This window comes from Gossypium hirsutum, chromosome A07, assembly GCF_007990345.1.
Source record: "Gossypium hirsutum isolate 1008001.06 chromosome A07, Gossypium_hirsutum_v2.1, whole genome shotgun sequence".
In the NCBI taxonomy this organism is placed as follows: Eukaryota; Viridiplantae; Streptophyta; class Magnoliopsida; order Malvales; family Malvaceae; genus Gossypium; species Gossypium hirsutum.
This window is the reverse complement of record NC_053430.1, coordinates 4,176,884-4,240,856: the sequence shown is the minus strand read 5'-3', so window position 1 is coordinate 4,240,856 and position 63,973 is coordinate 4,176,884. Positions and strand designations below refer to the sequence as shown.

Sequence of the window (63,973 nt, the reverse complement as noted above, 5' to 3'; positions counted from 1 at the left end):
AAATATATTTAACCCTAAAAATAAAATTTTAACTCAATCCTTTAAATTTTTATTCTTACTTATTGGAACCCACCCATTGTTTGAAAAGTCAAAAGGGTGGGCACCGAAAGTAGAAAGTAAAATTGGTTGGCAAGTTGGGTTAAAAGTTGGCATGGGATAATTGCAATTTTGGTCCCTAATTGTATAGGGACATTGCAAGTTGATCCTTGAACCTCAACTATAAATAGGCCTAACCATTTCTTACTTTCTTCATCCCACACTTGCCATTCTCTACTTAAGGCAATTGTTCTCTCTCCCTATTTGTAAACTTTCACTTGTATTTTTGGAGTGAAATATATTTGGTAGTGCCCGAGGACGTAGGCAAAATTTGCTGAACCTCGTTAAAATTCTAGTGTTCTTTATTTTTGTTCTGCATATTTTGCAAGTGTCATTGTAGTGATTTATTGTGCTATTAAATTACGATAGAGGGATATTCTGGCTAGGAAAGATCTGGTATGTAAGCGATCCTCGTGATCCACCTCTCTTTCCTGGGAATTGAACTTAGTGTGATTTTTCAGTACAATAATTTTACTCTTTCACACGCTTCCGCGCAACAATTGGTACCAGAGCCAGGTTCGTACTTGGGGAATACGACCGTTTACGGTACTATTCACGTATACGGCACTATTCATGTATACAGTACTATTTACGTATACGGCACTATTCACGTATACGGTACTGTTCACGTATACAGTAGTTGGGATTGAGGAGAAAATGGCAGCAGCATCGTCATCAGCAAGGACTACTGTGACAAATGCAAAATTTGAAGTAGAGAAATTTGACGGTACCAATAATTTTGGTATGTGGCAGTGTGAGATCCTGGATGTCTTATGTCAGCAAGAGCTGGATATAGCCCTTGAAGAAAAACCTGACAAGATGGATGACAAGGAGTGGGCCAAGATCAATAGACAGGCGTGTGGTACAATCCGCCTATGTTTGGCCAAAGAGCAGAAGTACTCCGTCATGAGGGAGACATCAGCGAAGAAGCTGTGGGATACATTGGAAGAAAAGTTTCTAACGAAAAGTCTTGAAAATAGGCTTTATATGAAAAAGAAACTTTTTCGGTTCACGTATGCACCTGGTATGTCGATGAATGACCATGTGAACTCATTCAATAAAATTTTAGCAGACTTGCTAAATTTGGATGAGAAATTTGAAGATGAAGACAAGGCATTATTGTTGTTGAATTCCCTTCCTGATGAATATGATCATCTTACCACCACATTGCTTCATGGGAAAGATTCAATCACATTTGATGCAGTCTGTAGTGCGTTGTATAGATCTGAGACTCGAAAGAAAGATAAAAGAGATCACAGAGATACAACTGCAGAAGTCTTAACAGTAAGAGGTCGTTCACACAGCAGCAAACCTGGTAGAAGGGGTAAGTCCAAAAGGAGACCCGCCAAAGATGAATGTGCCTTTTGTCGTGAGAAAGGGCATTGGAAAAAGAATTGTCCTAAGCTACAAAAGGGCAAGGCTATTTCTAATGCATGTGTAGCGGAGCATGATGAGGAGTCAGACTTTAGCTTGGTTGGCATGGCAATGGCATGTCAAACGGATGAGTGGATTTTGGATTCAGGATGTACTTACCATATGTGTCCTAATAAGGACTGGTTTTCTAGTCTTAAAGAGCTAGAAGGTGGAATTGTTCTTATGGGCAATGATAGTGCTTGTAAGACAATGGGAGTGGGTACAGTCCAATTGAAGAATCACGACGGCTCAATCCAAGTCTTGACAGATGTTCGCTACGTACCTAGCCTGAAGAAAAATCTCATCTCATTAGGGGCCCTAGAATCTAAAGGGCTCACAATCACTTTGAGAGATGGATTACTAAAGGTAGTAGCTGGGGTATTGATGGTGATGAAAGGCACTAGAAGAAATAACTTGTACTATTTAAATGGAAGTACAGTTATTGGATCAACATCAACAGCTTCTGCGAAAGATGCAGATTCAGAGGCTACCAGGTTATGGCATAGGCGATTGGGACATGCTGGTGAAAAAGCTTTGCAGACTTTGGCGAAGCAAGGCTTGTTGAAAGGTGCAAATTCTTGCAAATTGGAATTCTGTGAACATTGTGTTCTGGGCAAGCAGACGAGGGTAAAATTTGGTTCAGCAATTCACAATACGAAAGGAATTCTGGACTATGTTCACAGTGATGTGTGGGGACCTACCAAAGTGGCTTCTTTGGGAGATATGCACTATTTTGTCACTTTTCTTGATGATTATTCAAGAAAAGTATGGGTGTATCTAATGAAAAGAAAAAATGAAGTTTTGGATGCATTTCTGAAGTGGAAGAAGATGGTGGAGACTCAGACAGGTCAAAAGGTCAAACGACTTCGATCAGATAATGGTACTGAGTACAAAAATGATCCATTTCTACAAGTATGTCAAGATGAGGGCATTGTGTGACACTTCACTGTTCGAGATACACCACAGTAGAATGGGGTGGCAGAACGCATGAATCGGACTATACTGGAGAAAGTTCGATGTATGTTGTCCAATGCTGGATTGGGCAAGGAATTTTGGGCTGAGGCAGTTACATATGCGTGCCATCTAATTAACCGATTGCCATCAGCTGCAATAAATGGAAAAATCCTATGGAGTGTGGACTGGTAAACCTGCTACTGATTATGATTCTTTACATGTTTTTGGTTCCACTGCATATTATCATGTAAAAGAATCTAAGTTAGACCCAAGAGCAAAGAAAGCATTATTCATGGGTATAACTGGTGGTGTAAAAGGATACCGTCTCTGGTGTCCTGATACAAGGAAGATTGTTTTCAGTAGAGATGTAACTTTTGATGAATCAACCATGATGAAGAACGAGGATTCACAAAAGGATGACAAAACCAGTAGTACTTTGCAGCAGGTGGAGTTTGAAAAGGTTAATGATGATCCAGCTAATATTGAAAGAACAAATGATGAAGAAGTTTCGACCCAAGAACTTCTACAGCAACAAGATTCAATTGCATATAGGAGGCCAAGAAGAGAGATTCGTAAGCCTGCTCGCTTTGACGATATGGTGGCCTATGCACTTCCAATTGCAGATGATGATGTTCCTTCCACTTACACAGAAGCAATAAGTAACTCTGATGGTGTAAAGTGGAAGCAAGCTATGAATGAAGAAATGCAGTCTCTTCATAAAAATAGGACTTGGGAGTTGGTGAGACTGCCCAAGGGAAAGAAGGCAATTGGATGCAAATGGGTATATGCAAAGAAGGAAGGATTTCCTGGTAAAAATGAAATTCGATACAAGGCTAGATTGGTAGCAAAGGGTTACGCTCAGAAAGAAGGAATAGACTACAATGAAGTGTTTTCTCCAGTTGTGAAGCATTCGTCTATTCGGATTTTGCTAGCCTTGGTTGCGCAATACGATCTTGAACTAGTTCAGCTTGATGTGAAGACAGCATTTTTACACGGTGATTTGGAAGAGGAAATCTATATGACTCAGCCTGATGGATTCAATGTTGCTGATAAAGAAAATTGGGTTTGCAAACTGACAAAGTCGCTTTATGGATTGAAACAATCTCCGAGACAGTGGTACAAGCGATTTGATCAGTTCATGAAAGGGCAAAGGTACACAAGAAGTAAATTTGATCATTGCGTATATTTTCAGAAGCTACAAGAAGGAACTTTCATATACTTGCTCTTATATGTTGATGATATGCTGATAGCATCTAAGAGCAAAGTTGAGATTGAGAGATTGAAGACTCAACTCAATCTCGAGTTTGAGATGAAAGATCTAGGTGAAGCTAAGAAGATTCTTGGCATGGAAATATGTAGAGATAGAGCTCATGGCAGAGTTAGCTTGTCTCAGAAGCAGTATTTGAAGAAAGTACTACAGCAGTTTGGCATGAACGAGCAGACCAAACCTGTAAGTACCCCGTTGGCTTCTCATTTCAAGCTTTCTGCACAACTATCTCCTTCGACGAATACGGAACGAGAATACATGTTGCAAGTTCCGTATTCTAATGCAGTGGGTAGCTTGATGTATGCAATGGTGTGTACAAGACCCGACATTTCACAGGCAGTTAGTATAGTGAGCAGGTATATGCATAATCCTGGAAAAGGACATTGGCAAGCTGTGAAATGGATTCTACGGTATATTCAGAAGACCGTGGATGTTGGATTACTGTTCAAGAGGATAATACACTTGGTAAAGGTGTTATTGGGTACGTTGATTCTGACTATGCCGGTGATTTGGACAAGCGAAGATCAACCACCGGTTATGTGTTTACACTTGCTGGAGGACCAATAAGTTGGAAGTCTACACTACAGTCTACAGTTGCATTGTCAACCACAGAAGCCGAGTACATGGCTGTAACAGAGGCTGTAAAGGAGGCTATTTGGTTACAAGGTATGGCTAAAACCTTGGGGTTGGTTCAGGAGCATATTAACGTGTATTGTGATAGTCAAAGTGCTATTCATTTAGCAAAGAATCAAGTCTATCATGCACGTACAAAACATATCGATGTACGATTCCATTTTGTGCGGGAAATTATTGAAGAGGGGAAAATTTGTCTTCAGAAGATCAAGACTGCAAATAATCCCGCAGATATGATGACCAAGGTGGTAACAGCAACCAAGTTCGAACATTGTTTGAACTTGATTAATATCCTGCAAGTTTAACAGTTGAAGAAGGCACTATCAAGTATTGTTGTCAAAGGCAGAAAGAATTGTGTGAAGATAAGATTATCCTAATCAAATCTTCAAGGTGGAGATTATTGGAACCCACCCATTGTTTGAAAAGTCAAAAAGGGTGGGCACCGAAAGTAGAAAGTAAAATTGGTTGGCAAGTTGGGTTAAAAGTTGGCATGGGATAATTGCAATTTTGGTCCCTAATTGTATAGGGACATTGCAAGTTGATCCTTGAACCTCAACTATAAATAGGCCTAACCATTTCTTACTTTCTTCATCCCACACTTGCCATTCTCTACTTAAGGCAATTGTTCTCTCTCCCTATTTGTAAACTTTCACTTGTATTTTTGGAGTGAAATATATTTGGTAGTGCCCGAGGACGTAGGCAAAATTTGCTGAACCTCGTTAAAATTCTAGTGTTCTTTATTTTTGTTCTGCATATTTTGCAAGTGTCATTGTAGTGATTTATTGTGCTATTAAATTACGATAGAGGGATATTCTGGCTAGGAAAGATCTGGTATGTAAGCGATCCTCGTGATCCACCTCTCTTTCCTGGGAATTGAACTTAGTGTGATTTTTCAGTACAATAATTTTACTCTTTCACACGCTTCCGCGCAACATTACTAGTATAAAAATTACAATTTAATTTCTTCCTTAAAAAAATTTCCTTGCTTGGCGAATCACCCTATATCATTATCTTCATGCACTCCCCATTATTATCATCACGACACTAAACATAAATGAAAACCTACCTACCTTTGAAATTGATATTCGCTCCTTCCATTTTCAACCAAGCCACGTGTTTCCCTTCCATTGACCTATCCCTCACTAAAGTTGTTGTCATCGGCAAGTTCTTTATTTTTCTTCAACACAAAATTGAATTTCAACATTCACAATAAATCATTCTTTTATTAACAAATTTTAAATTGAAGTTTTTTACAATTAATTAAAATTTATAATATTTAATTACTTATATTTATTTTTACAGATTATTAGTCTATTATTAATTCACAATATTATATATATACTTTTTTTGGTATCTTCCATATTCGTTTTTACATGATTTTTTAATATTTTCTTTAAATTTCGAACATACTTTCTTTCTTTGTAAATATATTATACTTTACTACTACACTTGATCGTTATATTATATTATACTATACTAAATATTTAACTCTCGATTAAATTAATATAACAAGTCATTCGAGTTTCAATGACTAAAATATTATTATTTTATAAAATAAATTATATTATTTTAAAAATATATTTTTATATATTTTATATAAAAATAAAAATAAGCGCATTATAAAATTTGAACTTAAGATACAATTAAAATTTTATCTTATTATTTTACTCAAAACAACATTTACTTTTATAAATATATTTGTTATATAGTTTTGTTTTTAATTTATATTGAAATCTAAAATTAATAAGAAAGGTGAAAGGAAATAGGTAATTTTCTTGAAAAGTTCTTTTTTTTTTAATTTGAAAACGATAAGAGAAAAAAACATGTTTATATAATCATATACGCTTTATTTTGAGATTTTGAATTTTCTTATTGTTTGAAAAAGTTGGTTAAAAATTATAAATTTAAAATATACACTTGTTTAAAAATAATATATAATAAATAATGAAAGGTATAGTTTTGAAATTAATTAATTATAATAATATATTAAATATGTATTACATTAAAATAAAAATTAAATTAAATTATGAGTAAAACGACATTTAAACACATAAATACGTACTAAATGAACTACAATGATTTATCATAATTTTGTCATCAATTGTGAGCTAGTATCGAGTTGACTTGTGATACCAACTCAGTTAACAACATTATTAATATATATAACTGAGGATGATAATAAATTATACGTATTAAAATAAAATGTATCAAAATGAAACTTTAGTTGAATGATAAATTTAAAGGTTTGTTAATTCAATTAATGCGAGTTCAAATATCAATATATGCATTATTTTTAAAGATATGTGACATTTTTTTAAAATATGCTTGTGGAATTAAAGAAAGTAACTATACATTTTAATATTTTACAACATACCTATATGACATTGGTCAAAAACAACCTTATTGACGGTGTTCGAAAACTCTGCTAACAATGTATCAAATATTTTTATAAATATATTATTAATGTGTAAATTTATATTTTGTAAACCAATCCAGCACATATTTATAAAAGAAATCTATTTATTTGTATTTATTTTTAAAGATATTTTTTTTATGTAAAAGCACATCTTCAAACATATTTAAGGAGCCAACTAACAGTGGAAAGAAAGAGGAGGAGGAAAGATAGAAATCCTGCTCACGAGCCTGAGTTGAAGTTGAAGAAATGGCGTCCAAGTTGTGTGACTCCTGCAAATTAGGCACCTCTGATCTCTTTTGCCGCCCTCACTCAGCGTTCCTTTGCTGTAACTGTGATTCCACTACCCACGCCGCCAACCACCTCGCCTCGCCTAACCCTCGTTTTTGCCTCTGTCAAGTCTGCGAGCAAGCGCCGGCTCGCGTCACCTGCAAGGCCGACGCCGCTGCTCTCTGCGTCGCCTGTGACCAACACATCCACTCAGCAAACCCTCTCGCCCGCCAGCATGTGCGCCTTCCTATTATCCCCTTCTATGACTCCGAAAATTCAGTCCCTGCAGTCAAGTCCAACTGTGCCGTCAACAACTTCCTAGGCGAGCCGTACTTCTCGGCCGTCGATGGAGACACTTACGTCAACCAGGAGGAAACGGAGGCGGCTTCGTGGCTGCTTCCCAATCCTAACCATAAGGCTGTGGAGAGTCCTGTCCTGTACACGGGGCAGTTTTTATTCTCGGAGATTGACCTGTATTTGGATCTGGATCACGTGCCTTTGAATCTAAAAATCGGAACCCCGGAGCAGACCTGCTCTGGAACTGACGCAATGGTCCCTACCCAAAGCAAGAGCGTCGAAGATCCATCGGTTAACCATCGCTGCGTCAACTCGGACTTCACCCGATCCAAACCCTTCGCTAGTTATGGCTACAACCCTCACTGTCATAGCTTCACTGTAAGCAAAGCATGCAGCTTTGTAAAAATTTACTATTACAATGATTATGGTCATGAAATAGAAGTTTGAAAAATTGGGTTTGATATGCAGGAATCATCATCATTGGAGGTTGGAGGGGTCCCAGATGGAAGTGCGATGATGAGGGAGATATCAAAGCAGCAAGGGAGAAGAACGGAGTCAATGCGTGAACTTGCATCAGCTGAAAGAGAAGCGAGGGTTCTGAGGTACAAAGAGAAGAGAAAGAAGAGGAAATTTGAGAAGACAATCCGTTACGCCTCGAGAAAATCTTACGCTGAAATGCGGCCTAGGATTAAAGGTAGGTTCGCCAAGCGCACTGACTTTGAACCCGATCGCACTAACATTTATGGATTCTAATTACATTAAACTCTCCACTCCGTTCTTTTAAATGCTTTGCAAACTTTCCCTCTTTCTATGTTCTATTCCGAGGGTTTTTTGGGGGCAGGACTTGGAGCTGCTTCATAAAAAAAGAAAAAAAAGAAATGTGGCTGTATATAAGAAGGTGATGATGGTTTTGAACATCTATCATATCTATTCTTTTTAACTCAATATCTAGAACTATTCATAGTTCTTCTCAAACCCATAAATAGGAAGTTAATACATTTCAGTATATTCGAACTCCATTCTCCTGCATTAACAATAATATCATTACCAATCGAGTTAAAATTCAATCCACAAATTTCTATGTAGAATTCTCTTTGAAAACATAATATAATATATTTATTAGCAATAACCTATTAAATAATCTTAAAATATATAGCTTTTAAGTATCAATAAAATAATGTTATATAATTAACTTTTAAAGATATATAAATATATTATTGCACATTTATTCATATATGATATCTATTTCTAATTTAATTTAACTTTTTTTGAGTTACTTAAAATTAATTATTTTTTAAATAAAATATAGGCAAACGATTGAACTTTGAAAATATTGAAACCAATGATTAAAAATAAAATTGGAAAAAATTAGAAAATTGAATGAAAAACATGAGGAATTAATAACTAAAATTTAAAAAAAATGAAAAAAAACCCTTTAGCAAAAAATTGAATAATTATTACCATCACGGATGGTGTTACCAAACTTTGGTAGTTGATTAAAATTGGAAACAATACCGTGGATATTTTAGTTAAGATGGTTCGTGATAGAAAATTTGATGTGTGCATTTTGAATAATTTAATGGGACGTTAGTTTAATTACTTTTGTTTAATCTTATTTGTATAAAAAAGAAAAGAAAAAATTGAAATAGAAAATTACAAATGAAAAAGTAAAAATTGGCTGCCTATCAATTAAAAGAATTTAAAAACTTGATAACACGAGAGTAAAACACGATTAAATTTTAAAAAAATCTAAAAATGAATAATACATTATAAAACAAGAAAACAAGTTCGTTTGTTTTATAAAATTTTTATTTTTTAAAAATATTTAATTAAAACTACTAAATTAAGTTAAGAAAATGTAATATTTGTATTTTCTAAAAAAAAACTGAGATACTATTTTATTAATACTTAAAATTTATATAATTTAAAATAATTTTAATATAAATTATTCCCTATTTTACTGCTATACCTAACATGATTAAACTCCACATTGAATATGGTCAACAATTTAAGAAGTTGAAGGATTTTATTACGTAACTTGTAACTTGTGGTCCCGGTTTCGACTTTGAGTTTTCCTTAGGCAGTGGTCAATACTCGCATCCGCATGCCAAAGTCTCTTAACTTATTGGTCAATATCTATCGATGTGTCATATCGTACATACCCAGTCCCGTTATGATATGTACGTACGTCATGCGTCACCCATTACGAGCTGGGCTGAGCCCTCTGCCACCTACAAACAGAATCCTCTCTTAGGAATATCCACAATCACCTTCTGGCCCATTTTTAGATTGAGCAAACCCAATTTGCTTCTTCTTTTTCATAACGATCATGCTTTAACTGCGAACATGCTTTAACTTTTCAACTTCACCGTCCCAATAGTAAACCACAACTGTATTAACTTTATGGGATTTATCAGGGATAAAGTACAGTTCACTGAAGAATTAGATCATGCATTTCTTAATCATGAAGATAAGAGTCATGGCTAGTCGTTTACTTTTTTGGATAGCACTCACGGGGAGAGAATGAGTCACTGTTACCGGCAATAGATATCCTGATTTCAACAAAAAGTATTTCTCATGGAGCAACTTTTTAATAAATTATGATAAATTTAATTGTCAACATTTACATTTTGTATTGATTTGGTCATTATTCTTTTTTTTTTTGGTACAAGAATAAATTAGGCCATGCCTACAAAATAGCAGACATAATCCATTATTGTTTGACAGATATCCTCTCCAACAGACATCTTACGAAATGAGATGGGTCATTAAGAATAATCAAGCAATCTAATCTGTCCCCATTCACCTTAGCTAACTGATCAACAACTTTATTATCATTCCTTTAAATGTACTGAAACTTAATTTGTTAATTCTTAAAACACCGATAATGTATCAATCTAATTTCATCAAAATTACTTATTGTTGTTAGACTGTTCCACAAAACATCAACTAATAAAGTGTGATCACTTTTCAATTCTACTTGTCTAAATCCTCAGTCCCAAGCTAGTTTCAAATCTTATAGGACTGCTCGAGCTTCGACGTTAAAAGCTATCAGACATACCTGTTGTCATTCTAAAGCCCATCAGCCAGCCTCCACTTGGTCCTCTCATCACTCCACCTATTGTTGCAACTGTTCAATTACTCCTTTTATTTTCAATGATATTGTCCAAGCTGTCGTCGAGGTGATGAGCTCACAACTATTCCTACTAGATTTATTGAAGATAAAATCGTTCTTACTTTTCCAAATGAACTAAATAAAGATAAAATCGTTTTTCTTCAATAAAAATATTAATTAAAATATTAATTTTTTTAACATAACACAATTTAACAAAAAATTTAAATATATAAAAATTTCATAAAAATTTAAAGTACACATAAATTATTATACATATTATTATATTTAAAAAATTATCAATTCAACTCTTGTTTTCAACAACCAAATTTAATTAAGAAAAAAATTAACATCAAATTGATCATAAATTAAAGGATTATTATATTATGAGGTGGTGCAAACTATATTAGCCAAGCTGTTAAAAGGAGTATATTTATTGATCAGTTTTGCATTATTTTCCTTTGTGAACCCACAAATAAAAAAGGCATATTTTCTAAAAAAATTATTCAAAAAGAATAAGAAAAAAGTGAAGACGGTAGGGTGAGAGGCATAATGATGCGACAGATAAATGCCAGTTATATTCGTTACCTTGGGTTCCAACTTCCGATTCCCATGATTCCTTCCTCTTTAATTTTCTTGGGTCGGCTCTGCTCTGGCATCGCATCATCATTGATGTCTTTTCTAATGTCGCTCTCTTATTATTTATTTATCATTTCATCTTCATTCTTAGTGAAATAATAGAAAAAAATAAATATTCATAGAAAATCAGATCAAATCAAAACCAATTTTATAAAATCCTCCCTACCATAGCTTTACCGCTAATAAAGTGGCTTCGCTCTTCTAACTCTACAGAGTGCAGCAACCCCACCAACCTTCTGTTTTTGTTTTTAGAAGAGCGGCAAATATCATGCGTGCGACTAACCAAAAACACCGACCCTCCGCCTCCGATTCCGCCACCAATTACTCCATATCTGCTTCAACGGAAACTTCTACGCCAATCCCCGATTGGATAGCTGAGTCAATCAACGGTGGGTCGTTGCGAAACGTCGATGTTGATAATGGAATCAACGGTTGGGCATCACCCCCCGGGGATCTATTCTCTCTCCGATCCGTTAACTACCTGACTAAAAAACAAAAATCCTCTGCTGGCGATTACCTTCTCTCTCCCGTCGGTATGGACTGGCTCAAGTCCACTTCCAAGCTCGACAACGTACTAGCTCTCCCCGATAACCGTGTTTCTCGGGCGTTAAAGAAAGCTCAATCCCAAGGCAAATCAACGAAAAGCTTCATTGTCGCCGTTAATCTCCAGATCCCTGGTAAAGATCATTACAGCGCTGTTTTCTATTTTGCTACTGAGGATCCCATCTCTCCCGGGTCGTTGCTTTACCGGTTCATCAATGGCGAAGATGCCTTCAGGAACCAACGGTTCAAGATCGTCAACCGGATCGTCAAAGGACCTTGGATCGTCAAAAAAGCGGTGGGCAACTACGCGGCGTGCTTGTTAGGTAAAGCTTTGACGTGTAATTACCATAGAGGTGCGAGTTACTTGGAAATTGACGTTGATATTGCAAGCTCGACAATTGCTAACGCGATTTTGCACCTCGCGTTGGGATACGCGACGAGCGTAACAATCGATATGGGATTTTTGGTAGAAGCGCAGACAGAGGATGAGTTGCCGGAGAAGTTGATCGGGGCGGTTAGGGTTTGTCAGATAGATATTGCATCAGCGACTGTTGTTGACTCATTTACGCCACCGATTCCAACAGCGGCGGCGCGAGGAATGGGGTGTTCAAAAGTTAATCACCATAAACTGAGTGATGATGATGATGATGATAAATGATTTGAGTTTGACGGTGGTTAATCTTAGAACTTGATTTTTTTTCCCTCCATTTACATTTAATCTGTTTTTTTTTTCATCATGTGAACCTGGAGCCGTTTTCCAAGAGCCTTAATGGGTGTATATAGTAAAAAAGGATAATATCAAAAAATTTCGCCGATTTGCATTTCATTTGTTATTATTGCTTTATGTGTTTAGATTATATATTTTGACAGTCGAGGAAGGGGATGAAGATGAAGGCTGCGATGGCGGTGGCAGGTCGGGTGACTGGGTGGGAACTTAAGGAATGGGTCCCTTCTTTTTTGTCACAGTCGGTTACGTTTTAGAATTTTGGTGGGAAACATTTGCCACTGAAGTTGGATTAGACTAGGACGGCGAAAGAGGCGGCGGTTCTCACTGCCAACTTGAACAACAATAATGTTTCATTTATTAGCGCTGCGTTAAAAGTAGGGGAGACTTCCAATTCCCAAAGAATTTGATACCATTTATAAAATGAAAAATATTCAAGAAAATATATTTGATTAAATATTTAAAAATTAAACAATAAAAAAGCTATTTTCACTTTTCTCATTAAAAATATTTTTAATAAATTTCAACTTTAAATGATTTTATCATGATTCAAATAAAAAAATATTTTTTAATAATTTTTAAATATTAAATTTTGTATTGCGGTTAGAATCATAAAAGCAATTTTTCTAAATTTTATTTGTCATGTTGTTTAAAAAAGAAAAACCACCAACCATATGTTTCCATGTTTACATTATTAAAAACAAATTTTTATTTTTATTTTTTAACATATTTTCTAATTTTAAAAAAAGAAAACTACTTTATCAAAATAAAAATAAATATATTTTCAAAAACTAAACCATAAATTTCTTTATTAACATTTGACTTTAATTACCAGATTCAAGTTATAAACTTACGTTCTCCCACACCAAAATGAATTTTAGTAGAATTGATATCAAAATTACTTATTTCAATGGGTCGACTTATCCTTTAAATTCAAAGGTCTACTCAAAATTTGAGAATTTAGATAAAAATATCAAATTTAAAGAATGAGTTTAAGTAAAAAAAATTGGTCTCATTTAAATTATAAGTTAAACTCAAACTTGAATATTTAAAACCTAAACTCAATCTGACCCGATTTTAAGTTTGTAATGTTTTATATTATATTATGTTATTTTATATATTATATTATATAATTTATAACACATAAAAATTAAATTTATAGTAATATATAACAATATAATGTAAAACATTAAAAAATTGAATATCACTATATATAAAACTATAATAAATAAAAAAATCTGAAATTATTAAATATTAAAATAAATAAAAATATATATTTTAAAATAAAAACCAATAATATTGGAAGACCTAAAATAGGTTTGGGCTAATCATTCATAAATATGGGTGAGCTTGAGCAAAATTTCAAGTCTATATTTCGAGCCGAGCTTAAGCAAGTATAAAGAGTATTAATATCATGATTAGACTCAATCCATTAACACCTCTACGTAAGATTAGGTACTTTCATCAATAAGTAATTGGAAAAAGTGAAAGTGGATTTTTTGTCCCAAATATTTGGACCAAGTTCAAATCTTGAAATAGATATCGTTCAGAGAACTTTACTTGAATACCACCTTGATCCAAATAAGATTAAGTTTAGATCCGGATGAGAACATTTGTATAAAAAGAATTAAGTAATTTCACACTGAAACTAAAATATGTAAAAGTTAAATTTAAACAGTCATCAATAAAATTATAAATAAAAAATAACATTTACATTAAATAATAATTTATATTACTATTCAAGTGATTATAATATTATATTTGGAATTTAATCTACTTTAGTTCATTCTTACACTTGAATTTAAAATTTGAGGTTAGTGATTAACAACGTTAAAAATTCTTCTCTATCCATACCAGTTCTTGGTACCTCTTTTTCAGGGGCCGACTATGCTCAAGCCACCAATGTTGTTGATATTTAGGATGATAACAGTGGTGATCACAATAAAGATGATGACAACAACGAACCTTCAAATACTAATAATGTTTAAGATAATGCTTGCCACGTTGACAATCCAGAGTCTGACCCCTCCATGGTTATGGAAGAAAATGATAGCGATGATAAAACTCCCTCAGAGAGAATTGATGTTGATGATGACCCCCCAGTGACTGTATCTAGCCAAACTTAGCCGAACGACCTTCAATCGCCTACTATTTTTGCCCCATCCCCAAACCCTTGCACTAACCCCATTCCAAATTTTGATCCTTTCGCTTCAGATGATGAAGTTGATGAGACCATCAGGAACCAATTCCCAGCTACAGCTATTAGAGCAAGAGAACATCTACAAGAATGGTGAGCTGACAGACAGTTTCAGCAAATTGATAGGCTCCTATCAGAGCTGTCGAAGTTTTACTTGCCTAGAGAAGTTTATTTGGGAACAACTACTTCCACCGATGCCTCCATTCAACAAAGAATCAACATTCCAAGATTCATAGGGCTCCCTACAACTGAAGTTACATTTACCAACGCGAGGCTGCCGCTTGAAGACACTGACAAATATGTTGAGTCTAGTAGAGCACGAGCTATGAGAGGAAGGAAAAGATCTTTTCCGGCCTTCAATTTCTCCTCAAATGTCTCAATAGACGCAGCTATACTTGAATACTCTAAACCTAGAAACTCTTTAAATTTGTAATCTATGTTGATGTAAATGTTGACTTAACTGTTGCTACTAATCCCATTGAACTTGAACCGAAGGATGTTCTCAGCCCAGAGAACTTTAGTCTGCATAGCTCTTCCCAACATTTTCCCAGTGGCAATAGCCCACACGAAGGTTAAGATTCTAATGCTTCCTGGGGGCGATCCGGTTCAAAACGCAAGCGCACTATGAGCCTAGATTCCTCAAAAAATAATGCAAATGTTCGCGCCTCCTCTCTTCAAGCTGTTTTGAACGATGCTGAAGCTAGATTTGATGCGATGACAATCAACAATTCGAGCTCTCATGTTGATCCGACAAGGAAGAGGGAGATTGGTAAAAGCTCCTCCGCTTCTAAAATTCCGCCATCTTTTAGAAGAAGACATTCCCCTCCAGCTTATACTATTGTTGTTCCTCTTGTCCCAACTACTACAGAACATTCTGGCCTCAATATCGTTAGCAATCCAATCACTACTGTTAGTGTATGCCCTGCAGCTACTGTTATACCATCGAATTTGCTATCTCCTAGTTCGATGCCTCCTCCAAGTCTTAACTCTTGTCAGTTTTGATATTGCTGCTTCTCTAATTCATGACATTGATGATAATATTGCTGCTTCGAATAGGTTGAGGCAGGTTGTCCCTGAACAGCCTCCTTCACAGCCATGATTGCATTTAGCTGGAATGTTACGGGACTGGGGAATCCCGTTGCTCCTCCAAAGACTTTGACATGAATGCTTTGAATTTAGGTTAAGTTGATATTATCTAACATATCTTTGGAATTTTAAATTTGCATAATGTGGTTATCAAATTTTGATATAGGCTTACGATTAAGAATTATATTACTTTCTATTAAAAATGATTATACATTGTGTTATTCTTAAGACACAAATGTCTTACACGTAAGATGAGGAGCTTCCAACCGCACTTCGCAAAGAATAAATGAGATCCAAACATTGGACCTTATAAGAAACATTCTAAGTTCAACTGACTAAACTTTTGCAAATTAAAGTGTAAAGGAGCGGATTCCTTTTTGTTCAGAAGGAATGAAATAATTTTGTCATGTTATGGTTTCCCTTGACTACTTTGGTTCATATCTGGATTGATGAAGTATTTGGCTTTAGTTGCATATATGTTTTCCTATGTCTAAACCTATAGAAAGTAAAATATAAATGTTTAGGTAAACTATCAAAATAGTCACTTTAGTTTATCTCAGGTTACATTTTAGTCACTTACATTTGAAATATTACGTTTTAGTCACTTATAGTCACTTAGCATTAATTTCCGTTAAAGTTAATCTGATCTGACACGTTAAATCATCATTTCAAACAATAATTTTAGGTTAAATAATAAATTGATCCGTATATTTTTTTCATTTTGAGCAATTTAATTTTTTTCTTTTATGTTAAAAGAGATGAAGAAGGGAAGAAAATATAGGAAGAAGTAGCGAATGGAAAATAAAGAAAAAAAGGAAAGTTCAAAAAACATAAAAAAAATTTAATTGCTCAAAACGAAAAAAAATATGAGGACCAATTCATTATTTAACCTAAAATTTTCGTTTGAAATGATGATTAAACGTGCCACGTTAGCTTACCATTACATCGTTAATGACAATTAACAGCTCAATGACTAAAATATTACAACATGTTAACGTAAGTGACTAAAATGTAACATTACTAGCATAAGTGACTAAAATGTAACTTGAGGGAAACAAAAGTCACTATTTCAGTAGTTTACCCTAAAAGTTTACAAATTACTCTTAAAAAATAAACAACAATAATTTTTGAAAAATAAATTTAACTAGAAAGGGTTACTTTATGTGTTTTGTTATTTAATTTCAAAATTTTAATTTTATTTACAATTCACATTTAAGTTAATTTCATATTCATATTCAATCATACTATTTAATATATTAAACTAAAGAAAATTTTGGTTGATCATTTCAGTGAACTAAACATTAAGCGTATCCTTCAGAAATTACCTGCACTCAGCAGCTTTGCATCACAAACATCAAAATCAGATATTAAAGCATCTAAACCAGTATCGGTATCTAACCATGTTATTTCCTCCATCAATTCCCCTAACATTTGATATATCTCTTTACAAAGAGGATGTGACTGATCTTCAGCATTGAAAGCATGGACCTGATTCTTAATCTCTATCCAACTCCAACCAGGAACCTTTTTAACTCCCCTCTCTCGCATCAACCTTGTTAAATTAGCTTTTTCATCCCATCTCCTTAGGTGTCCATACAGGTGAGAGAGTAGAACATAGGTGCAATGCTCTTCAGGCTCTAATTCTAGCAGATGGCTTGCTACCTGGGTAGCTAATTCTATGTCACCACACACTCTACAGGCACCCAACAATGTCTTCCACACCATTGCATCAGGCTTAAATGGCATTGATTCAATTAAGGTTCTTGCCTCACCTAATCCCCTAGCTCGCCCCAATAGATCAACTGCACAAGCATAGTGCTCCATACGTGGTGGGATTCCATAATCAGATTCCATAGATTTCAGAAAATTTAAGCCTTCTTCCACAAGACCAATATGACTACATGCAGTAAGAACTGCAACAAACGTTATATGATCAAGCCTCACCTTTCTATCTCTCATCAGGAAGAATAGGTCAAGGGCAATACTGCCCTGCCCATTTTGTGCATAGCCGAAAATTAATGAATTCCAAGCAATTGAACTGTCATTGGGAGTCTCTTCAAAGGATTTTCGAGCATCTTCGATTATCCCACACTTTGAGTACAAGAAAATCAATGCACTTGCCACAAAATCATTAGTCTCGAAGCCCGACTTAATTGCCAAGACATGAACCTGCCGACCTAAATGAAGTGTTGCTAAATCAGCGCAAGATCTAAGGACAGCAGAAAAGGCATAATGGTCAATCTCTACCATCAAAGATCTCATTTGACCAAAACGTTTCAAGGCATCTTCATTCAATCCAATCTGGGAAAACCCAGTCAAAATGGAGTTCCAAGAGACACGATCCTTCAATTCCATGGACTCGAATAATTTTAAAGCTTCTCCCATGGAAGTATTATTCGACTTAAGGTACATTGCTATTAGTGCATTGGAAATAGGCACCAAGTACTCCAATCCCCTTTTAATAACTTCGGCATGCAAGGATTGTCCATGACTTTTGTGTGCTTTTTCAAAACAAGCACTAAGGATACTAGTGTAAGTATATATATCTGGTTCGAACCCCAACCTTTGCATATCCAGAAAAAGTTGAAAGCCCAGTTCTTCTTCCTCATGAACCAAGTAAGCAGCTAGCATGGAATTCCAGGTTACTAAATCACGCATGCCAACTGCACCATCAAACACTTTTCTAGCATCTCTGATTGAACCGCACTCTGAATATGATGTTATCATCGCATTGCATACAGTATTATCAAATGCAAGCCCATGTTTTACAATCTTGCCATGAACTTGAATTGTCAGCTTATAAAACTCAATATCATCGAGCAATGTAAGAAGCGGAGCAAATGTGCCATCCTCAGCCCTCACTCCCTCCGTCTCCATACAATGTAAAAGCCAAAATGCAGTGCTACGATCACCCACTTTTGAAAACCCAGCAATCAAAGCGTTCCATGAGACGGAATTAGGTTCGGGTAAGTATTCAAAAACCGTATAAGCATCTTCAACTTTCTCACACTTGGCATACATATCCAAAAGAGCACTCCCTGCATATACATTTTCCTCATAACCCATCTTAATAACCATAGAATGTAGCTGTTGGCCAACTTCAAGTCTATAAGCGGAAGCCACGCCCTTAAGCAAACTCCCAAAGGAATAGCCATCAAAATCAAAACCACATCTTCTCATGTTTTTTAGAATTTTGCATGCTGTCTCCAAATTCCCACAATTTACAAACCCAGCAATCATCGTGTTCCAAGAAACTGTGTCTCTGTGCGGAATTTCGTCGAACAGCTTGCGAGCGATATGCAACTCTTTGCATCTCGTATAGGCGTTTAGGATTTTGTTGGCAGTGTAAACATTGGCAAGAGTCCCCAACTTGAGAGCATGACAATGGGTCGTCAAAACCTTGTAAAACGCGTAAGTAGAGCTCTGGATGAGTGAGTTCAAGGGCCGCCTCATACATGGGTAACTATTTTCTTCTACCTGTAACCTGTTCCTCAAGCAGTTAATATCCAAAGGGATGAAAAAATAAGGATGAAGAGATAAAAGATCTTAATTCATATAATCGTTTGTTGCCGTCAAGATTTCTGGCCATAATCGACATTTTTACTTCGAGTTTTGACAAAAGAAAAATGCACAAACTCATTTACCTTTACGCATTGCGCTAGCCAATAATTACGGTATGAATTAATCCTGCTATATATACGCTCTTCACTATCTTCTTGATGTTATTTTAACAAAATTGATATGGTAATTTACATGGTAACTCATTCAATTTATCATCAACTTTCATTTAGGTCACAAATTTTTAATTTCATCAAATTAAACCATTAAATTTTAGGTTGGGATAAATATCAATTTTATACATGAACTTTGTTCTAATGTGTAATTTAATATATGAATTTTGATTTGATTCAATTATATACACGAAACTTTGATTTTGATTCATTTGGACACATTTAAAGAAATGGATACAAACATTTATTTTCATATCGGATTAATATAATTATTTGTGTATGCAATATATTAATGTAAGATGGTGCCTGTTAATGATTTGTGAAAATTGAATCAAATGAAAATTTCATGTGTAAAATCATCAAAAATCAAAGCTTATGACATTACACATTGAACTAAAAGTCTTGTATAGTTTTGATATTTATCTCTTTTTAATTTCATCAAATTAAATCATTTAATTTGTCAACAATATTAGAGAGCAATAGTTAAAGTCTCTTGTTGACACCTTTATAACCGAGCAATGATTAAAGCCCTCTCTTGACACCCCTAATAATGATGAGTTAAACCCTATTGATATAATTTTCCTCTCCAAATGTATAATTTGACTTTGTAAAAGAATATTTTTTTTAAAAAAATCTCTAATATAGATACAAAGCTTTTAATAAATTGAAGATAAAATTATATGTAATATTTTATCATAATAGTTATTAAAAATAAAATAATTAATAATATGTTAAAATTAAATTCATTAATTTTTTTTCATTTTTATAAAAAAACAAATTAAATTATTTTAAATAATTTTTCAACTTTTCTTGTTCTCAAATTTTTTTTAGGGAAAATTACACTAAAAGTCATCTTAAAATATTGACGTTTCTATTTTGATCACTCTAAATTTATCTTTTTATCAATTTAATCACTACCGTTAGAAAAATTGTTCATAATAACCATTCGGCCGTAAAACCCTTAACGAATTACTAATGGTATCATCAAAAATCATGGTTCTTGATGCTAAAAAAATCCCAGAATGTAGCAATTGTGCTCAATTCTCTAGCTCTCTCTCGTAGAGATCTCTTTGATGCCCTCAATGAAGGCCAATGTTTTGTGGCAGAAATTCTTGAAAAGCTCATGAGAATTGCCACCACTAAAGAAGAACAGTCCCAAATCCTTAATTTTGATGGTGATCCAACACTTGCTGATGCTGAATTTTTTTGTTCCTCATTTTAAAAGCTCTTCCATCAACCTTCATACGTGAGCTTCTATAGCTTGATGGGCATACAGGGCCTAAAAAAAACTATGTTAATTTCTTTTAACTGATGCTGCATTATGCCTCATAAAACTATACGGCTGATAATATATTTTGAGTAGGTATTATAGTGGAATGAATTCGTGATTAAATAAATTTTAATAAGCGAAAAGATAAAACTTCATTATAAATCATTTGAGCCCTAATTATATATGTTCAATCGATCCTTCCGTTAACTCATTGAAACTAAAAATGAATTACATGTAGAATTAAATAAACAAAAATGAATTGAAATAACGAAGTTAGAGAAATGAGTTTTCTCACTCAATATAAAAATGACTTATAGAATTAATTTAAGGTTTTCAAATTATTATTTAATTAATTATAATTAAATAATTAAAGTTCTAAAACGGAATTAATTAAAGTTCTGAAATGGAATTAGCTTTTATCATTATGAATCCATTGAATATGAAAATTAAATATGTTAAGAGTTCTTTTACGATAAGTATAAAGTTGTCATGACATTAACGAAATTAAAAATGAGTTGAGAAAATTAATTAATTAAAAAATTAATTTAATTAATAAAATAAATAAAATTTATTTTGGAAATAAAAAATAAATATTGGATTAGATTAAATTATAAAGCAATGGATCAAAAGTTTATGAAATACATATAATTGAACTTAATACATGAGAGGTCCAATCTGCCTCACATAAACATTATATTTATCCACCCAGGATTTTTCTATCTCTCTCTATACATAAATGACATTGGTATAGCTATAAACACATAAGTTTTACATACAAGTTTTATATATTATTATTCTGCCATAAAATTGTGAGAATTTATTTTTAAGAATAAATTTATTTTTTGGAAATTATAATTTTTACTAATTTCTATTAAGATTATTATTTTCTTATTGAAAGTAATTAAATTATTTTTTATTTTATGTTGGTTCGTGTTGTTTGAGTCAATATTCAACGCAAATCGAGATATAATGATAACAAAAAAAAATTATTTAATTAAAAGTCGAGAATAATATAATAAATATTTTAAATATTTATTACTCTAAATATCACAAACTAAACTATTTTTTAAACTTTTACTATAATTAAAAACTGTTTTTTTAACCAAAACATCCCCCGAAAGAATCATTAGTAAACTTAAAACACAAAAAAATTGAAACTTTAAAAACAACAAAGCACTTTCTATTTGATGTTTACTGATAAGAAAGAAAGCGAATGGCAACGTAAGGAAGACGATGATCAGCATCAGTACATAAAAAGCCTTATCTTGAAAATGGTGAAGGCGAAGTTTGGGAGGCTCTTTACGCGTAAGGGGAAGTAGGTAAAGAGATTGAAATTCCCAAAGGTTAGCAGAGTGTGCGACTGGAAATATAAGGAGGAGTTGGGAGGTGAAGCAAGGGTTGGGTGGTGGAAGAAGAAAAGTAAAAAAAAAAAACAATTCATTAAAGTTTAATGGTTGCGTTTCAACAATTTTTTTAACGGCAGTGATTAAATTGTTAAAGCTACAAAAATAGGAATAATATTATTATAAAGTGATTTGTGGTATAATTTACCTAAAATTTTTGTTAATTTATGAATTTAATTTTTTTTTAAATAATTTATTGTTAACCATTAGAATAAAATATTTAAAAGTTTTTTTATATAATTTTGTTTTAAATCATCAAAATTTGCCAACTTTTGAATCCTAATTGATATCCAATCTAGATTTCAAGTCTTGCCAAACAAAATGCCTGTGAAAATTTTTAATTAAAAAATTAAAATTAGTGACAAAATCCGAAAAATTCAATCAAAATTCTAGCCATATTTTTAAGAACAGCAAATTTTAACATTCATTTATATAATGATAGCAAAATTGCAGCTTAATCCTTATTAATTTCATCATCCAACTAGGTCCATTAGATTTCTCCAAAAATATACAAGCTAGAGGACAACATCACAGACAAAATTTACCTGTATATATCAGATGTAATATAGGCATTATTACAAGCTCAAGAGCCTTTATTTGGACAACTAAGTCTGCACTATTAATATCTAAGTCTGCACTACTAATATCATATGTAACATGTATGTCTATATATATAGGATACATCTGCACCTAATTAGCAAATGAACAAGACTGTCGGATTTCCCCTTCATCATCTGTTTTCACTCCAATGGTAGTGAGCTTCAAGAATGAGTCCCTCCAACTCCGGAAAAAGGTTTCTTGGTCATTTGCAAATGCTTCTACTCTTGCACTGGTTCTTTCATCCTCTACAAGAACCGAGTCTGATTGAAATAACCCCTTGTGACCCAATAGATTGATGTAATACTGATTATCAAACGCAAAGGATGTCTCGGGATCATTGTTGACTGTTTTAGACGCGCTTGAACCCGATGGACACTTTTTCATGAGCTCTTTTGCATAGGCCTTGTCTAAGGATGTGTCAATCAAGGTGAGATTTCCCTTGGAGTCCATTTGAAATCGATCACTGAATGCATTACAATGAGCTACTCCTATAGTATGAGCACCTGTAAAAGCAAGCCATTAAAGCAACTTTTGGTTTAGTGTGCTAATGACAATCAAAAGGGGTCTTGAATGAAATACCTGATAGAGTAACAAGGTCATCTAAAGACAAGCCTTTAGAATTGAAGAGCCTTATCATTTCAATCATGGTAAAACTTGTATCTACAATATTGGATCTAACATTTGCAGCATTGGATATTCTCCCATCTCTCCTTCCTGTTGGCATCTCGAATGCAGGTCCACCTGCCTGTTCGAAAACCACAACTATATTTAGTCCCTCAACTGAAGATTGCATTTGCAAGCAGATATGGCAGAGGAAAATGAAGATGAGGATTAGAGATTTTACTGTAACAACTGCATCTCTAGCAGCCAAGGCAACAATATCAGCACAAGAAACGGTCTCTGGACAGAAGATTTCGAGCACACTTTTAGCCGAATCGATAACCGAAAATCCTCCAAGAGAGGTATTTGCTGGATCACTTCTCTCAGTTCCATTTCCTTGTAACAGTACTGATGCATCACAACCCTGAACATGACAGGCAAACTAATACAATCATAATCACGACTTTGGCAAGGATAGTCAAATATTTTCCAAGAAGATATAATGCAAGATGCAACTTTCATGGTGATAAGAGGCATTTAACCCAATATTGGAACTGACCTCCACGAAACAGTCGTGGAACAAGAGGCGCAGTAGTTTCCCGGGAATGGTCGGATCAGAAGAGGAAGCTGATCTGACCATGTTGCTGACAATGAGCTCAGCAGTAGGACATGAACTTGCATAGAAGTTGAACGAGAGGCTAGCATGCAAAGGCGAGGCAGCAAAAGAAAACAAAACAAGAATGAGAAGAGTGCAACGATTTGGTGTTGGGCAAGAGACAGTAATCTTCATCTCCATTGAGGCCCTGATTGTCTAGCATAAACTGTATAACTAGTTCTACTCTGGCCTTTTCTCTATAGTTAACGCTGATCTACATTTACTGATACATTTGTTGTAAGAGGTGATCAATAGTCAACTAGCCAAAGGTTGCCATGCCCCATGAATTTACTTTATTTAAACCTGCATTTATGACCTTAGGCTGATGTCAGAGTGGTAGATGAGTTAAAACTCGTGCATTTAGTTACATTTGGCCAAGCAAACATTTAAAGATCACTTCCAACTTCACCCCATAGTCTCAAAAATAAAGCATGGCTCAGTTCCTGCCCGCCGTTTGCCTGCAAGATAAGAATTTAAAAGATTAGATACTACTAATGGATTATCCGACATAACAGACCGGGATTTATGCACATTTAAGATCACTTCCAACTTCACCCCATAGTCTTAAATCGCAACCATAATGTTTTTTTTTTTTTCTGTTGATTTATTAACTAAACTGAAGTAACGCAATCATCACCATCAACGACCAAGAAGCAAACTCGAGCAAGCAGTGAGAAACACGTCATAAATATCTTGACATCAAAAAGCTTGTGACATTTCCAGTTCATTTAACCTAGGAAAGTTCTGCAATTAGTCAAACACCAAAGATAAGTTGAGAGTAAGTAGATAGATTACCAGTCTAAAGAACTGAAGGAAACAAATTACACATGGAAAGTAGGGGCCAAATTCTCATAACATACGACGCCAATATATGTGCTAAAGTGAATTGAATTGAGAGGCTGCAAATTCAAGGGACTAGCTTCAATTTTTTTATTCAACCTTCAAGGACACCCATCTCCTTTGCTGAGAGGCCATCGAGATTTGGGTAGACATCTTCTTCGTTTATGCTCATCTTTGCAAGAGCTCTGGTGGCATCTTCAAGGATTCCTCCGTGCTAAAATATTGAATTTACGAAGATTTGAATCCCCAAATCTGTAATAACTAAAAGTTACCCGAATCCAGTGGTTTGGGAAAAGAAGTAACCATATATATCATCCCAATAATACGAAAAAATGTTACCTTGAACATAAATTGTGGATAGAAATCCACTAGCAAGTAAAAGGAAATTGTGACAATCCTACATTTCTTATCATGCTGTGCTACACTACAAGTGCATGATTGTTAAAAAGAAAAGCTATGGCTGGTTTATTCTCTATCTTATGAAGACATTAAGTAAAAATTTCCGAGTTCCACCAGACTTCATAAGTTACTTCTACTCAGCACCTCAAGGCATTGGTCAGAAAATCAAAGATGATTAATTATTGCAGAAGAATACCCCCCCCCCCAACCCGAATATTCAACCTCCTGAAATATCAATTTAAAGCTAGAGTCAGTAGAAGGATCTGAAGAAAGCATTGATAAGAACAACATTAGATAATGGCAGCCCAATATCTTAAGCAAGAATTAACACTTTTGTTAAGTCTATGTGCATGTATACAAATGACCATTAGTAGGCACCTCCTATCCCTCACTGAACAGAAATTCATAACGAAAAATATCATATGATTATTGCTTTAGGTGGTCAGAGCTGTTTACTATGGATTGTTCATATATCCACCACCACTAACATTTCACATAGGCTGTAGATTTTAGTTTATTGTGGGAATGTGCTGAATCCTTCAAGAAAAGGAATTGAGCATAAACTTTGCTACTTGAGCTGGGCTAAGAATTAGGGGCGAGTAAAATCCGATTCGATTCGAAAAACTCGATAAAAAATTAAATAGTTCGAGTTATTTGAGTTAATCAAGTTATTCAGATCAACTTGAATTAAAAAATTAAGTTTTTCAGTTTAACTCGAATATGAATTATACAATCCGAGTTATCTAAAAATCCGAATAAAAAAAGAAAAAACCACGTGTTTTTTTTTATAAATGTTTATATTTTCTAAAGTTAAAAGTCAAAACTATTAAGTCAAAAATACGTCGTTTTGATAAATATTTACACATTAAGTTATTATATTTTTTTATGTAGTTAAATAATCTTATACTTCGTTTACTAGTTAAATAATAAGATTCGTTAACTCGACTCAACTTGACTTGACTCAAAATTTTTTAACTCGATTCGAAAAAATTTAAATTGAGTTTGATTACTAAAATAGGATTCATCAACTCAACTAACTCAAATTTTTTTGACTTAATTCAACTTGACTCGATCGAATACTCAATCTTAGTAAGGATTACACCAGTCTAATGCATGTGTTAGAAAAATCCCAATGAGTTAAAGCTACCAAAACCAAATAGGTAACTCAGGTTATGTTTTCTTTCGTCATTAGGAAGTGAAAAAGGAACTGCATCTTACCTTCCACACACCAAGTGCTAAAACACACAAATTAAGGACAATGAAGAAGATCTACTCTTTTGCCACCTAATTTAAATGGGTTACAAATATATATGCATCAAGATAAGAAAAAAGAAAAATAGGTTACAAATAAAAATATATATTTAAATTAGGTGGCAATAATATGGAAGCCACATCAGCATTTGATGGGACACGTGATTTTCGTTACACTTTTAAGGTTGAGTACCAACACAATGATAAAAATATTAAAAATTAATAATGTCAGTGACCAAATCATAAAACGTAAACTTAGCCAAACATAAATGATTATTTTTATAGTTTACCCTAAATTTTAAAATATTCTAATTGAGTTTTAAAAGTATCAATTTCATATTAATTAAATCATTTTATCAGCCTAGCCGTCAATTTAGTTATTGAATGTTAATTCAAATCTAACGTGGAATATATTTAAAATACATAGATCAAATTATAAACATGTTTGTACTTTCTACATGAATAATTTGATTTTAATGTATTTAAAAAAAACAATAGCCAAATTTTTTTTAAAAAAGTTATTTTGTTTTAACTTGTCAAATCTATATTGATGATGTAGTAGATACATATTTATAATTCAATCCACCTATTCAAAATATGCCACAAGCTAAGTTTGAGTTGACATATAAACCCTAAATTGTTGAGTAAACTGATAGAAAATTTTGATTGATACAATATTGATACTTAATTAAAACATTTTGAATTTTAAACATCAATTTAGAATGAGGATTTTTTTATGGTATTAACCCTATTAATATTGATACAAAGATTATCCAGCTCACAATTTTTTATTTTTATTTGTTTGAGATAATATCTCATTCAATGGGTACTTAATTCCTTCCCTTCTACAAGGTTCTCTTTGGAAATTCAGAAAAATGTATGTTAATATTGATACTTTCTCAGCTTGTCATAGCTTGAATCATATTAGTGATTAAGACACAAAAGATATTATTTTCTCAGATTACCATAGCAAACTAATGAAATAAGAAAACCAAGGTAATTGATAATGCAATCAAAAAGGGGAAAATCGTTAGAAAAACTATTTCTTTGTTTAGTTTTTCTCGTGGACCTAACTTGTACAAGAAAATTGGGGTACAAAATTTCTCTGTCTGACCAGCTGATGGAGATCATGGACAATCTTGAATACTGCCTCAGGCCTAGCCAGCCTTAAAGCATTTTCAGACATGGACTTGAGTTCATCTGCTTTGGGACCAAACCACTGGCTTACGATATTGGCTATCTCTTTTGGCGACTTTGAAAATTTCCCACATCCATTTTCCACCACAAATGGAACATTGCCAACTTCCTGTAACATCGGAACCATGATTTTTAACTTATTTGGAAAGAGTTAAAAACCCATTACAAGATTCTTTTGCACCACTCATATTGAGGTTATAAGCAAAATAGCCTGGTAAATTGTACCAGTAAAACATAGTTTCAACTTCGGTAATTTGCCAATCCTGATAGGAATAGATATCTAGGAGGAAGCAAAGTTGCTTATATACAGCTTATAGCATGACCATAATAAGGTAGGACCAGCTAACACAATAATAAGGTATGGCATATAATCATATATACACATACATGTATATATATGGCATTCTAGAATATACAGGGGAAAGTACCTACAAGCCATGTTTTGTGTACTTTTATTTGCTTATACTTCCCTCTTTCTCTAGTTTACTTGCAGCTGATAGGTGAAATCCATAGGGTGCATGAACTTTATAAATTGTAACACCATTTATATTTCAACATGTTTCAGCCTAGTTCAGCTATATATAATGTGGTCAACTTATTAATTTATTATGTTTGACAAATTAGGGAAACTCAAATTAGGCCAGACTATGAACAGAAGTACAATATTTAGACAAATGAAATATAGTCAACACGATAACTCTAAAATAAATCTACCTAAGGAAGATACCTCAATCTCCCTCCCAAAAGCAATCTATATCTAATCTACTTCAGAAAGCTCACAGATAAAAGTGAAAAAGAGAAAGAGAAAACTTACCTGCCCAGCAATGAAATCATTCAGAACTATAGGAAGACCTCGTATCATAGCCTCAGCGATAGTCCCCGGGCCTGCCTATTGAAGCAAGAGTCGTTCAAAATTAAGAAAAAAAAGTTTATTACATGCATCCACAGACTATCTGTCACTAGAAAGTTACCTTTGTAATAATGCAGTCGCAAGAACCCATGCATTCCTCCATTTTGGTGACAAATCCCTTGACCTATAAGATTGTGCAATTTCAGAAAAACCAGTTGCCAAATAAAACTTTTCCTTAAATCGCAATGATGATAACACGGTTTGGCATGCTTAATTCACATGGAGATATGATATAGATATTTTTTTACAGTTTAGAATATGTTTATCACAAGTCTCCTCATGGTTCTTGAAAAAGGCATCTGGATAGGATATATACGTAGAAGACTTAGCCGTGCAAAGTTACCATTAAAACTTTGAAGAAAAGTCTATACCTGAACAGGAATTTTCCAATCAATTGAAAGCAATTTGCTAGCAAGCCTTTTGTTGTGGCCACAAATGACAAGGATTTGACCTAATGGCTCCCCAAGATTCTCATCATATAATGCATGTTCAAGTGCACGAGCAGTAGCCTCGATGGGACCCATTCCTTCCCCTCCTCCCATCAACAAAACAGCAGGAAGATCCTCATCCATACCTAATTCTCTCCTCAGTTCAATCTACATTGTCCAAGTATCAAAATTGTCAGTATCATTTGATCCAATATACAACAAAAGATGAAAAGAGATATCTATGGAGATAACAAAGCCGAACAAAATTGCAATAGGACATGAAACAAAACAAGTGATCTAATGGAAACCAGCAAAAAGAACAAGAAAAACTGCAAGATCTGAATGCACAATAAACTTGTTGCAACAAGACTTCTTTCCCTGTGTGCAATAGTTTGAGACAATAGTTTTAATAGAATAAAATTGTTGTAGACAAATGAGAATATAAAAGCTCATTAGTTTGAAAGGTAAACCAACCTTTGGCCGAACAGGCTTCACAAAAGAAGGTCGTATTGGAAGGCCATAAACCTTAATTTGGGATGGTTGAAGTCCAGCTTTCAATGCCCTTTTTGCTACTTCAGCTGATGGGCAATAGCATCTTGTTACAAGCTTATGAAACCTAAAACAACAATAAACATTGCCGAAATTACACCAAGGATAAGTGAATTTTGAAATATGAAAACTAAGATGCAGAACCAACCATGTTGGGTGGCAAGTGCTTAAATCGGTGACCACTGTCGTAAAGACTATCTTCTTCAGTAGACCCTTTGACTTCAGAATACGAAGTGGAACATGTTGCATCAGAGGATGTACACTAATAATAATGTCAGGCTGGTATTTCATCAACCCTTTGGCGACCTCTCTATCATAAGAATATTGAAAAACAGAAAGCCACAGATTAGAGGAATGGCGTAGGAAATCGTATAACTAATTTTTTGTGAGGCTGACATACTAATATTCAATTTCATTCACAAGCATGTTCGATCAACAGGATTGAAACAGTCATCAAAAGAAACATGTTGAATGGTGATTAGGTGCAAATCACAGTATAATTGTCATGGATTCTTACCTAGCTATGAATGTTGAAGTTGCAGCAAAATTTGACTGATAAATCACCCGAGGAGCAGTTCCATAATAGGTTAACCTCCACAATGATCCATGTTTGACCAAGAAGTTATAGCTTTTTGGTAATTGATTAAATGGCCAGGGCGTATGATCCGACCACAAATCTGTAACAAACACCTGCAATATGCTACTCTTAACATATAGAGCAAAGGTAAAAACGCGTCCACTAATTATTTTACCACTTGCCAAGTCTAAAATTGGCATATGCCTCCTTGTTTTATGTAGTACAGTTAGTTCTCAAACCAATACTAAACACTGCAAGTAGTGATAAAAGAATTGACTGTTCTTAATTTGTAAAATTTTCCCAATGCCTGCATTTCTTAGCAGCCAAACAAAAGGAAACTGACCTGATACTCATCCCCAAATTCCTCGTTAAAAGCAGCCTTAATAGCTTCAGCAGAGGCTCTATGACCCCCACCAGTATCACTCATCAAAATCAGAACTTTTTTGGGGGTCTCAGTTTCGACACTATTCAAAGGCAAACCTTCAACCTCAAGAACGCCACCACCACCACCATCTCTCACTCCATTGTTATCCTCAGGACCAACCCGAATAGAAGCAAACCCAATTGGGATTCTATCACAGTGAAACTTAATTGCTCTGTTAAAATCATTCAGGATTCTCCTGACGCTCGAAGAAACGCTGTTTCGAGCACCCAAACTGAGTGAAGCAGCAGCAGCAACTCTGCGCTTTTTCTGAGAAATTGAGTCTCTGAAGCCTGAAAAATACACGTGATTTGGCTTAAATGAACAAAACCCATCAGTGTTTGAGCTGCGAAAGCTCTTGTTGAATGCTAAGTGACCCAATTGAGTGACGAGATCGAAGGCAGCAGGGCCAGATTCTTGGGTAACCGCAGAAGGGTTTTGCATTTTTGAAAAGATTTTTAACCAGGTGAAGAGAAAGAAGTTAAAACAAATGCAATTTAATCCATGGAAGTAGTCGTTATCACGAATAAGAACCAAAATTCGGTTATTTTGAATGAAAAAGATAATGAGCTAGCTAAGAGGCAAAAAGGAAGGTGAAAGTGAGGACATCTAATGGGTATTATTGTAGCCACAGATATAGGATTTAGCTAGTAGATTCCGAGGAAATGCTTTGTTCCTGCTGTTCCTGTTGGGCTAATTTTCTATATGTCCCTGTATTTTTTCATATTTAAAATTTAGTTTCTCTGTTTTAATTTCAAGAATTTGATCTCTTTACCTTTTTGATTTAACGATTAAAGTCAAATTGATAAATTTCTTAAAAAAAATTGGATTATGTGGTTATTAAAAATAAGATTATGTGACATTTTTAAAATTAAAAAACTAGCTTGCCTAGTCAATTTAAAATTATGTGAAATAAATAAATAAATCTCAACTTTCACTCTACTTCTTTGAAAGAGCATTGAAAAACTTTAAAGTTCTAGGTTCAAAATTGTAAATTTTACAACTGTCAAATCAATTTTTTTTTATTTGCTTGTTTGACCTTTCATGTGTGTAATATTTGACATATGAATAATTTTTTTTTTAAATATCAAAATAATCCCATTTAACGAAAATATTTAATTTTCTTATCGAATTTAATTTAATTATTAAATCAAAAGATTAGAAGGATTAAAATTATTGAAATTAAAAGTAAAATGACTAAATTGTAAGTGTACAAAGAATATAGAGAGTAAAAGTAGAATTAGACCCTCTCTCTATCTGCTTTGGAAAAACAAGTCCCACGCTTATTGGGTTTGTGATGGGTTAGCTCCAGTTCAGTTCGTCCACAAGTTTCGTGATTTGTACTCCTCACCACACTCTCTGAAGTCAGACCCAATTATTATTTCCCTTTTTGCATAAAAAAAACAAGCGTAAACTATTACCAATTATCGATAAAGTTTTTTTCATATTATTTTTATGGTAATATGCGGTTAAATGGCTAATACAAAGATAATTTGGCAACCTTTAAAATTTGTATAATAATAATTTTAACCCTTAATATTTATACATTGTATCAGTTTAATCTTGATTCTAAAAAAATTTAATATTTATACATTGTATCAATTTAATCTTGATTCTAAAAAAATTAACCCTCAATATTATTCAACATTTTTTGTAGTTTTTGTGTGTGTGTGATTTTGAGGGTTAATTTTAAAAGAATAAGAAAAAATAAAAATTATTATCTTAGAGTTTTAGGTGTTTCTATTTTTGGTATAATTCTGATTAAATTTAGTTGAGAATTTTGTTTTTTTAGCTTTTCAAGTGACTAAATGTTTAAATGTTTAAATGTTGAAGGTTATTTTTTTTAAAATTAAGACTAAATTGACACAGTATATAAATGCTGAGAGTTAAAGTTATTATTTTGCCAATTTTAGAAATTGTCCCGTAGACATTTAATTGTTGGTGACCAAAAATAATAATAAAATAATTAAACGCTTATTTTGTAACTTTTTATAGTTTGGTAACAAAAAAAAATTCATCAACAGTTGGGTCACTACAAGTATAGTTTACCCAAAAAATAATTAAAAGAAAAAAAGGGGAATCTGGCTTTTGAGTTTTGATTATTAAACTGAACATTCAATTTGGGGATTTGACCCATTTAGGTGGCTTTTGGGTTGAAATGGGCTGACCAGTTTTTGTCGAATTTAGAATTTTCTTTATGAGGAGCAGGGGATATAGTCCTCCAATCTACAAAATTTAATTCAATTTAACAAAATTTTAAGTTAAAAATGCGTTTTAAATTAAAGTATGAGGACTGTTTTGCTTTAAAAATTGTAACCGACTGAGTCTTAGCTTGATTGGTAACGACATTATTGTTAATGTAAGAGAATATGAGTTCAAATACGCTGAAACGTATTATCCTCTTATTTAAAAATTTAATTCTAGGCATTATATTAAAAAAAACAGATATAATAAGAATCTTTAATAAAATTATAAAAATACATTTTTCTTTTAATTTATAATTGATATTATTACAATGACCCTTTTATTTTTTCATATTTTTATATCATCTTTAAATAAAAAAATTAAAAATTACATATTAAAAGATAAAATTCACTAGTGCAAAAATATAAAAAAAATGTTTTTAGCATAAAATATTTTCTTTCACCCATGTCGTGAGTATGATAAAATCTAATATAATATTATTTTATTCTCTTAATTAAGTTTAGTGCCACTAAGTCAACGATATAAATTCAGTTAGAAGATTATAAAAATTATATTTTTTATAAATAATTCAACAATAGGATAAAAATATTTTTATATTTTTAAGTTTTTATATAATATGCTTTAAAAATAACTATTTTAATTTAGTAAAAAATCACTATTTTAACAATTACCCTCTTAAAAATTAGCACTTTCTATTTACCAACTTTCTATAAAAAAATCATTTGTTTTAAAAATATACCTTTCTTACAATTTTTTCCCACCCACGTGATATAATCTAATTATTACAAAGAAAATAAGAATGATTCATCCACACTTAGCATTGGGTTTATTAGTTATTTGTATCAAGTTATAGAGTAAAGTCGAATATTAAAATATATTTTTAGTCTTTATACATTTTGTACATTTGGTGTTTAATCTTTTTATTTTTCGGATTTAAAAACTCACTTTTAAATTATAAATAGTTACGTAATATTTTAATCGAAAAATTAATAATATTAACTATTTGGACTAATCTATAATATTATAAAAATAATGGGATCAAATTATGTCAAAGTTAAAGTTTAAAGATTAAATTTCAAATTTAAGTATAATAAAGGGACTAAAACTGAAATTAACTATTTTTATAATTCAAAGAAAAAGAAAAAGAAAGCACCATCATGAACGAAGGTCATTACATTTTATTATACTTAGCAAATATAACTTGTTTTAGTCTAAATAAAGTAACAAAATTAATTAGAGGCATGGACCTAATTGAACATTTTAAATGCTTAAAATAGAGACCTAATTGTTTAAACAACAAAATGCGAGGGACCGAATCTTTGAATTATGCATTATTCATTTCTGCCAGGACAGGTGTTACCATGGCAACAGCATGATAATATATAATTGTAGATATGGTGAGGGATTAAAATGTTAATAATTTTAAACAAACAAAATATAAAACACACTTTCATAATAATATAATTTACTTTATAAAATAAACAATTTTTTAATAATTTTCTCACCGAAATAGTGCTCGGTTGATTTGTAATATTAACTCAACTAAGTGTTTAAATATATTTATAGATAATATAACTTACTTCATAAAATTAATTATTTTTTAATAATTTTCCAATAAAAAATTGCAAACAATAGCATTAAAAAATTGATTATTCTTATGTTAAAGCTCTTATTAGATATAACACGGGTTCAAATCGTCTAATCTTTACTCTAACCCTTACCTCCACCTCAATATTGTATAAATATATACATATAAACACGAGTTTAGAGAAAATTTTAAATCGACTAAAATATTTAATTAAATAAATTTACTTAATAAAAAAGATTATCCCACTAATTATAAATAAGAATTTTGTATCTATCAAAACAGTTTTATTAGCAGAATTTATGTAATAATAAATAAAAATGTTAAGCTTTATGTTGAATAATTTTATATTTAAATTATTATGTTTCCATTAATTAAAAAGGTACGAAAAAAAAGTATTATTTTAGTTTTAAATAGTTGATTTTTAACTGTTTATATAATAAATAATTTCATAATTCATATATAAAACTTTATAAATAACACTTTTGATATAATATATTTATATTAATTACATATTATTTATGAATTATTATAATCAATTATTAACTATTAAGAGTAAAAAATGAATATATCAATTTTTTATAATTTACACAAATACTTTAATAATTATTAGGAATTTTTGTTAGCATTATATTTAAAGTATCAAAATAATTTATATATTTTAATTATATTTCTTAATTAATATTTTGAATAATTCTATTTTGTATTAATTACATAAAGTAAAGTAATATTCTACATTGAATATGGAATTTAATTATAATTTAGAAAATAAATAATGTTATTAAATTTAAAAAAAAAGTTTGTCAAATTTCCTGAAATTCTCAAAATTCTCATTATATTTATTAAAAAATTATTTTAAAATTTTAAAAATATAGTTGAAAAATACTTTCATGAAATAGACACAGAGTCCAGGTGGCAAATGAAAACGCTCCTATCAACACATCAGGTGCCATTCTGTAAAAGCGAAAGCTACTTTCCTACAAATTTCTTTTTTCTTCTATGACATACGTAAAAGATAAACCAGTATTACTCATAAGACTGTTCTCTTTTCCTGTTTTTTGGACTCTTTTTTTTTTACTTTTTTATCAATGATGGATGATCAAGTTTTATAAGTCAAACCTTGGTATAAATATTCAAAACTGATTCCCAAAACAAGGTTTATTTCTTATGTGTCTCTTTGAATTTTCAATGTTAAAAAGTATTCATTTTATATTTTCTAATATCCATCTAAAGCTATAAAATATTATATAATGTTCTTTTAAGAAAATTTATTTACGATCTTATATATTAATTATTGAGTTAATTGAATTTTAGTTCAATTGGTATAAGCATTATCTTTAATACGGAAGAACATAAATTCTAGTACATTAAAATACATTATTATCTAATTTATGAGTCGGGAAGAGTAAATATGAATAAAACTGTACATTATTGAAGTTGGTTGAATTATTTTAACATTGAAAATTTATCATTTTTTTTGTGAAAAAAATAAAGGAAGTCTAGAGGTGGAGAAAATGCTCTCGCCAATCCCAAGTATGCTCAAATCCACTATATGAACAAATTTCAAAGACTTATCATAAGGGGAGGAAATGATAAAAATTTCTTTTCTAATTAAATTACTAATTTCAAAGAATATTTACATAACCCTAACTTTCTCCCAGAGGCGAAGTCAGAACAATTTTTTAAAGAGGACCGAATGAAATTTTAACTTTTTATAGTTTATATCATTATAATATTTAAAGAATTAAATCGAATTTTTATAATTTGGGAGGGAAAGTGCAACTTTACATTTACTAATTTAAAATTTTAGAAATTTTTAAAGGGTCTAAATAATAATTTTTCATTTTAAGGGGGCGGGGCCCCATCAGCCCCCCTAGCTACGCCTCTGCTCTCTCCCTTTGATTTTGAGTAATTAACTAATCATGGATGTTTCGTGTAATCTACCAGATATTGTAATGTGCTTCTTGACTTTTTAATCCAACTCATTTGAAAAAGAGAGAGAGAGAGATTTGATAATATTAGAACATGAAATTAGAAATTTTGTTTAATAAGCTATGATAAAATTATAAATTTTAGGATTAAAAAGAGTTTGAAAATAATATCATGAATCTTGGAAGGACGAATTTTAATGGATTGTAAAACGAATATGGAGGATACTTTAGTTTCACAAAAATAAAAAATTTAGTTTTTTTATACAATTCTTACTAATACTCACAGCCCTTTAACCCTTATATTACAAGATAATATGTGCTTAAATATGTTTGAACTAAGGTCTCTTATATGTTGTAATAGTAACAAAGGTTAATAAAACTAAAGCTTGTTATCCCCCCCCCACCAATGGGGGACAATTGGTAGAATGGAAAGCTACTTAAGAAACATACTTCACTTGCTACAAATCGGGAGGTCACCAAAAGTCTTACTTCCCGGCTCAGTCACCTAAGCATGTGGAAGATAATTATTCAAGATGGCTAACTACTTGCTCCCCAAAATGTAGCCACCACCCGCTCCCCCAAACACTTGGGCTTCTATTAGGAACATGATCCTTTTTATTACCAAACATTACATGGGTTTAATTGCTTTGTATCTCAAATAAGGAGGAATGACAGAATACATCCCATCACATGCATCATCATGCCATTGGAAACATCTGTCACACGTGTCCCATAATGATAACATGATTTCAGGTTTGCCACATTAATGCTAGCCAACACAAGACCTTGCCTATAAATAACCCCCAAGATGATAAAAAAGGGATCGATTCTCCAGCTCACTTGTCAACACTCTCCCAATTTACTTCCCAACAACCACCTATACTATCTCCCATTCTTTCTCTACTCTCCGACTAGACAAGGTGAACCGACCTCCGCCAGCACCATCACTTCCTCCTTTATATCTTCTCTTTGTTAATCCCAAGGAATCAACTAAATAATTTAAACTAAATATGTTAAAAGAAATTTAGATGAGTTAAAATAATAAAAAATTCATTTAACCAAATATAAATATCATAAAAAAAGAAAAAAATGCCCTAAAATATTATATGAAGCATTTATACAAAATAATATATAAAACGATTATGTTAAATTTGGTATAGGATGAATTATGTAATCTATTAAAATTATATAAATATAAATATAAATAAATAAATTATTTCTTAACATTAATTTAATTATAAGATTTTTGATATAATACGTAAAACTATCAATAACCTCTCTCTAACCTTTAAATAGGGAGATAATGTGCTTCAACACATTCGAACTAATATCCTCCTGCACTAATAATAATATTGATACCAATTAAACTAAAACCTAATACGCACAAATTATTATATGCTATGGTCGAAAATTCCAAGATATCTAGAAGGGTTGAGTGGAAAGAGGATGGGGGTAAAATAAATAAAGTGATGAAGTTGGTTACTGTTGTTTTTGTCGAGTCAGGCAATATGTTCCATCATCTTAAAATAATTAGGACGTATACTGTTTCTTATTAATTATGGCAGACATGATTTTATGTGTTTCTTGAAAACTTTATGTTTAAATGGGCCACTCTTATACTATTTCACCACCCTTATTTTCTTGCATTAATGATGTTAAAATTGCCAAATTTCTTATTTTATAAATTTAAAACTATAAATGGGAAAAAAATTTGCCCATAAGTTGTACCTCCTTCATTATTGCCAAATATTGGGTAACACCACATTTGGTAAATTTATATCAAATATGAATGATGTTTAGTTGCAAGTGTAAGATTGAGGTTGTTTGAAATTACAATATTATATTCTTTATTTTGTAAATAAATAATTTTTTAGTTATTTCTTTAATTGATATTTTCGATTAATTCATGTTAAAAATGGTAATTCCATTACTAGTCAAAACTATATTTCTATTTATAAATGAGGGTAATAAACTAGAATAACAGCGCAACTCACTTTGCAACGGAATTTAATTACAAACAATAAAAAACACCAAACCAATAAATAATCCAAGTGAAAATGGTATTCCAAATGGCTCGTTCCCTTTGTTCTTCTATTAAAAGACTTTGACTGAACGATTGCATGTTATGTCTATTAAAAGTTTAATGGTGGCCGCGAAACTAGTAGTACCAAAAAACCACTAGAGATGCACTAGTACCTTAACTGATTGTTGATGAAAGTATGTTAACTCGTCGCAATTAGATTGCATCGTCAAGGGCAAAATCAGAATTGTTGATAAGGGTATCATGATATTTATATAAAATATATATGTTCAAAATAAGCCCCATCTTACTTTTAACTAGGTAGTTTTAAATTTGAGATAATCTTGATCACTAAAATTAAGAAAAATGAAATAAATTAAATGCTTAATTTGTATTAAATATGATAATTATTTATGTTCATTTTTTTCTTAATTAATATTTAAATACTATTTATATTTAGATATTACAATTATTAAATTTTTTTTACTAAATTAATATTAATTTATTAAATTAAACTAAAAATGTTACTAAATTTATAGTAAAAAGTTATAAATAATATAAAAAGAAATCAAATTAAAAAAAATTCAAGAAACCATGATATCTATCTTGAAGAACAATACACAAAAACAACAATGACAGATTTTTTATGTTTTAAGTTTTAACCATCAAATAATGTAAAACCCCAGAATTTTTTTATTTTCTTACTAGCAAAATTTACCCTTTTTTGGAACAATTCAGCAACCCTATTCTCGTTTATCTTGCCTATGTGAAGTAAGTGGAAAAAGTGCTAAGAGCTCCGGTGGTTGGCTTCCTCTAGGAGTATTTAATGGTGATGGGTGCAAGTAAAATCCCTTCTCTGCAATTGACTTTTCCTCCTCCCAAACTGAAACCACCGGAGACGACAGTGATATGGTACCAAACGACAATGGAGTCACTGGACTGGGACTCGGAGAGTCGAGCCGGGAAACTTGGCCCGGAGAGCAGGACTGAGTAGGTGTTGAGTTGGTGGGACAGGTTGTGAGAGTACCGAGCTTGATCTCGAGCTTTCTCATGGCATGTTGCCTACGTTCTTGGAGCTTGAAAGGTGGACGGCGTGGAGCTGTTGAGGAGAGCCTTCCGGGGAGCTTGTCAGTGTCGGGGCCGGTGAAACCAGTGAGCTTCTGGACCAAGTCTCTGAAGGTGTTTGCATCTGCCTGAACGAACATGGTTGGGGTTGCAGATGAAGAAGAAGCTATGTTGTATTGGTGATTTTCCATGTTAAGCAAAGCAACAGGGCGGAAACTTTTAGAAGATAGAAACCAAGACGGGCTATAAATAAGAATATAAGAAGTAACTTTCGTTGATTGGTATTTGGAGAATGAAATAGGAGAATGTTTGATGGGATGTTTTTGTACGTGTACATACACTCGCCAATCTTATACATAGTCGGGATAAATCCTAAAAACTATGGTTTAACATTTTCTTTACAAAAAATAATATCATGATACTAGAAAAAAACTATGGGCGTTGAAATATTATTTAAAATTAGGGAGCCTTGCGTCAAATTCAAATTATGAAACGAATTCGAATGAAAATCGATAAAATTGAATATAAATATTTATATTAAAAAATTCTTTCGGAGAGGATAAAAACTTATGGAAAAAGAAAACTTAATTAAAAATGTCAAAAATAAAAAGGGGAGTATAAGATAGAGAAATAAACAAACTTTGAATTCAAAATACAAAATTTTTCTAAAATTCTCACAAACTCTCTTATCTTAATTTTGTTGTTGCTATTTTAAATTATTTAGGATTGATAAAGAACCTATTTATAAGTAAATTTCACGTGAAAATATGACTAAAACATCTTTAAAATAATCAAAGTTAAACTGAAAAAATTTAATAGAGTTTAACTAGGAGAAGAAACTCGGTTACGTGAAGAATACGTCGCCACGTTGTGACGTCGCATTCGACTCATCAGAACGTCATGCATCGCATCGTCGGAGACATGGTGCATCATGTCGTCGAGACGTCAATTATTTCTTACCTTGACGTGAATTTTGTCTATTATACAGTTAAAAAAACCAATTGTTAAGGGTGGAGGAAAGGTCTCAAATTTTGTCGTTTGTGCAAATTGAAATGATAGATATTATATGATGTGTAAAAAGAATAGATTGATGAAGAAGAGGATGGTGGCGATGGCGATGGTGATGACTTAACAAATGTTTGCTTCAGCGTGGTTAATGATTATGAATCATAGCCACAAACTATTTTCCAAGCATTGAATGCAATGCATGTAGCAGTTAATCTCTCGATAAAGAAAAAAAAGTCACAAAATTTTCCTAAATCTTTATAAAATTTTAGTATTATTTAATTATTTTATAGTTTTTCTATAATTTTTATAGTTCTCTAAACTTTTATAATATTCTAATATTTTTTCTTAATTAATTAAAAAATAAATTAAATTCTTGTAAAATAATTAAACCCTTGACGTGAACAGTTTTTGAAGTCAAATGCCATATCAACTACCACATCATCATTTCTCCACATTGACTGCTACATCAATTATTATGTAATCACTTAATGACTTGTCAAGAATTTCAACAAGAAATTATATTTCAAAATTCAATTGATTTCTAACTTTCAATTAAAGCTCAATCGATTTTAGTTTTCAATTAGAGCTTAAGTGATTTTTTACTACATTATGAAGGTTTTTTTGACATTTAAACTTACGATATGAAAAATAATATAAACATAATACAAAAATAACACCGTTTTAATTTTTTATATGAATTATTATTATTTGATTACGTCACACTCATGCTGTGGGTGACAAAAATTATATAAAATAAACACAAAATTAAATCTGCATCCCAAAAATCTTATTAAATCACCAACTTAATCATTTATTTCTTTTAAGATTTCTTTAATTATTTAATTTAAAAGAATAAGACGCATACATATTACAAACATAACAAACTGACATATGTCTCTTACAATATATGTGCCAATCTTTCAACACCAACTCATCATTATCCTTGGAGATCAAAGTTTGTTCAGTTGCTTTGAACAATGGCTGAGAAAAGTAATTTGTTGATATCCTCAGGCTCTGATTCCCGCATTTGATCTCCTGAACCAACAGTGTAAAAAGTGTTTTAAATAAAACCATTGATGCAGATGTATCAATTGCTTGAACACCTGCAAAACCATTTTCTTATCAAAGCAAGAGTGCAACTCAAAATTATTCCCACATTTGGTTAGGTTCAGGAAACTTAACCAACTCCTAACAACAGATAAAAATTTAAGCTCCAGCTATAACAGGGAATAAACCTTTGGCCAGAAATCTTAATCTGTAAGTATTCAAAGAACAGAGATTAATGACCTTTGATGGTGGATTAACTGCCAAAAATATGTTTATAAGCAAGTATTGGGACAACAGAAAATACTATAATAAGCGAAAAAGTCACTGCATTTGAATCTTTTAGATCCGAGTATATCTGTACTATCTGGATGCAGGATGCCAAATCTTAACGGGCGCTTAGCTGAAGTCATAATTGAGAATGCAAGTATTCACTCAGGACAGTTTCAAAGCACCAACAAAGTGAACCAATGATATATTCGTATATTTTCTTATATACCCTGCCTTTTTCCCTAATGAAAGAACATTTCCGATGGTGTCTGCCATTATTGGGTAAAGCAAAGCAACAAACATACCTATTCTTGATCTGACTTGATCTGTCCACTCATCAATGATCTGCATGATGCAAAATATCAAAGTGGTGAAAAAACTTTCTTCCAATTACGGTTCAAGTGCGCAAGAATTCAGATATGAAGGGCTTAACACACCAACAAGATAAAATTCATGTAGGCTTTATCAAGAAAATTGAAACTACCCATGGAACATCTAAGCATGGGTGTTTAATGTTAAGCATTAGTTTAATCTTGGTTGCTTGCTGGCAAGTGGTGCAACCACTTTAGACACCACTTGGAAAATAGGCAACCCTTAACAACAGGTGCATTAATCATTAGCAATGGAATTGAAAAGCAGGAAAACCTGGTTGAAATTGGTGAGTGCCGGATCATCAGAATCACTGGTGAGGGACGTGCCTGTTGATGCTTGCATACGCTGGAGTAAATTTCTGTTCCCAACCAGAATTGTTCTAGCCTTATCAATCAAATCCTGAAAAATGAAATCAATAATTAAACAAAGCTCAATTTGCAATATAAACATGCTCTCATAGGGGAGAGCATAAATCAGCTAGAACCGATTAATCAACCTATTCAGTTAGCTCGAGCCATGCAGAAAATTAAGTACTGAAAATTTAAGTATTGAAAATTTAAAAACTGAATTTAAGTTATAAAATTGTTTGATATATTACTTAAAATTAATTAATGAATATAATTAGATTATTTGATAAATATATATCTTAAATTATAAAAAGAACACATTCTACCTTTTATCCTTGATTTTTAAACATCTCAACTTTTTCTAAACAAAAAATAAAATTTTAGCAGTAAAGTTTTTATAGAATAATAAAATATTAAAATAAATAAAATAAAACTAATTAATTGAAAATATTATACCTTAAGCTTATCTACTTATTATTTTCTACAACTTTTTACAGAAAAAATTCTATCAATTTGTTTTTTTTTTTAGATTATGGTGTGTAAAAAACTAAATATTAATTCTCAGTTGATTTTGTCTATCAAACAAGGCCTAAGATGGTTTAATTGCTCAGTTATTTGTTATTAAAATTAGTAAACAATCGAATCAACCGAGTTAAATGCCTACCTCTCAACTTCAAAACTCTGAGATTCCTTAGATTAGAAGAAAAAAATAAAACCTGTTTGGCAGATAAGAGCTCACGGCACTGCTCGGTCAAGCTCGATAATTCTTCCTGGATCTTCTTCATTCGAGACACCAACTTCATAGGGTTCGCCTGCAATCAACACTCAATAAAGCTTCAATTGAGTTTAAAAAAAATAAAGAAAAGAATTATTGTCTTCTATTAGTTACCCCATATAATGCAAAACCAAGAGATATGGAAATGAAAGTTAAGGAAATTGGGGATTACATTATCAGGATAAATTTGTTGAAACTCCTTCTCGAGCCTGTACTGAACAACGAGAAGATCATGGTTTGCTTTGGTGAACAAATTCACCAAATTATCAGCTGCTTGATGATGGCTTTTCTCCTCATTGTTCCGATTATTATGACCCATCCTTTCTCCCCCTTTCACAATCGCATCCCAATTAGGGTTTTCTTCTTTTTGAATTTAAGATATGCAAATTTGCCGCCTGCCAGTGACAATGCTTATTTCTTTTTAACTTTTATCTTTTCAATCTACGCGCCATGAAGTGCGTGGATAAATTAAGTAATTAACCAATGTTAACTTTCAAGACTAAAAGTGCCGGTTTTTTAAAATATTTATTGGATTAGATCGGTTTTTGAAAAATGATGGAACAATATCAAAATAACGAAAAAAATTCAGCTAGAAGCATTTTTAGTGTAGTGGCAGAAAAACGTTTTTAGCTGAAAGTGCTTTTTGCCACATTAGCTAAACACGCTTTCAATTTGAAGCGTTTTCCTCAAATGACTGTTAAGAGTATAAGCAGAGAAGGCAATTAGTTTGTTATACCTTAGCTAGCTATTAAGTTGTTATCATCTCAGCTGTTATCATTTTAGCTGTAAGTTGTTACTAATTGGTTAACATAACAGTTAGCTCGTTCAAGGTTATATACTCCGGTAAATCATTGAATTGAGGTAGTTTATGAAAATCATTTTCAATAGAATTCAATTCAGTTTACCTTTCATTTCTCAGTAGTTTCTTCAATCTTCATTTCTTATACTTCCTTTCATGGTATCAATCGCCTAGTTCTTGGAGATCTTTCTTACGGCCACCGATGCTTCCTCTGACTCCACCACGGTCCCGCCTTGTGCCTCCACCACCACCAATCAGCTTATACAGTCCTTTCCCCGTCACAACTCCGTTAAACTTGAGGACGATAACTATGTGCAATGGAGACAGCACATTCGATTGATCACTGACGGATACAATCTCACTAAGTTTCTAGACGAAACTCTTCCTCTTCTGCCGCGGTGCGTGCAGTCACCGGACGGTGTATTGGCTCCAAATCCGCCTGCCTTGGCTTATGAGAAATAGGATAAGTTACTCACCTCCTAACTTCTTTCTACTATTTTTCACCGATTTTGGCTAGTTTTACAGATGCGAAAACCGCAAATGATGTTTAGATCATCGCGACTCTGTTGTTTGCGGCGGTTTCTGGAGCCAAACTCTTTCGAATCAGTCACGAGCTTTCTTCGTTGAAGAAGGGAGCGCTGTCGATTAAAGAGTATATCACCAATATTCAAAACACTTGTGCTTTACTCGACCAGACGGAGCTCGAATCTCTAAAATGGAGAAGGTTGAGATCGTGTTAACCAGTTTACCATAGGAGTATGATGCTGTTTTAACCCTTACTTCGTTCTATGCTGATCCTCTCCCGCTTCATCGATTGATCCACGTGCTCTTGGAGTTTGAAAGCCAATAGGTTCGGGCAATTCTGGATACGCCGTTGCAGGTTCATAGTGTTGAAGGTGCTCTAGCCACGATAGCGACTGAAGATTCTTCACGCGGTGGACGTCTGGTTGCTGGTCAAAGATGGGTGTTCCGATCGCGATTACAATGTCAGATCTGCAGTAGGTTCGGTCACACGGCTCAATGGTGGTATTACCGTTTTCATCGCGATTACAACCGTTCGGGGCCAGAGGTGCGAGCACCGCTTTCGTCAAATCTTCCTAAAGGGTGGTGGAATGTCTCTGCTGTGGCGCCTTCATTTGTGCAGAATAGGGGATTTCATTTTGGACGTAGGAGTGACCTCCCCTTTGGCCCTCTTTTTGGGCCGCTTGCACATAGGCATGGTGTGGATATTAGGCCTAATGGACATGCTACTGCGCCTGGCCTTGAGAGGTATAAGCCATCTGGGCTCATGTTGACAGATTAGCAACTTGGCCATTTTCCATGGATTCTACGCCTGATGGACATAGGGGTCGTGGTCAGCCCAATTGGTTTAAGCCTCTGATCATCTCAAATAATGTTTAAATTTGAGGGTTTGTAACTCATGGTTCGGGGTCTCGTGTTTCACGCACTCGGGTCTGTCCTGAGTCGCACCTCTGTGTGTTGGGTTACCCAGAATTCCCGACGTCCATTCTTCAGATATATCAAATTCCACGGGCTCTAATGTAAATTCCACCAATTTTGGAACTAACTTTGATGATGATTCCTATATTCCTCTTCCTGTAGGAACAACATTGTTGTACCCAGATTCAGGGGCTGCGCATCACATATGCCGAGACGTCTCTGCCCTGCACGAGTCCACACCATATTCAAGTATTTCTCCACTATTATGGGCAATAGGACTCCCACCAAAATTTTAAGTATCGGTAATTCTATTCTTGCATCAAAGACTAAAATGCTTCATTTGTCTAACGTTCTTTGTGTGCCAACTATACAAAAAAATCTCCTATCTGTTTCTCAGTTTACGACTGAAAATAACATGTTTTTTGAGTTTCACCCAAACTATTGTGTTGTTAAGAACATCAAGACCAGGGAAACTTTACTACGGGGCCACATTCGTGATGGATTCTACCAGCTTTCTCCGATGGTGTTTGTTCGTACGGTCATGGCTACATCTCCATCTGACCCTAAACCGCTATCTCCTGCAGCTGATTCTGATGTGTTTACTCTTTGGCACCGACGACTTGGCCATCCATCTGCTCCTATGATTAAGTCTGTTCTAAATAAATGTCAAGTTTTATTCAATAAAGCTAGTAGCTCTGATGTTTGTGTTGCTTGCCAGAAAGGGAAATTTCATAAGTTGCCTTTTTCTTCCTCTACTACTGAATACAATGAACCATTTGTTTTAGTTGTCTCCGATTTATAGGGACCTATTCCTGTTGCGTCTGAAAATTATTAGTATTATGTGTCATTTATTGATATGTGCACTCACTACACCTAGCTCTATCTTATTCAACACAAAGCTAATGTTGTAAGTTGTTTCTTTCAGTTTCAGCAAATGGTAGAAACACAATTTAGGCGATATATTAAACAGTTCCAGAGCGACTAGGGAGGCGAATTTTGTGCATTCAAATCTGTTCTAGCTTCGCGTGGAATTATTCACCGGATTACTTGTCCTCATACGTCTGAACAAAATGGTGTGGCCAAACGTAAACATCGACACATTATTGAAGTCGGTCTCACATTGTTAGTCCAAGCAAATCTACCTATACGGTTTTGGGGATATGCAGTGTGTTGTGTGGTTCACCTTATTAATCGTCTTCCCACATCTGTTCTAAATGGGCATTCTCTGTTTTTGGTGCTCCATGGCAAAGATCCTTCGTATGCTCATTTGCGGGTATTTGGATGTTGTTGTTTCTCGTATTTGTGGCCGTTTAATTCCCATAAGTTGGATTTCAGGTCTCAGCCATGTACATTCTTGGGCTATAGTGCTCATCATAAAAGGCATCAATGTGTAATGGCCCAAATTTCAGTAGTGTCGAAATAGTGATTTGAGATCACTAAATCTGACATGTGAGTTTAGATATTAGCCAGTAAAAGTTAAATGTGATTTTAGAAATATTTTTGAATTAGTGGAATTATGAATTAAAGGAAATTTATAGATTAAATGAGATAAAAACGAGGTATCGAGACCTCGAATTTATAAACCAAGTAATAAATATTTTTAAAAATATTTATGGAGTGTTAATAAGTTAGTATTAAAGTTTCGTTAAGAAATTTTACCATTTTGATAGTTAATTGAAGAAAAATGAGTGAATTGAATAAAGTACAAAACTATAAAATATGATTAAATAGCTTAATAGATTATAATTGAAGGAATTAAAATGTAAATAAACCCAAATTAGATGGGTTGGCAGCATGAGTGTGTAGGAAAAATAAAAATCAAGTGTGAACAAGGGGCAAAATTGAAAATAGGGTAAAAATTTAATTATAAAATATGATATATTAGGTAAATCTAGAGTTTTCTTCATTTTTATTCATCCTCTCCAGCAAAAACACCATTGAAGGGTTCTTTTAAGCTGGTATTTCATATTTTTATTACATGTAAGCTCAATTCTTGATTATTTCTTGTAATTTTTGTGTTTTTGAGACTTTTACAACTAGGTCCATTTGTTCAATTCATTAGTTTTTTATTTCATGGGTAATTTTGAAAGTTTCCATGAATAAGTGCTGAAATTTTATGATGATTTATCATGGAATTTAGGTTTTAATTTTATTATATGATGATTTTATGAAGAGATTTTTATAGAAATCAATTTTTAGGATCTAATTGTGAAAGTTATTGAAATTAGGGTTTTGTGATGAAATTTTGAGTGTTAAAGGATTTTAGGTAGTTTATAATGTCTTGATAAAGTGTTATTTGAGAAGAATTAGCTCAATTGATGAATAATTTGAGCAGGGACTAAATTGTAAAAATTGAAAATTTTGGGGTAATAGTGTAATTTTAAAAATTAAAGGGCATAAATTGTGAAGTAGAATAGAATTGAAATAGATGCTAATAAAGGAATGATTTTATAATTATAGATCAAGAAAACGAAGTGAATCGTGGAAAGAAGAAATTGTAAGAATAGTCCCTGAATTTCTACGGCTTTTGCAAATTAGCCCAGGTAAGTTCATATGGCAAAGTTGAATATTTTATTATGAAAATATTATGATTGCTAAGGTATCTTATTGTAGACGAATACTATCAAATTGTATTAATTACTAAATAATGTTTAACTAAAAGTACAAATTAGTTGGAACAATGGTTTTGAGTGCTTTCATTTTATGACCAAGATGAATTGACGGAAAAGATGTGATATGTGTGCCCGTATAAGACCATAGCTGGGCTATGGCATCGGTGTAATGTGATACGTGTTCCCGTATAAGACCATAGCTGGGCTATGGCGTCGGTGTGATGTGATAATGTGATTCCGTATAAGACCATATCTGGGATATGGCATCGGTATTATATGTGATCCGTGTAAGACCATGGCAGGGCTATGGCTTCGATGTGTGATATGTGACTATGTGCAAGTCCATGGTTTTACCATGACAATGTGATTGTGAAGCACTCAATTCCATTATTGTTCCCTAATTTGTCAATGGAAGTGAATGATAAATTGGCCCAAATGAGTTAAATTATGAATAGCAACATGGAAATTATTCAAATGAGCTTATTAATGAATTTTTTATTTACAGGATGAATTAGTTAACTTAAAAAATATATGTTTGTGTACCATGTTCGGTAAGATTTATATTTTATGCCTATGAGCTTACTAAGCTTTTATAAGCTTGCTTGTGTATGTTATTTGTTTTGTAGATTGATTTATATACAAACGGAGGATCGGATCTACATCAAGGATCACACTATCCTGATTTAATCTGGTAGATTTTGTTAAACAACTTTTTGATTTATATGGCATGTATAGTGGTTGATTTGATAATGTAATTGTAGGAACGATTAAGTATGCAAAGTAAGTTGAATGTGATGTTTTGTGTTTGAGAATGAAATATACATGTTTTGGCTTGAAATGATTGATTGGTTAGATTCTATGAGTGTGTAATTGTGTTTAAGTGCATGAATGGATGAAAGAGTGAGAAAATGGCCTAAAACGGCCTATTTTCGTCCACACGGGTAAACACACGGTAATCCCACGGGTGTGTGATATGACCGTGTGTCCCTTGCATCATTAAATGTGAAGTCAGGATAGTACACGGGACAAAGACACGACCGTGTGTATTGGTCGTGTGAAGGACACGGGTTTTAAGCACGGTTGTATGTCAAAATTGTGTGAAAATGGCTTTAAAATGGTGAAAAATCAGTGTACCACACGGCTTAGCCAAATGGGCGTGTGCCCAGACCGTGTGCCCCTCTGATACTTAAGAAATTGCAAGTCAGAATTCCACACAGGCTGGCCACATGGCCATGTGATCCTTACAGGCTGGCCACACGGCCATGTCTCAGGCCACATGGGCTTGGGCCCCTATCTCCAAGGAAAAAATTCTAAAGTTTCCAGTTTAGTCCCGAACCACTTCTAAAGCATGTATTGGACCCTGTAGGCCCATAATAGGGACTTTAGGGTGAAATTTGAAAAGAATTTATTCAGAATGCAAATTTTATAACTCGGTTTTGTATAAATGAAAGTGTATAAGTCTGGTAATGCCTCGTAACCCTATTCCGATGACGGTTGCGGGTTAGGGGTGTTACACAATGTTTAACACTGGAGGGAAAGATTGTTTTGTCTAGACATGTTAGATTTGATGAGAATCGGTTTTTATTCTCTACTTCTGGCATTCTCCCCTCCTCGACTAACGCCTCTGTTCCTACTTATGTTTCTGTAGTTGCTACAAGGCCCAGCTAGTCTCCTGTTGTCTTGCCTGAGTCAACTCTTGCACTTGCTTGCACTTGCTACTAGTTCATTCCTCATCCCGGGTACCTCTAGTCTTCTTCCAAGTGGCTTCAAATCGGGGGATACAAGCACCTCTCCTATTCGGCCACCGTCTGTCTCTCCTACTGCAAGAAGGGTCAATGCCCACCCCATGACTACTCGGTCAAAGGCCAGGATTTTCAAACCAAAAGTTCTCTCGGTTGAAGCGTGTATCTATGAACCCTATACAATTGAAGAGGCATTTTCTCATGAAAACTAGCGACAAGCTGCTCAAGCTGAATATGATGCTCTTATTCAAAATTCTACTTGGGAACTGGTTCCTACTCCTCCTGGTCGGAAAATTATTGGTTGTAAATGGTTGTTTAAAGTTAATAAGAACCTTGATGGGCCTGTTGCTCATTGCAAGGCACGTCTTGTCGCCAAAGGATGCTCACAAGTTCTCGGTTCTGACTTCAAATAAACGTTCAGTCCGGTTGTTAAACCTGCCACTATTCGAACCATCTTATCTGTGGCTGTTACTAGAGGATGGCAACTTCGTTACGTTGACATCAATAATGTTTTTTTGAATGGCGATATCACAGATGAAGTATTTATGTAGTAGCCTTCAGGTTATGTTTTATTTGGGCCCTACGGTAAACACTTAGTGTGTCGATTGAGGAAAGTCTTGTACAGCCTTCGTCAAGTTCCTCGTGTCTGGTTTGATAAATTAAAAAGTTTTCTTCTTTCTACTGGATTTGTCTTGACTAAATCTGATACTTCTTTGTTTGCTCGTGTAACAACTATTTCTATTTTGTACGTTTTGGTTTATGTGGATGACATTATTGTCATTGGGAGCTTGTCCAAAAGCATTGATGAGTTTGTTCAACAACTTCATCAGAAATTTTCGCTCAAAGACATGGGTGATCTCAGCTATTTTCTCGGCATTAAAATAAGTCGATTTTCTACTGGTTGTCTTCATTTGTGTCAGCGAAAGTACATCCGTGAACTCCTTGATCGCAGTGGACTATCTAATGCAAAGGATGTTTCCATACCATGGTTAGTTCTTCGGTTTTGTCAAAAGATGAAGGGAATCATCTAATTGATCCTACTAAATATAGGAGTTTTGCTAGTGCTTTACAATACATAGTTTTAACGAGGCCAAATATTGCCTATGTTGTGAATCGAGTCTGCCAGTTCATGCATGCTTCCACTGTAGTGCATATGGCTGCCTTAAAATGAATTTTACGATATTTACATGGTATTTCTTCCCTCTGATAGGTTGTTATTAGTGGGCTATGCTGATGCCAACTGGGGCTTGGATTTCGATGATTATTAGTCAACGACAGGGTATTGTGTGTATTTCGGCCATACACCTGTCTTCTGGTTGTCAAAGAAACAAAAAGTTGTGTCCCGATCCACTGCTGAGGCAGAGTATCGAAGTTTGGCTGCTGGCACCAGTGAGGTTACTTGGTTACTGTTACTATTGCAAGAGTTACATCTAAGTTCGACTGATCTACCTGCTATATGGTGCAACAATTCCAGTGCCGTAGCTGTCGCGGCTAATCCTGTACTTCACTCAAAGTTTAAACATGTTGAGCTTGATATTTTCTTTGTTCACGAAAAAATTACTTAGGGATCACTTGTCTTTGGCGAAGTACCAGCTCGTGATCAAGTGGCTGACATTTTTACCAAACCCTTATATGTTTCATCTTTTGTACGATTTCAGAATTGTCTTCAGGTCTTACCGGTGGAGAAATTGGGAGAATGTTAAGAGTATAAGCAAAAAATGCAGTTAGTTTGTTATACCTTAGCTAGCTGTGAAGTTGTTATCATATTAGCTGTAAGCTGTTACTAATTGGTTAGCATAACAGTTAGCTTGTTCAAGGTTATATACTCCTATAAATCATTCAATTGAGGTAGCTTATGAAAATTATTTTCAATAGAATTCAATTCAGTTTACCTTCCATTTCTCTGTAGTTTCTTCAATATTCATTTTTTATACTTCCTTTTAATGACTAATTAAATAACCATTGGAGAGCAATGGCTGCTCGCTAACTGTTGGAACCAACGGCTTCCCCGACCCAACGGTCACTTTTTAGTTTATATATAAACCCCCCATTTCATTTTTTTTTCAATTCAATCTCAACTCTCTCTCATATTCTCAAATTTCTCTCAATTCCCTCCTAAATTCTCAATCAAATTTTATTTCTCTCTCAACTCTCCTACTTTTTTATTAAAATTATCTTAAGATTTTCGAAAATTATTTTCTCTATTACAATTTATTTCGTGTTTTTCGAAATTAACAATGGCACAATCTTTAATCCGTTTTTATGGCAAGTACATTTCTGTCAATTAATTGCAAATGGTAAGATTTTTTTATAATATTTAATGTAATTTGATTTAAATCAATTGCAAATCTTATCAACTTCAACCTCCCCTAAAAAAATGATCAAAACTCATTTGCATTAAAAAAAATCGAAAAAAATTACAAACTAATCTTTAATCAAATCAAGTAGTTTGAGCTTCGATTATGAATCGAATTGAATTTTACAATTCAAATAATTCAAGTATATGATTGGTGCAAATACAATGCTTGTAAATTTCGAATTAAATAATTATTAACTTTACATCTGAAAATTTTATAATAAAAAAAACTAAAGAATATATAATAAACTAGAAAAATATATATAAAAAAACTCAAAATCCTACAAAACCCTAAATGTAAAATGTTAAAAATCACAAAACCCGAACTTTATTAAAAAAAAAACAAAACCTAACCTTAAAAAAAAAGAAAACACTTCTAATTGAAAATGTTTTTGTTATTTCGACCTAATCCCATTATTTTTAAAAAATATGACCTAATTCAGTAATTAAAAAAGAAGAAGGCATTTTTCAAAAATTCGGTCTAACTTTCACCTTATTTCATTTCACCAAGTTTTTTAAAAAAAAAAGAAAGGATAAAAAAGCCTAACTAAATTAAAGTAATTGCTTAAAGAAATACAAATCAAAGAAAAACGACACGACACCTTTTATATATATATATATATATATAGGTCGTTGGGTACAAAATATCGTTAAAATCAAATAAATCAAGATAATTCATTTTTTGTTTTTATTTATTTTGTTATTCGGCTTAAATAATTTATTTGATCGATTTTTAATTTATGATATTTAAATTGAATAATTCGATAAAATCATAGTAATATTCAATTACGCGTATATAAATCAACTCAAATATAAAATAGTTCAATTAATTAATTAATTAAAATATAAAATTAAATAGTTAAATATAAAACAATAAAATTGATTAATTTCAATAAATAACCCAACTTAAGTAAAATATAAAATTAAATACTCAAATATAAAATAATACAACCTAACCTAACCCAACCCGATTAACTAATTAATTTAATATAGATATAAAATTTCGATAAATAGTAAAAATATATTATTTCTTAAATGTTTTACAATGATAATTCTTCTTTTATTTTATTAGCTTGTGAATTTAATAAAAGTACAAAATATTAGTTTAATAAAAGTATGTAGAGTAAATTTTAAATTTGTAAATATTATAGAAATTTATGGTATATTTTAACTAAAAAATAATAGGTAAATTATATCTATGGTCACCTTAAAATAAAAATTTTCTTATTTTGGTCACTCTAAAATTGTTTTCCAAATTAGTCACTCTGATTAAGATAATTGTTTGAATTAATCACTACCGTTAATAATTTTGTTAACCCACTAATAGATTGAAGATGTTAAATGGTGTTAGTGGTGTTGGGCAGTGACGAGGATATTGAGAAAGAGAGAATAGAAAAGAAAAATAAAGAGATAAAAAAATAATTCATCATGTTGCAAATAAACAATTTTTTTTTGACTAATTATAAAGAGGTTTCTAACTTCAGTCAAAAGTAAAAAAAAAATATCACGTTAACAATCCGTCAGTGGATAAAATTTTAATGACAGTGACTAGTTCGAATAATTATCTTCATTAAAATGATTAAATTGAAGAAAAAAAATTAAGATGATTAAAATAGGATAAACCCTATTTTAGGGTAACTATGGATGTAGTTTACCCAAAATAGTAAAGCCATTATATTTCAGTCATCGTCGACCATTCTAAAGACGTGGCAGAACCATAATTTACTCTTTAACTTAATTTTGGGTAAACTATCAAAATCTTCACTTTTGTTTACCTTAGTTTATATTTTAGTTATTTATATTTGAAATATTACGTTTTAGTCACTTATGTTATTGCGTTATAACATTTTAGTTACTAAGCCGTTAATTGTAGAAAGGAGGAAAATTTAGAAAAACTACGTTAAAATAAATAGAGAATGGAGAAAAACAGTGGAGAACAGAAGAGAATGGAGAATAAAGAAAAAAAATAAAAAGAACATAAAAGAAAAAAATTAAATTGCTCAAAACGAAAAAAATATGGGGACCAATTATTTAAATTAACCTAAATTTTTTATTGAAATGATGATTTAACGTGCCATGTGAACATATCATTAACAACAATTAACGGTCTAATACGTAAATGACTAAAACATAACATTTCAAAATAAGTAACTAAAATGTTAGCTGAGGTGAAAAAAGTGACAATTTTGGTAGTTTAACCTTTAATTTTGTTTTTGTTTGTTTGTTATTTTGTGTCGTTCTGATATTCGGTTTTCCATGACTTCCATCTTTGGTTAGTTCAACGGTAGCAGCACATTCTCTTACATTCTTCTTTCGGTTCCACTCCAACAACCAGACATGGTAATTCCTCCTTTTATTTTCCTTTAGTTCTACTAATTTTGATTTTAAATTTCATTTCTTTTATTTTCCCTTTTTGTTCAATTTCAAGTTCTTTCCTCAACAAACTAGGGTTTCGTTAAAATTTTCTTTTCGATACAAAACCAACCGAATCGCAGCTATTTTCCTATTACTACACGATTTTCGATTTCGTTTGTAGAAATTACTTGTTGATTAATTCATTCTTTCCGGCGTGTTAATGGTGCAATCCTACTTTCGTAGTAATCATTTTTATTTGATCAATATGGTCGGCGGTGTATATATATATATATCTCCTCCTTTTGTTTTTGTGCGTGAAATTTAGGCAAACAGGCACACCATTATTTTGATGCAAACTTCACAGAGCAGAGCAACCAGAACATTTATGGATTATGATTCCATAAGTCAAGCTATGGATGGTATGTTTTTGCCTATATTTTTCTTGGTTTTTGTTGTTTTGGCCTACTAGTGTATGTGTTGATTCTACTGACTGGATTGCCCGTGTGGGATTCGGACTTAAGTACCTACTGCCTGTGTTCTGCAGGCAGTGGACTGTACCTTTTGCATATCATATGTTTTTCATTCTATAGAATGTATGTCCTAAACTATTTATATTTTCCATATTGTGTTAATGATTTGGTTGAATGAATTTGAGTGGTTCCAACACAAGTCTCCGGATTGAATCTACACTATTTTTTCCTTCTCATTGTTTAAAGATTTGACAAGTTTGACAGATTATGCTATTTGGCATGTGCAGGGATATGTGGACTATATGAAAGGAAACTTAAGGATCTAAATCCAGCTACAGGAAACATCACTTACGATATTGCTGATCTTTACAATTTTATTGATGGCCTTGCAGATATGAGCGCCCTTGTGTATGCCTCTCTTTTCCTCCACTGTTTCCTTTTTTATATAATGCATCATTCTCATGTATTTTATGTTATATTGCATGCTCAGTAGTCATGTGTCCATCATAATAACTGTTAATCAACGGCATGAATATGTCACGTAAAACCTGAACCCCAAGGAATAACTGTGTTTTGAGTTTGTAAGTAGACTATTTCCTTCTGGTGAAACTCAAATATGTTTGTGAATAAGTTTTGTTACGTAAGTTCCTTTTTTTGGGGGAGGACCATATCTCTATACCCATTCCCAAATATGTCCCGGACAGAGGTGTTAATCATGGAAACTTAAGAGAAAGAATGAAGAGTCTGGGTAACATGGTCCTACATCCAAGGAAATTAATATGGCTGATGGGAAAGTCTATGTATAACTTTGATTCTGAGAATGGTCCAACAATCATGGGGTAATGAGTATCATTGCATATATGGGAGACAACATCTTGCAACAGATTATTGGATTGTTTGAATAGGTGGAACCATCTGGTTTCTCTGCGTTCCATGGGAAGCTAAACGGTTTACAACCAATGGCTTTTCAAAGTCCCTTCCCTTTTACCTAATATTTGTTGCTTGCATCCATGTTCTTATTATTTATTTGGTGGGATAATTGGTTTTACCATTATTATTTTATGGCTTGCAGCTATGATCACAGGATTCAAGCTTTTTTGCCTAACGACAGGCAATGGATTAAACAGAAACTATTTCAACACCTGAAGAAGTTGGCACATTAAATAAATCCTGTTCACTGAAAGTAATAGAAAAAAAAAATGTGCATCAAAGTGCAAAAGACCTCATATCATATCTGATAATTGTGCTTTTATTATACCTCCTAACTTTTGCACACATTTTTGAGTACCCATTGCAGCTTTGTCCAGAGTTTCAGATGAAATACCACAGGTTTTGTGTGGTCAGTGTTGTACTCTAAGCAAAGTTACTGGTAATTTTGTCTAGAAAGCTTGACCTTTACTATAATCATATACTATTTGGTTGAGTGCTTGGTATTTGATGGTAATTTCATGTCAAAAGCTCAAGTCTTGATAATCAAGCAAAGGAAAATTATATTCCTTTTCAATACAAATTCAACCCAGAGATTAAATTGTCGATATTTCTCATATTCATATAGATTACAATTTCATTGTCAATGATTTAGCTAAGAATGCAGGTTTTCAAGGCATTATCTTTTTCTGCTCGCTTTCAGCTGTTATTTTAATCTTTCCCTTGCATTTTTTTTTTTTGAAATGAACTTTCAATTTATGGAAGGCACTAAGGTCAATAAAAAAAGATCAAATATCCCATAAAGCCACAAAGCAACAATCAAAATGGTAAATTTTCATTTTAGTTTATTTTTTTAGTTTTAAAATTATATGTTAATATAATGGTAAAATTATATTTTGATTCCATCAAAATAATGAAATTTTAATTTAATCCTTGTAAATATTTTAAAATAATAAATTAATACAATTAAAAAATATTTAAACCTTTTTATTTTTAAATTACAATTCAATTTTAACTTCTCTTGAAGTAAATTTCTAGTTTTGTTCTACTAATTACACAATTAGGAAAGCTCATACAGAAACAATGTCAAATTAGTGTATTCCCGTAGTCATTTATCTTGACTTGTCAAAAAGGCAGACGCCTGCAACTTTTGATGATACAAATCTATAATATATATTAAAGCCAATATAAAAGATTCCCACCAACCATTACCACTTTTAGACGTGGATGAACCACAGTTGATGACAGAAAAGGCACAAACCATTAAAAAAAAAGACCCTTTCAGTAATTTTGTAGCACAAAAGAAGCATACAATACAATGATGTTAACTGTTTATTCTTTACACGACTGCCTGCACTGCAATCAAAAAAAATTCAGAGCTTGGATCTTGTAGAGAGGTTTTGGGGATCCCAACTTGAAAATTGGTTTGATTTTTTACTTTCCCTTTTGGCCAATAACTGTTAGGAATACATGGCAGCCATAGAATTTGCTATTTGGATATATAAATATTTGTATCTGATGATCAGGTTTCTGATATTTGTACCTCAGACTGGTTTGATACTAGAAGAATGTTTCATCCAAGAAAATTGTTGCTTGATTATCTTTAGCTGGCCTTGCTTGCATGAGTTTGTTGCACTAGGAACAACCGGCAGTAGAGTCAAATGGATCTCTACGCGGGGAAATATGCACGAAACTTGAATCCTCGATCGCTTCATTGTAAAGCAGCTTCTGTACGTAGAACAACATATAACACTGTGAAGCTCTCACTATTCCTTCATCAACCTCAGATATCCAAGCATCATCGCATTTGTACCACTGGTTCTTTAGTCGCAGATAAGTCACGTAATGTCCTGACTCCAGCATCCCCGAATGAGCAATCACAGCAAAAATCTCATATGCTGCAGAACTATTGGAGTTGTCATATTCGAAAGTGAATATTCTATTTCCGAACTTGCTTCTAACAATGGAGGATGACAAATATGGAGTCATGTCCAATGAGAAAGGGAACTGCATATACTGATTGATTTTCCTCGATATTTTTCTGACTAAAGAGTGCTCGACTCTCTTTATATGTAAACACAGCACCAATGGGAGTCTTCTAATAGACAGTTGCTTTGACGAGTCACGTAGTTCTTGACAATTTTGACAATGAAGTTTTTGATCAGAACCTAACCTCTCAGCTCTTGTAAACAAATTCAGACAACCCGAAAGAGTAGACGCACCTGTCTTCTCATCAGGTTTAATGGGTTTGTTAGCATTGGATGAAGACAAATTACTCGTGTCCATGTTAAGTGAAATATCAACACAAGGATCGTAAGTTGTGGAAGTAAATCCGCAGGAGATGCATGTCACATCAGATCTCAACAACCCAGAGAATGCCCTATGAGCAATACATTGGCAGTCTCCATCATCTGTGTAAAAGAATAACAACATCATGAGTAAAAAGAACTGCATTTCAAACCCAGATTATGTCCAGATTATCGGTTTGTTAATATATGTATGTCTACAGGTCAGTTCTAATTGTTTCCAGCCTCTTCAACATATGCATGTCGACATCAAAATCCCGAACTACCACTGACAATTAATCAAATTTCATATTCTGCATCTAGGCCTGGTGTCCTCTACAACTGTATTTATGGCTATGGATTAGTAGCATATGAGATAGAGAACCATTACTACCTTTCGACAATGTAATTGTACATAGGACATGAAATTGAAGCAAGCAAACATGGTCTCAGCATCTTATTACCTTTGCCGGAGTTTCGTATTTTGCTTTCCATCTCATGAATCCCATCTAAAACTGAAATGAAGAACTCATGAGCATCCTGCTCCTCATAACTAGCTAGATTCGATGAATGCTGCCACCAGCTTCAATAAAAAACAACATAAATCCATCAGTAAAGCATGATCCATCCTTAGGCATTTAGAAACCAAGGAAACAACTTGTCATTTTCATTTTGTAATATAAAGAAGTTTATTTTTGAGATTAACTAGTCTTTACAACCCTGAAAATGGAGAATCCGACCGACATCGAACCAAACTTTTAGTTTAAACCCATTTCCTTTCACACAATACTTATTCCAGACAACAGATCTCAAGTAAAACAACCTAAAATAACCTAAAGCACCGCAGTATACCATTCAAATAATGCAAGTCAAATACCAGAACCAAACTTTTAGTTTAAACCCATTTCCTTTCACACAATACTTATTCCAGACAACAGATCTCAAGTAAAACAACCTAAAATAACCTAAAGCACCGCAGTATACCATTCAAATAATGCAAGTCAAATACCAAAATCAGTAACTCAAACAAGCATTGAACCAAGGCACAAATTTATTTTCAGACCTATAAAGAAAGTGAGCAGGAGTATAAGGGGTTCGATCACCGGAAAACATAGCTGAAGAAATAGCATCAATGTCACAAAGCAAGCAGAGCTTTTCACCAGATCTTTTCCTGCATTGAATACTGTTGTGTCGATCATTCAGAAAGTAATTCCTCAAAGGAGGAGCATGAAGCAAAGCCTGCAACACAGAGTTCATAAAACAAGTACTCCCCAGATTGTTCAATCCCCTCAATCCCAATGGATAACATGATTTTGCTCTCCGATCTCTCATTGAAACCAACAGTTTTGATTTCTTCAAATCTAATCCTATCCCAGAATCTAATCTCTTTCTCTTGCTTGATCTCTCACCACATGCCTCAAAACCATTGGTTTTACTTTTACTACCTCCAGGCAAGTCCTTGACTTGGTTACACACAACAACTTTGTCAAAATCAGGATCGTAGACCTGATCACAACACAAACAACAATAAAGCTCTGATCTGTTCATGTCAATAGCTACCTCATGGCCTTTCTCAGATTGGGTATGTAAAAGAATGTGGGTTGGACACCATAGTGAAGAGCACATCAAACAAAAGTAAAGTCTTCCTTGATATCTATCACAGAAACTACATCTGGGTATTTTAGTGGTGTGTTTAGCAACTCTAGTTCTTCCATTAGGGGTGGTCTTGAGGCAAATTCGGATGGAATAATAAGTATTGAAGCCATGCCTGAGCTTGTAATCAGCTAGGTGTTTGCAGGGTTTGGGGGTAGTGTAGATAGAGTTTCTTGCGCACATGCTGCTGATGTTGAATACAAAAATGGCTTCGAATTGATGTATGAAGCTGAGATTTTTATCAAGTGTAAAAAAATCTATTAATAATAAATAACAGTATACTACGATCTATATATATTGATAAAGAACATAAAAAGAAAGAAACATGATTTTCCAAGAAAATTATCCAACTGGAAATACTAAAAGAAGAAAACAGATGGGATTTGGAATAAAAGAGTGTGGATTTTGGCTCTTTTATTTTGGGTTGATTGAGTGAAAAAAAGAGAAACGGAAAACAGGGACGCAATTGTGGAGGGTGCTTCGAGGATGGCTTAATTCATAATTTAGCCCTGAAGTACTTCCATTTTCCGATTTTGGTATTTTTGGTCCAGTTACAAAAAAATCTATTATGCGACTTTGGCTAATGAAAAAGTGCCTCGTAATTTTTTTTGGCCAACATGACAATTATATTCATATAAAATAAAAATATTAAATTTAAATTAAAAATAGAAATTTATAATACTAAATATTTAAATATAAAAAACTTTATTGATTTTGACTAACTGTTGACCGATCATCAGTTGGGGTTGACCTGCCACGTGATATTTTTTTCATACTGAAGTTTAATATATAATCATAAATTTTAAAAAATAAAATAATATATAAAAAGTAAAAATAGTTAAAAAATTAAAATTTTTATAATTTTATAAAAAATTATTTTTTATAATTCATATTTTTCTAGATTTTATATATATTTCTAAATTTTTTATATTTTTATTTTTATTTTCATATTTTTAAGGTGTATATACATTTAATAAAATAAAAATATTTATTATTTTACATAAAGTCATTATATGGTATTTTGTGATTGGCCATCAATTGTTTTTTAATATATATTAAAAATAAACTAAAAAAAATCTACGAGAAACATACTTTAGGTATTAAATTAAAAAGTAATCGATATTTTAAGTATCAAATTGAGACAAAAAAATTTAGATATCAAAATAAAAAAATAAATATACTTTAAGGGCTAAATCATGAATTAAACCTTCCATGAGTTTTTGATTATTTTATTTATTAAAGAACAATGAGCGATGCAATGACTGAGTGATGACTATTAAACCTTTCCAGAACCGACTACACTTGTGTGTGTTCATTTAAACAACATTGGAAATCAAATTATTTCCCGTTTTTTCATCAAAATTTGGTGTATCCGCCGATTCATTATTTTTTTATGATAAAAAAAACTAATATTTTCTTTATAGTAAATAAATAGCAAAAGCGATTATAAAAAAAAAAAAGGAACACAAAACAGTATCAGAATTACTCCAATCTTTAATCAATAAATTGGGTATTACAATGGAGACTATTTCGATTATTCGCATATTACTGATACCAACAATCCGAATCTTAATTATGTGATCTGAAATTGATATCAAAACATTATCTTTATTAATAATACTAAAGTTTCCTTCTTTTAAAATTAACCGAACTTTTATTATTTTCTCTCAATTTTCAGTTTCTTTTTATGTTTTATTAGTATATTTTTTAAATTAATATTATCACTATTAAATTTATTCGCATAACATTTTGAAATAAAAAAATTATGTAACAATAAAAATAATATTGGAAATGTTTATATAAATTTTTTCTTAAAAACATTTATTCGAACTCGTTGTGGTAAAATATTTCTTTCTTGTTGGAATAGTGTTCCTAAAAAAATTTAATGTCAGTATTTTGATTAAAATAATTAACAATATTTGACATTATAAAAGTATAATGATCAAATCATGTTAAAAATAAGGTACACAGATTAAATCCCAAAATTAAAGTTTAATCATTGTCATAATATATATATATAAAAAGAAGAAGAAGCAAGATAGCCTAAAAGAAATGAAAAGTTATGCATCCGCATGTAGAACCTTTAAGGCATCAAATTATATATAACCACGTAATGTTTTAATCGAAAAATTAATAGTTAGAATCTATATTTTAAGTGTAATTATAATTTTTTATTAATATTTTAATATTTATGGATAATTTTAAGCATTTTGTGAAAAAAAATCTATAATGATTGTTCAAAAAAAAAATCATGGTAAACAAAATCTATTTTGTTGAATTTTTTAAGTTTATTATTTTATTTTTAAATTTAGGTAAATTATATAAATGGTCACCTGATTGTGCTCGCGTTCTTGTTTTGGTTATCTAATATTAAAAATTTTTAATTTAAGTACTAATATTTGAATTCATTCTTATTTTGGTCACTCACGGTTAGATTGATAATGAAAATTCATTGTCTAACTAGTATAATAACACATTTAGTCCTCAATACTTCCATATTTTATCAATTTGATCCTAATTCTAAATAATTCAATAAATTTCACCCTTCACATTTACAAATTTTTTAACCAAAGTTTTTAACTTTTAAAACAAAGATATTCTAAAAAATAATTCGCTCAACTAACGAGCTATTTTTCGAGCTAATTACTTTGCTGAGAAATTTTCGAAACTTCACATCCAGAACAAGCAGGTTATAGATTATCGAATCAATTACCAAAGACTACATTTGAATGTCAATGAGACTTGTTCAGTAGTGTTATAGTACTATATAACTTTTTTAATAAAGCAGTGGACACAATTTTCACACCCAATGTATAAAGTAGTGGCTGCTGCAAAAAAAATGGTTGCCCTGTTTGTAAGACTGAGGCAACACCTGGATGATAGCAGCAGTAGCCATGGATGGATTCAATTTAACCCTCCTGTTGGTGGTTTACTTACTGTTAACACCAAAACAAAATCGGGGTTTCATTTATTTTATTTAGTCCTAAAGGGTTCAAACCTCTATTTGATTAGTGTTTATATGGATGAAAATTGTCGCAACTTTGCCTGAAAACAAGTATGATTGTTGCTTTCAATCTGATTCATAAAAACAATTAAGGTGAGGTGATCGGAAAATTTAAGTTAAACCTTGAAGAACTATAGCTTTGAATGTCGTATATTTATTGGGTTTGTTGAGAGAAGTTTTTTTTCTTTTTTTCTTTTTTGGAGTTTACAAATTTATAGTTGTGTAATGCCTCTGTTTTAAAAGCTAAAATTTTTTAGTTAGGAATTTTGAGGATTAAATTGATAAAATTTGTAAATATAAAAAGTTAAATTTATTGAATTTTTTAGAATTAATATTAATTTGATAGAATATGTAATATTGAGGACTAAATGTGTTATTATACCAGTTATAAAAAAGGTTTCTTTTATCAATATAACAACATGACCAAAATACGAATAAATTCAAGAATGAGTGCCTAAATTGAAAATTTTTAAAGTTGGGTGACCAAAATAGGAATATGAGCATAGTTGGGTAACCATTTGAATAGTTTACCCTTTAATATTTCATTTTAGATAGTAAGTTAAATATATTTTTAAACAATACTTGAAAAAAGGAGTAACATATTTTATTGATGTTAAATTCTGTTATTGTCTTTAAATATTGTAAAGAAATAAATTTAAAAAATCTTAAGAAATTTTGTTACGTTAACATTTAAAATTACAGTGTTCAAAATAGTAAAATCTGATATTAAATATTATTTTTAAATAATGTTACAAAAATAGAGTTTAAAAACTATGGAAAAAATTCCACTTATAAATACTATTAAAACTATTTAATAAAATAACTATTTTTTTAACAATGTTTATGATTTTATAATACTGTTATAGAAATTCTTTTATTTTTTAAAACATGTTTTCTTAAAATAAACTTGAATTTGTTTTAAAAAGGTAAACTATATAAATAGTCATTCAACTATCAAAAATTTTATTTTAGGTATTAAAAATAAAATGTTTGTAATTTAAATACCCACATTACATAGTTCGGTCATTTTGATCACTCTTGTAAAGTTACAAATGACAAATTGACGTGGCAGTTAAAAAATCGATACAATAATGTATTTAACCTAAACTTTTACATATTATATTGATTTAGTCATAATTTTAAAAAATAACCCTCAAAATTTATAAATGTTCTCAATTTAATCTTAATTCTAAAAAATAAAAAATATATATATAAATACATAAATATTTTTAA

The 63,973-nt window shown here is 32.4% G+C and overlaps 9 protein-coding genes across 11 annotated transcripts; 3 read left to right on the top strand and 6 right to left on the bottom strand.

The window, feature by feature from the left end:
• The first annotated feature begins 6,900 nt into the window (after positions 1 to 6,900).
• LOC107953720 (zinc finger protein CONSTANS-LIKE 4) lies at positions 6,901 to 8,288 on the top strand. The gene is made up of 2 exons (XM_016889109.2): positions 6,901 to 7,721; positions 7,812 to 8,288. The coding sequence occupies exons 1-2, from the start codon at positions 7,026 to 7,028 to the stop codon at positions 8,094 to 8,096; spliced, it is 981 nt and encodes a 326-aa protein (XP_016744598.2). The 5' UTR covers positions 6,901 to 7,025; the 3' UTR covers positions 8,097 to 8,288.
• Positions 8,289 to 10,923: 2,635 nt separating this feature from the next.
• On the top strand, positions 10,924 to 12,443 carry LOC121232006 (protein ENHANCED DISEASE RESISTANCE 2-like). The gene has a single exon (XM_041117259.1). The coding sequence runs from the start codon at positions 11,363 to 11,365 to the stop codon at positions 12,293 to 12,295; it is 933 nt and encodes a 310-aa protein (XP_040973193.1). The 5' UTR covers positions 10,924 to 11,362; the 3' UTR covers positions 12,296 to 12,443.
• Positions 12,444 to 16,876: 4,433 nt separating this feature from the next.
• On the bottom strand, positions 16,877 to 19,430 carry LOC121232005 (putative pentatricopeptide repeat-containing protein At3g25970). Its single transcript, XM_041117258.1, has 2 exons — positions 19,289 to 19,430; positions 16,877 to 19,128 (listed from the first exon to the last, which is right to left on the bottom strand). Exon 2 carries the CDS (start codon positions 19,095 to 19,097, stop codon positions 16,959 to 16,961), a length of 2,139 nt encoding a protein of 712 aa, XP_040973192.1. The 5' UTR covers positions 19,098 to 19,128; positions 19,289 to 19,430; the 3' UTR covers positions 16,877 to 16,958.
• A 3,151-nt stretch (positions 19,431 to 22,581) lies between these two features.
• On the bottom strand, positions 22,582 to 24,178 carry LOC107953723 (peroxidase 46). The gene is made up of 4 exons (XM_016889112.2): positions 23,808 to 24,178; positions 23,493 to 23,672; positions 23,228 to 23,393; positions 22,582 to 23,151 (listed from the first exon to the last, which is right to left on the bottom strand). Exons 1-4 carry the CDS (start codon positions 24,042 to 24,044, stop codon positions 22,739 to 22,741), a joined length of 996 nt encoding a protein of 331 aa, XP_016744601.2. The 5' UTR covers positions 24,045 to 24,178; the 3' UTR covers positions 22,582 to 22,738.
• Positions 24,179 to 27,376: 3,198 nt separating this feature from the next.
• On the bottom strand, positions 27,377 to 31,108 carry LOC121232004 (monogalactosyldiacylglycerol synthase, chloroplastic). 2 transcript variants are annotated; one of them, XM_041117257.1, is made up of 8 exons: positions 30,398 to 31,108; positions 29,995 to 30,167; positions 29,626 to 29,787; positions 29,403 to 29,544; positions 28,872 to 29,096; positions 28,562 to 28,624; positions 28,405 to 28,479; positions 27,377 to 27,699 (listed from the first exon to the last, which is right to left on the bottom strand). In XM_041117257.1, the coding sequence occupies exons 1-8, from the start codon at positions 30,917 to 30,919 to the stop codon at positions 27,463 to 27,465; spliced, it is 1,599 nt and encodes a 532-aa protein (XP_040973191.1). In that variant the 5' UTR covers positions 30,920 to 31,108; the 3' UTR covers positions 27,377 to 27,462. The 2 variants fall into 2 exon arrangements, with proteins under 2 accessions (XP_040973191.1, XP_040973190.1); XM_041117256.1 differs by having other exon boundaries at positions 29,403 to 29,787.
• Positions 31,109 to 38,799: 7,691 nt separating this feature from the next.
• LOC121232003 (VQ motif-containing protein 31) lies at positions 38,800 to 39,671 on the bottom strand. Its single transcript, XM_041117254.1, has one exon. It carries the CDS (start codon positions 39,470 to 39,472, stop codon positions 38,960 to 38,962), a length of 513 nt encoding a protein of 170 aa, XP_040973188.1. The 5' UTR covers positions 39,473 to 39,671; the 3' UTR covers positions 38,800 to 38,959.
• Positions 39,672 to 41,076: 1,405 nt separating this feature from the next.
• On the bottom strand, positions 41,077 to 43,547 carry LOC107956580 (spindle and kinetochore-associated protein 2). The gene is made up of 5 exons (XM_041117253.1): positions 43,270 to 43,547; positions 43,039 to 43,134; positions 42,249 to 42,374; positions 41,909 to 41,948; positions 41,077 to 41,324 (listed from the first exon to the last, which is right to left on the bottom strand). The coding sequence occupies exons 1-5, from the start codon at positions 43,414 to 43,416 to the stop codon at positions 41,251 to 41,253; spliced, it is 483 nt and encodes a 160-aa protein (XP_040973187.1). The 5' UTR covers positions 43,417 to 43,547; the 3' UTR covers positions 41,077 to 41,250.
• A 10,699-nt stretch (positions 43,548 to 54,246) lies between these two features.
• On the top strand, positions 54,247 to 56,294 carry LOC121232002 (enhancer of rudimentary homolog). Its single transcript, XM_041117252.1, has 4 exons — positions 54,247 to 54,386; positions 54,727 to 54,820; positions 55,159 to 55,279; positions 55,944 to 56,294. The coding sequence occupies exons 1-4, from the start codon at positions 54,384 to 54,386 to the stop codon at positions 56,032 to 56,034; spliced, it is 309 nt and encodes a 102-aa protein (XP_040973186.1). The 5' UTR covers positions 54,247 to 54,383; the 3' UTR covers positions 56,035 to 56,294.
• A 767-nt stretch (positions 56,295 to 57,061) lies between these two features.
• On the bottom strand, positions 57,062 to 60,334 carry LOC107953727 (ubiquitin C-terminal hydrolase 22). 2 transcript variants are annotated; one of them, XM_041117251.1, is made up of 4 exons: positions 59,147 to 60,188; positions 58,548 to 58,666; positions 58,021 to 58,209; positions 57,062 to 57,930 (listed from the first exon to the last, which is right to left on the bottom strand). In XM_041117251.1, the coding sequence occupies exons 1-4, from the start codon at positions 59,917 to 59,919 to the stop codon at positions 57,434 to 57,436; spliced, it is 1,578 nt and encodes a 525-aa protein (XP_040973185.1). In that variant the 5' UTR covers positions 59,920 to 60,188; the 3' UTR covers positions 57,062 to 57,433. The 2 variants fall into 2 exon arrangements, with proteins under 2 accessions (XP_040973185.1, XP_016744605.2); XM_016889116.2 differs by having other exon boundaries at positions 57,062 to 58,209; positions 59,147 to 60,334.
• Positions 60,335 to 63,973: the final 3,639 nt, after the last annotated feature.

What these genes read in the sequence shown, in the direction of transcription:
- LOC107953720 (XM_016889109.2), top strand. Translation starts at nt 7,026, where the DNA reads ATGGCGTCCAAGTTGTGTGACTCCTGCAAATTAGGCACCTCTGATCTC. An exon ending in CTCACTGTCATAGCTTCACT is followed by an intron (nt 7,722 to 7,811) that starts GTAAGCAAAGCA and finishes TTTGATATGCAG; the next exon opens with GAATCATCATCATTGGAGGT.
- LOC121232006 (XM_041117259.1), top strand. Translation starts at nt 11,363, where the DNA reads ATGCGTGCGACTAACCAAAAACACCGACCCTCCGCCTCCGATTCCGCC.
- LOC121232005 (XM_041117258.1), bottom strand. Translation starts at nt 19,097, where the DNA reads ATGAGGCGGCCCTTGAACTCACTCATCCAGAGCTCTACTTACGCGTTT.
- LOC107953723 (XM_016889112.2), bottom strand. Translation starts at nt 24,044, where the DNA reads ATGGAGATGAAGATTACTGTCTCTTGCCCAACACCAAATCGTTGCACT. An exon ending in TCCACGACTGTTTCGTGGAG is followed by an intron (nt 23,673 to 23,807) that starts GTCAGTTCCAAT and finishes TGTCATGTTCAG; the next exon opens with GGTTGTGATGCATCAGTACT. An exon ending in TGACCTTGTTACTCTATCAG is followed by an intron (nt 23,152 to 23,227) that starts GTATTTCATTCA and finishes TTGCTTTTACAG; the next exon opens with GTGCTCATACTATAGGAGTA.
- LOC121232004 (XM_041117256.1), bottom strand. Translation starts at nt 30,919, where the DNA reads ATGCAAAACCCTTCTGCGGTTACCCAAGAATCTGGCCCTGCTGCCTTC. An exon ending in GCGACTGCATTATTACAAAG is followed by an intron (nt 28,480 to 28,561) that starts GTAACTTTCTAG and finishes TTGCTTCAATAG; the next exon opens with GCAGGCCCGGGGACTATCGC. An exon ending in ATGATTTCATTGCTGGGCAG is followed by an intron (nt 27,700 to 28,404) that starts GTAAGTTTTCTC and finishes CCGATGTTACAG; the next exon opens with GAAGTTGGCAATGTTCCATT.
- LOC121232003 (XM_041117254.1), bottom strand. Translation starts at nt 39,472, where the DNA reads ATGGAAAATCACCAATACAACATAGCTTCTTCTTCATCTGCAACCCCA.
- LOC107956580 (XM_041117253.1), bottom strand. Translation starts at nt 43,416, where the DNA reads ATGGGTCATAATAATCGGAACAATGAGGAGAAAAGCCATCATCAAGCA. An exon ending in AGCTCTTATCTGCCAAACAG is followed by an intron (nt 42,375 to 43,038) that starts GTTTTATTTTTT and finishes TTCATTTTTCAG; the next exon opens with GATTTGATTGATAAGGCTAG. An exon ending in CACTCACCAATTTCAACCAG is followed by an intron (nt 41,949 to 42,248) that starts GTTTTCCTGCTT and finishes TGCATCATGCAG; the next exon opens with ATCATTGATGAGTGGACAGA.
- LOC121232002 (XM_041117252.1), top strand. An exon ending in CATAAGTCAAGCTATGGATG is followed by an intron (nt 54,821 to 55,158) that starts GTATGTTTTTGC and finishes TGGCATGTGCAG; the next exon opens with GGATATGTGGACTATATGAA. An exon ending in GCAGATATGAGCGCCCTTGT is followed by an intron (nt 55,280 to 55,943) that starts GTATGCCTCTCT and finishes TATGGCTTGCAG; the next exon opens with CTATGATCACAGGATTCAAG.
- LOC107953727 (XM_016889116.2), bottom strand. Translation starts at nt 59,919, where the DNA reads ATGTGCGCAAGAAACTCTATCTACACTACCCCCAAACCCTGCAAACAC. An exon ending in CCTGCTCACTTTCTTTATAG is followed by an intron (nt 58,667 to 59,146) that starts GTCTGAAAATAA and finishes TTTTTATTGAAG; the next exon opens with CTGGTGGCAGCATTCATCGA. An exon ending in AATACGAAACTCCGGCAAAG is followed by an intron (nt 58,210 to 58,547) that starts GTAATAAGATGC and finishes TCTTTTACACAG; the next exon opens with ATGATGGAGACTGCCAATGT.